Source organism: Anolis sagrei, chromosome X (genome assembly GCF_037176765.1).
Source record: "Anolis sagrei isolate rAnoSag1 chromosome X, rAnoSag1.mat, whole genome shotgun sequence".
NCBI lineage: Eukaryota > Metazoa > Chordata > Lepidosauria > Squamata > Dactyloidae > Anolis > Anolis sagrei.
The window spans coordinates 61,720,398-61,791,681 of NC_090034.1; the positions used below are offsets into that span (position 1 = coordinate 61,720,398).

Consider the following 71,284-nt stretch of genomic DNA (forward strand, 5'->3'; position numbering starts at 1 on the left):
ACTTCCCAAGGACATCAGACATGCCCCAACGCTGGCAGCCTTTAGGAGCCTGAAAACGTGGTTGTTCCAGTGTGCCTTCCCAGAATAAGGAAAACTCTTAGCAATATGTCCTCAAATGCACTTTAATATTGATTTAGGATTGCCTGCGCGCCCTCATCTTTCTTTGAAAACCCTATCCTAGTTATACCTTACCTTGTTCATGCCCAGCATTATTTTTAAATATTTTTAAATTTTAATTATTACATTTGGCCCAGCCATAGGTTTTAAACACTTGTATGTTATTGTTATTGTTTATTGTGTATTTTTTGTTTATGAGATTTTAACTGTTTTGTATTGATTATTTGTTATTGCCTTTGTTTATTGATGTACTGCGGGTTTGGTCTCATGTCCTCCTACCAACCCCAGAGATTACTCCGGTCTAAAGACCAAAATTTGCTTGCAGTCCCTAACATCCGTACCTATCATTTGTCATCTACTAGGCATAGAGCCTTCTCGATCGTAGCCCCTTATTTATGGAATGCCTTGCCGGTTGAAACTTGAACCATCCGAGACCTACTTGCTTTTCGGAAAGCCTGTAAAACTTTTCTTTTCCGGCAAGCTTTTGATGGGTGAACAACCCGGGCTATGTCTGTTGTTATGGTTATTTTTAAAGCTAATTGTATTGTTTTAATCTGTTTCTGTAAACCGCTCCAAGCCAAATTGGGAGTACAAGCTAAATAAATAAATGTAAGCCGCACCGAGTCCCTTGGAGAGTTGGTAGCGGGGTACAAATAAAGTTTTATTATTATTTTATTATTATTAATATATAATATAAAATAAATATAATACATTCATAAATATAATCCCAGGATATATTATTACTGCTCTTAATTACGGTACTTGATGAAGGGAGACTGCTGCCCCTTTGCAATAATAATCATAAAATAAATATAAAATATTAGTAAAATAAACCAAATACAATATTAATAGAAATCAACACGGATATAGTTGAGGTGGTTGATGTCAATTAATTACCTGTAGTACGAGCCAGACTCCCAATGCAATCCCTTGGCTTTTCTGTCCCAGCAGATCCATCTAACTATCTAACAAGCTTTAAGAAGCAAGCTCTTTACAACAGTTTCAATTAAGTTAGGGGCCAGGTTTATTGAATCCATAGCAGAGAGGCTTTAGGGATAGAGTGCTGCCCTGTATCACAAATAGGGTTCGTCCTTCGAGAGTTCCCATTTCCGAGGCTGAAAGCCTGGCACGACCGGTTTCTTCTCTGCTGTGGCAACTGAAGACTCCGGGCTGCAAGACAAATAGGAAATATGAGAGAATTTGCAAAACCTAGAGTTGGAAGGGACCCCCAAGGGCCATCCAGTCCAACCTGGTTCTGCCACAAGCGATGACATCACCAAAGCCCCCCCCCCCGGTGCCCCTGGTGGTGCAGTGGGTTAAAGCCCTGTGCCGGCAGGACAGGTCGCAGGTTCGAATCCGGGGAGAGGCGGATGAGCTCCCTCTATCAGCTCCAGCTCCTCATGCAGGGACATGAGAGAAGCCTCCCACAAGGATGATAAAACATCAAAATCATCCGGGAGTCCCCTGGGCAACGTCCTTGCAGACGGCCAATTCTCTCACAACAGGATGCTCCTGACACGACAAAAAAAAAAAAAGCGCCCTCCCAATAGATGGCCAATAGTAGAAGCCCACTAGTTGAACACACAATCAAAGCCTTCCTGATAGATGGCCATCCAGTCTCTGCTTGATAGTAATAACTGTGGTGATCAACTGGGATTTTTTTAAACAATACACTTTATTTTATTTATATTTTATTATATTTATTTATAAATACTGTTTATATCTAATACTGTATTAAGGTTTGCATATCTGTATATCTTAAATCGTATGCTAATTATTATTATTATTATTATATCATTACTTACTGGATTTTTACCCCGCTCTATCTCAACCCCAAAGAGGACTCAGAGCAGCTTCCAAATTGCAATAATTCAGTGCCGCATTAAGACGTAAAAAAAAATATACAAATTACATTGTGTATTTAAATACATTTGAATAAGCAGTTAAAACAAAGCACATAGTCCTGAAATCATAGCCCTTAGTAATTTAAAATATATTAAATATATAATATATTAATATATATTATATGTTATAACATAATATATTTATATATGTGTATAATAACATAATATAATATGTGTTATCATGTTATTATATAATTATAATTACAATTTGATATTGTAGGTAAATGTAAAGGTTTTCCTTGACATTAAGCTTAGTCGTGTCTGACTCTGGTGCTCATCTCCATTGTCTGTAGATGCCTCCAAGGTCATGTGGCCACTGACATGACTGCATGGAGCACCATTACCTACCTTACAAAGCAGTACCTATTGATCTACTCCAGTGACGGGCAACCTTTTGAACTTGGTGTGTCAAAATTTGCCAAACACCTGAGCATAACTTGGGTGGGGTGTCAACTTCGAGAAAAACCCCCCATAATTTTGCAATATTTATAGTTTAAATAAGAAAAATGTATATTCCATGCGGAGTTATGGAGTGAACAATGCTCAAACGTGCAGATGTTAAATTTGTAGAGCCTATTACAAATTTAAGGATGGAATTAGATTGGCTCTTATAAGGTGTACTTTTCTGTATGCGGCCTCATGTGGCCGCGTGTCATCAAAAATAGCCATGCGTGTCAGTGCTGACACGCATGTCATAGGTTCACCATCACGGATCTACTCACATTTGCATGTTTCTGAACTGCTAGGTTGGTAGAAGCTGGAGCTAGGTTGGTAGAAGCTGGAGCTCACCCCATCCTGCAGATTCAAACCACTGACTTTCTGGTCAGCAATTTCTGCAGTTTAGCAATTTAACCCGCTGCACCACCAGGAGACTCAGTAATTATATCACATTATTATATTATTATTATACTATATATATATATTATATATATATATATGTTATAATAGAATCTATTTACAAATATGAGTGTTTTATTATTAATAATATAATAATAATGCTTTAATGCTAAGACGCTTTGAGTCTCCTTTGGGAGAGGTGAAGTGGAGGTAAAAATAAATATCACTAATAGAAGCCCATTCTGCCAATGGTAGAACACACAATAACAACCTCCTCAAAAGATAGCCGTTCAGGCTCTGATAAATAATAATCATAATAACAGAAGCCTATTCTGCCAGTGGTGGAACACACCATTACATTGTAATACTAATAATGGATACATAGCCGTTTTAAGTTTCCTTTGGGAGAAATAAAGTGGGGTATAAATATAATAATAATAATAATAATAATAATAATAATAATAATAGAAACCCATTCTGTCAACATGTGGCCATCCCGCCTCTACTTAATAACAACACCATGTGAGAAATGTTCTGTTCCTGGTTTGAAAGTGTTATTTTCTGTTTAATTGTGCGGCCCTTCCTTTGAAAGTAGTTGTTCTACTCCAGAAATGCCCTTGTTTTTGTGGCACAAACCATGTTGAATGGATTGAAACAATGAGAGATTCCTTGAAAAACTAAAGCCAATTGTGCTATACCAGGATGATGTCCCTCCTGCACAAACCAAGTTTTGGCAGTGTAATAAACTGACAGAACCAATTAGGAAATGGTGTGGATGACCCAGGAACACAGACCTGGCAGCTGGCAGAGCCTTCTGTGGAGAGACCAGGATGACCGGAGGGAAGGTCTCTCTGCGTCCATCCCGAGCGCAGTAGGAATTGGCGGCCAACTTGTGGCTGGGCCCCACGGGGAGATGCGGAGGAGGCTGTGTCCTGAAAGAAGGAAGGTATTATTGGTATTATTATTATTACTGACTGGAAGGAGCAAGGCTTGCTTCCTGTGTTATGAAATATGATGTATGGTTTAAATGGATTCGTATGTAAGATGTATGGTCGAGAGATTTATCCTAAGGAATAACACCTGGAAAACTACAAGAAGGAGGTGAAGAATTCGTGGACTGTAATTAAAAGTTGCTGAACTGCTGACATTGATGACCTGTGACAATGATTAACTGTTGAACTCTTGAGGTAAAATCAATGTGTTTACATTATCAGAGACAATGGCTCTTTAAGTTAAGGAAATGTTTACAAGGTTCCTTATGTTAAGAAGGAAGTCAGCACAAGGCTCCTTACATTTACCAACACCAATTAAGGAGAGTCAACATCTGCCCGGAACTGGAATGAAGTCAGAATGTTTCAGGTTGGAAAAGGATCTAACATTCATTTACAACTCTGAAACAACATCAGCAAGAAATATTGCTGTATAAGAGACCTTATTACAATCCAAAATTGTGGCAGACCGGAGGAGTCTGGCCCCCCTTCGCCATACTCTGCTCCGCAGGATGAAGAGAAATGGTGTGCCTTTGGGAGTGACAAATCTACAATGGGAAAGCAGAAGTCTGGTCACTTGTTCATGGGAGTGCAGTTTTGGAGTCATGAAATGTTGCAGGGAGTCAGTTTCTGCTTAAGGGAAACTGACTCTCTTTTTTAGGGAAAGAAGATGCCTTTTGGAAGTTTTGGAACTGTGTGTTGGCAGGCTTCATGGAAAGCAGGGCCTGGCCTAAGCAGGTTCTTCTTCAAGGAGGGAGAAAGGATATGGTAATATTTGGATGGATGCATGAGGATGAGTGAATGTGTATGTGTAATGAGAATGCGGAGTAAATATGTCATTCCCTCTGTTTGTTAGGCAAGGTAACTGTAGGTTGCTTGTGGATTCAATGTAGTTATATAAGGTCTGTATGTCCAATGTTGTTTTTTGTGTAAAAGTTTTGATACCCTTCCTCACTCTGGAAAATTGCAATAAAAAGAACCTATGCTTTAAAATTATTGAAAAATTATTCATAACACCTGCTGCCCTGGAGGACTAGGCCTCAATGGAGCTATGGGTTCGAGAGCATGGCTATCCGTCAACCATGTTTAAAGTGAAACCTTTATTATGATTAATAATGATCACTAATAATTATTCTTATTGATAATAATATAATGACGATAAAACCGGGAGGGATCGGATGGTGTCTTCCTGCTTAACACGAATAGGGTTTGACTGGGTGGCCATTGTGGTTTTCTTCCAATTCTAAGGACTCTGACATGCCTATCATATATCTTTCCCAATAATATGGCTACAAGCACTTTACCAGAACCAATGATTGCTGCACATTGCACTTGCCCTAGAAACCCTTTATACACCTCCTGTCAAATCAGCACTTTTAATCCTTGTACCCAACTTTTTGGCCCGGCCCAGTTTTATTGTGTTTCAATGTACTGTGCCTGTTGTTTACTTTGCTTTATTTTGTTTTAATTGTTTGATTTGCTTGATTGTATTGTTATGTTGTGTTGTTGAGGCCTCGGCCTGTGTAAGCCGCATTGAATCCTTTGGGAGATGCTAGCGGGGTACAAATAAAGTTTAATAATAATAATTAATAATGGCTGTATGGCCATCTGTCAGGAGGAATCGAATGTTAATTTTCCTGCCGGACATGAATAGGGTTGGACTGGATGACCCATGAAGTCTCTTCCAACTCTGTTGTTCTATCATATACCTATTATGTGGCTCTTTAGGGTGCCATTCTAATCAGTGCACCACACTTTTTAAATAACAACAACAATAAAAGTTGTTTTCCATGCAAAGCCTCTTCCCTGCTGCTCAATTACCTTTTGGAGATCTCTGTGTAGCGCAGCTGCAGTTTTGCTTGGAGGTCTCTCTGTGAGCAAAGAGAGGTCTATTTGATTAAACATGGGAAGCATTGATCAGCTTCGTATGTAAAATATTATTTATTTACTTTTCTCCCGCTTTTCTCCCACAAATAGGACTCAAAGTGGCTAACAACTAAGAAAGACATCTACATTATAAAAAAAAACAAAAACCATCATCCCACCCAACCAACATATAAGCAATAAATCCAATCATTACAAAACACAAGTTACATAAATATAAATAGACTTAACAATAACCACATATATCATAATTATAAAATTCCTGTGCCTCAGGCCACTGAGGTTGTCCTAACACGTTATAAACTTAATCCGAGTTTTCCTCTTGCGGTCAAGCAGAGGCACAATGGGGGAGATTTTGGTGAATGTCTTTAATGGAAAGGCTTAAAAGGAAACGGGTCAGGAGGAAGAAGACTTTCTGAAGGTCCTCTTTCCTCCTATTGTAATGTGATTAAAAAGTCTACCGAGTGATTATCCCCTTGATGGTCAGCCTCTGAAGTCAAGGATATATTTCTTTGTTATTTTTCCATGCAAGAAATGTTCTAAGATAACGGTTTCCACAATCGCTAATTGTGTCTTCAGAGGCAAGGCCACTCCCTTATACATTTTTCCTCAAGGAGATGGGAAGGGGGCAAAAGGGTCAGGGCCAGGTCAAATACATGAAGGGAAATATTGAAATACAGGAGAAAATATAGAAATCATAATACAGAGAGTAAACCCAACTACCCTCCCCCAGTGTCCATAGTTCATATTATTCATAGGAAGGTCCATAAAGGGAAATATCCATGAGGGGGAAAGAGAATTCCCTTGTTTGTGAGATGGGGGACCATCAGGAGCCCAGGTGTGTCTCAGATGGAAAAAGTCAAATACTATTGTGGCATGGTTTTCAGTAATAAATTGGTTACCTTCTGCTATAAACATATGAAAATAAGGCATAAAGCCTTGATTAAATGATACACACCAAATTGAACAAGGCTTAACCCTTATTATCCAGTCTGGTGTCCTATAAGTTACTATCTCTAATGGGCAAGGAGTTTTTCCAGAGGGTTTAAAAGAGGCGGTGGTCTCTCCCCTGCTGAAGAAACCAGACTTAGATTCTCCGGTTCCCTCCAGTTTCGAATCTCTCATTCCTGGGCAAGGTGATTGAGAGGGCAGCAGCGAAACAGTTGCAGCAATTCCTAGACGACACAGCCGGACTAGATCCCTTCCAGTCCGGCTTCCGTGCGGGGCACGGGACAGAGACTGTGCTGGTCTCTATCACGGATCACCTTCGATGCCAGCTTGACCAGGGCGGGTTAGCGCTGCTTGTGTTATTGGATCTCACAGCAGCATTTGACACAGTTGACCACAATCTTCTGACCCACCGCCTTGCTGTTGCTGGAGTCAGGGGGACAGCTTTAAACTGGCTGTCCTCCTTTCTTCACAACCGTGGACAGCGAGTGGAGAGGGGAGGCCTGGTCTCTGAGAGGTCCCCTCTATCTTGTGGGGTCCCTCAGGGGGCCATTCTCTCCCCTCTGTTGTTTAACATCTATATGCGACCACTTGCTCAGCTGGTTCGAGGTTTTGGGCTTGAGTGTTACCAGTACGCCGATGACACTCAGCTAGTGCTGAAGATGGAAGGCCGACCGGACTCTGTACCTGATTATTTCCATCAGTGCCTCGAGGCCATTACTGGATAGCTACGTGTCAGCAGGTTGAGGGTGAATCCAGCAAAGATGGAGATTCTATGGCTGGGTCCAGGGCCGTAGCCAGAAAATTTTTTTGGGAGGGGTTGAAAATTTTGCGGGGGTGGGGGGGGTGGGGGTTGAAACCTGCCTCCTAGGTCACGCTGAAGCAAAGAGCACAGGAGGGGGCAGAGCCCCTGTCAACCACCTCCACCAGGTCTGGCTTCCTTAATGAGAGCATTCAACACCCCCCCCCCCCCCCCAACTTGGTTGCTTCACTACATCGGCTATTGCTGCAAGTAATGACAGTGTGAATAAAGTGTCAATATTTGCTTGAGATAGTGCTTGCAGTTCTGGAGGGACTCTTAATTTTTTGCATCTCATAGACTTAACATGAGGATTTGGTTAACCAGTTAAAATTCATGAGTAATCCAGGTTTTTTTTTAAAAGATCTGAAACATTTCGGGGGGGGGGTTGAACCCCTAAAACCACCCCCTCGCTACAGGCCTGGCTGGGTCAACCGAGCAGTGGGGATATCCAGCTGCCTACCCTGGATGGCGAGGCGCTATGCCCGTCATCATTGGTAATGAGTCTGGGAGTCCTTTTGCCGTTAGCAGAACCACCTTCTTTCATCTGCGGCAGGCTAGATGGCTGGCCCCCTAACTGTCCAGGGACGACCTAGCTACGGTGATCCAGGCCACGGTCATCTCAAGACTGGACTACTGTAATGCCCTCTACATTGGCCTTCCTCTGTCGGTGATCCGGAAGCTCAAGTTGGTACAAAATGCAGCGGCTCGGGTTCTTGCGGGAATTCTGATGAGATGCCACATAACACCAATCTTACTGCAGCTGCATTGGTTACCAATTGAGCACCGGATCACTTTCAAAGTGATGGTACTCACCTTTAAGGCCTTGCATGGTCCGGGGCTGATGTACCTGAGGGACCGCCTCACCCCCTACCAACCCCAGAGATCCCTCCATTCTGAGGACCAAGATCTATTGGAAATTCCCAGTGTCAAGACCTTGCGTCTAACAGCAACCAGACGCAGAGCCTTTACAGCAGTGGCACCATCACTCTGGAATACTCTGCCACCTGAAGTCTGTGCCTTGCGGGACTTAACAGCTTTTTTACCATCACTTTGAAAGTGATCCGGTGCTCAATTGGTAACCAATGCAGCTGTAGTAAGATTGGTGTTATGTGGCGTCTCATCGGAATTCCCGCAAGAAGCCGAGCAGCTGCATTTTGTACCAACTTGAACTTCCGGATCACCGACAGAGGAAGGCCAATGTAGAGGGTATTACAGTAGTCCAGTCTTGAGATGACCGTAGCCTGGATCACCGTAGCTAGGTCATCCCTGGACAGGTAGGGGGCCAGCCGTCTAGCCTGCCGCAGATGAAAAAAGGCAGGGCATGTAAGACATATCGGTTTCGACAGGCCTTTGGTTTTTGATATTGCTGTTTTTAAATTGTTTTAAATTGTGTTGGATTTCAGCCATTCTTGTAAGCCGCTACGAGTCCCAGGGGAGTGGCGGCATATAAGTTTGAATAATAAATAAATAAATGGGAGGGGCATGTTCGACTTCACTCCCAGAAATCCCAACCAGTTTACCAGCTGTTAGGATTTCGGGGAGTTGAAGGCCAAAACATCTGAGGACCCACAGGTTGAGGACATATTTAGAAATATACCCATCCTTGGGAAAGTTACATGATGACCCAAAAAGGAAAGGCAGTGCATTGGGAGGCATCTCGGAAGTCGAGAAGAAACTACCGTACCCACAATCCCTTGCAGCTGGGCTTAGGCTCCTTTGAATCCCGAAGAGGTGGGAAACGGGCCTAGGTCGGCCTTTCTAAACCTTTCCTAAGAGTTGCCTCGAGGAAGGGGAGAAAAGGACGCGGGACTTCTCTGTCCTTACCCCTGAGAAAAAGTTGCGAAGCCTCCGGACAAGACCGGTAGCCGACGCCATCCCGGCTCCTGAAGATTAGCGGCTACAACCTTGAAGAACCGAAGTCTCGCGATATGTTGAAGGAGTGAGCGTGGCTTGGTACATAACAGCCCGCCCGGAGGAGCAAAGGGGGTTCGAAGTCTCGCGACCAATGGAGAGGGAGCAATGTCTCACGATGTTTTGAGCGAGGGGGCGTGGCTTAGTCTCGGGGAGGGGTGGAAACGAAAACAAGGGGCTCGAATTCTCGCGAGGGTTCAACCTGAAGTCTCGATCTATGTCGAGCGTGGAATTTAGGTCTCACGGGACAAGGGGGCGCAAAATCTCGCGGGAGCTTATCAGAGAAGAATTGTAATCCGGAGATGACTGAGTGACAAGACTCGAAGTCCCGCGAGAGTTTATAGCGTGCCGAATGGAGGATGAGGCGAAGTCTCGCGAAGCGTTGATCGAAAGGGCGTGGCCTGGCCGGGTATATAAGAGCCCATGTGAGGCCACGTGATTCTTTCGGCCTTCGCCTTCCTGCCGCCATGGACACGAGCCGCGTGCAGCCTATCAAGCTGGCCCGCGTCACCAAAGTACTAGGCCGCACCGGGTCCCAAGGCCAATGCACACAGGTGAGGATGAGGAGGCGCCTCCATATCAACTTGGGCCTTCCCTCCAACGGTTCGGAACTCCAACAAATCCAGCCTCAGGCCCCTTCATAGAATCATAGAGTTGGAAGAGACCTCATGGGTCATCCAGTCCAACCCCCTGCCAAGAAGCAGGAATATTGCATTCGAATCACCCCTGACAGATGGCCATCCAGCCTCTGTTTCAAAGCCTCCAAAGATGGAGCCTCCACCACACTCCTGTGCAGAGAGTTCCACTGCTGAACAGTTCTCACAGTCCTTTTCCCCCTCAGCCGCTTAAGCGGAGTTGGAGTTCCAAACACTTGGAGGGAAGGCCAAAGTTGAGCCCAAGCCTGCTCAACATGACCATGTCTATTTGGTAGAGCTTATGCCTCGTTCCAGCCATGATGACAAGGAGCATGAGTGTTTCCCAATGAGCTGAATGAACGTAGGTCATAACACGGGTGGTGTGTACGGCCTAACCCATATTTCCTCTCTGTTCTCCTAAGGTCCGCGTGGAGTTCATGGACGACACCAGCCGCTCCATCATCCGCAACGTCAAAGGCCCCGTTCGCGAAGGAGATGTCCTCACCCTCCTGGAGTCCGAGCGAGAGGCCCGGAGGCTGCGCTGAAAGGTTGGCGCACTTTAGATTTATTTATTGTTTATATATATTTATTGTATTGCCGAAGGCTTTCATGGCTGGAATCACTAGGTTCTTGTGGGGTTTTTTTGGGCTATAGGGCCATGTTCTATAGGCATTTCTCCTGACGTTTCGCCTGCATCTATGGCAAGCATCCTCAGAGGTAGTGAAGTCTGTTGGAATTAGGACAATGGGTTTATATATCTGTGGAATGGCTGGGGTGGGGCAAAGAGCTCTTCTCTGCTGGAGCTAAGTGTGAATGTTTCAACTGACCACCTTCATTAGCATTTGAAGGCCTGGCTGAGCCTGGGAAAATCTTTTGTTGAGAGGTGTTAAGCTGATGGACCAGCCTGGACACAGCATATTATTTGAGAACACAGAAATGCTGGACCACACCAATAACCACCATGTCAGACTACACAGAGAAGCCATTGAAATCCACAAGCATGTGGACAATTTCAACAGAAAGGAAGAGACCATGAAAATGAACAAAATCTGGCTACCAGTATTAAAAAACTCTAAAATTACAACAGCAAAATAGCAGAGAGGAAACAATGGGGCACAGCTTAACACCTCTCGACAAAAGATTTTCCCAGGCTCAGCCAGGCCTTCAAATGCTAATAAAGGTGGTCAGTTGACACATTCACACCTAGCTCCAGCAGACAAGAGCTCCTTGCCCCACCCCAGCCATTCCGCAGATATATAAACCCATTGTCCTAATTCCAACAGACTTCACTACCTCTGAGGATGCTTGCCATAGATGCAGGCGAAACGTCGGGAGAAATGCCTCTAGAACATGGCCCTATAGCCCAAAAAACCCCACAAGAACCTATATATTTATTATAATTATCAATTAGTATTTATATATGTGTTGTGTGTGTGCGCGCGCGCTCTGTGTGTAATGGGTACCTTAAAAACAAAAGAACCAATGAATGAAATTACACCAAATTTGGCAACAAAACCTCTCACAACACAAGGAGTGACCATCACTCAAAAAATTATAATTTTGTCATTTGGAGTTGTAGTTGCTGGGATTTATAGTTCACCTACAATCAAAGAACATTCTGAACTCCACCAACGATGGAATTGAACCAAACATGGCACACAGAACTTCCATGACCAACAGAAAATACTGGAAGGGTTTGGTGGGCATTGAGCTTGGGAGTTGTCGTTCACCTACATCCAGAGAACACTGTGGACTCAAAGAATGATGGATCTGGACCAAACTTGGCACAAACACTCAATACGCCAAAATGTGAACACAGATGGAGTTTGGGGGAAATAGACCTTGACATTTGCAAGTTGTAGTTACTGGGATTTATAGTTCACCTGCAATCAGCATTCTTAACCCCATGATGCCAGAATTGGGGCAAACTTTTCACACAGAACCCCCATGACCAACATCCAGTCCTGCTCCCTTCACCAGGGCAAGAAAACGTAATCAAAGCCCTCCTGACAAAGAGCCATCCAGCCATAGATATAGATAGATATGATTCACACACACAGATATAGTATCATAGATGTGAAAGGAACCCCTAAAGAAGGACAATTATATGTTGCATGTTCCTGATTAGGGAAAGCAGACAATCTCCACATCAACACTAACAAAGAAACAGCAAGAACTACTGTTTACCCACAAACAGGAAGACATTACATATATTAGAAACCAACACTTTCTCATTACTTTATTTTCGAAATCAACAGACTGGGCCACAGGAACGTGTGGTAGGGGACAGCTAGTTTATATTTATTGTTATATTTATCAATTAATATATTTATTATTTTAATATAGAAATATATATATTAATACTAATTTAATAATTATATATATTATTAATATACATATTATATGAGGAGCCACTGGTGGCAGTGGGTTAAATCGCTGAACTGTGGAACTTGCTGTCTGAAGGGTTGGTGATTTGAGCCCGTGCAGCAGAATAAGCTGCCGTTGTTAGCTCCAGCTTCTGCCAACCTAGCAGTTTGAAAACATGCAAGTGTGAATAGATCAATAGGGACTCCTTATGCGGGAAGATACCAGTGCTCCACGCAGTCATGCCAGTGCCCACATCACCTTGGAGGCATCTATGCACAATGCTGGCTCTTCGGCTTTGAAATGGAGATGAGCACCAGAATCCCAGAGTTAGACACCACTGGACTTAATGTCAAGGGGAAACCTTTACAGGAGCCCCTGGTCGTGCAATGAGTGAAACCCTTGTGTTGGCAGGACTGAAGACCGACAGGTCGGAGGTTCGAATCCAGGGAGAGTGTGGATGAGCTCCCACCTGCCAGCTCCCCATACAGGACAGGAAAGAAGGATACCACAAGGATGGTAAAAGATCAAAACATCTGGGCAATATCCCCTGGGCAGCATCCTTGCAAACAGCCAATTCTCTCACACCAGAAGGGATTTGCAGTTTCTCAAGTCGCTCCTGACACTAAACAAAACCCCTATATATATACACACACACCCATATACATACATGCTACCTTGGGTTCCTAGTGTTGCTTGGGCTATTTGAAAAAGTCTTTTTTTCTTTACAAAATACATGACATTGTGGATGAACTACAATGTATTTTTTTGATGGTCATGGGGGTTCTATGTGCCAAGTTTGGTCCAATTTACTTTTTGGTGGAATTCATTGTGCTCTTAGATTTTAGGTGAACTATAAATCCCAGTACCTACAACTGCCCCCAAACCCACCAGTATTACAATTTGGGCATAACAACAACGTATACCCACCACCTTCTCCCCGAAGGGGCTCTGACCAGCTTACAGACAGGACAAAGTACCTAAAAACAAACCTAAAACTAAACACATTATATGCAATACAATAAAATAAAACACATGCACATATAAAAGCATCAATTCAGGTTCAATCAAGCTGCGATCCTCCAACTTAGCACACATATCAGGTATGTGTGCTGAGTTTGGACCAGATCCATCATTGTTTGGATTCTTGATGTGCTCTGGAGGTAGGTGAACTACAAGTCCTCTAAATCCCCCCAATGACCTCCAGTGTGTTTTGTTGGTCATGGGGGTTCTCTGTGTCAACTAACACAAAACACAAGGCTCTGGAAGGGGAAAGGGCAACCTCCAAGCGCCAGGATTCCTGAGTGAGTGATGTATGATATAGTAGTTAGGATTATATAGGAGGCCGTAATCGAGGCTCTTGTATTCCGAATAATAAACACCTTGATATCTATGCCACTAGTGGTTTTCTGCATGGCCCTTCGTGGGATATTTGGTGCTCACTGTAACCTGCAGTGTCATTGTCAATGTAACCCAGGGGTCCCCAAACTACAGCCCGCGGGCCACTTCTGGCCCGCCAAGGGCACTTATCCATCCTGCAGAGGAGCGCCCCCCCCCCCCCACCCACACACAGTGCCCCTCCCTTGGCTGGCTCACGCTATCCGTCAGACCCGATGGGCAGCGTGAGCCAGCCAAGGGAGGCTGCTCCGGCGCTCCATGCAGTCATGCCAGCCACATGACCTTGGAGGTGTCTACGAACAACGCCGGCTCTTCAACTTAGAAATGCAGATGAGCACCACACCCCAGAGTCAGACACAACTGGACTTCATGTCAGAGGAAAACCTTTAACTAGGAAAATTGTGGAAGATCCAGGGTGGGAGAAAGAACTCTTGTCTGTTGGAGGTAGGTATGAATGTTTCAATTGGCCACCTTGATTACCATTTCATAGCCTGACGGTTTTTAGGAAGAATCCTTTGTTGAGAGGTGATTAGCTGGCCCTGATTGTTTCTTGTCTGGAGTTCCCCTGTGTTGTTCTTTATTTACAGTTATAATTTTAGAGTTTTTTTTAATACTGGTAGCCAGATTTTGTTCAGACTAGAAATAGGAAGATTTCCCATTCTCTGCTCCTGGAATTACTGCCTAAAGAGGGCTAGAAAGAACCCTCTCTAAGGGCCCTTCCACACAGCAAAATAAGATATGTGCAATGTGCATAGGAATTAATTGATTTTTTAATAAAAAAAAAACTATAGTCCGGCCCTCCAATGGTCTGAGGGACAGTGAAGTGGCCCCCGGTTTAAAAAGTTTGAGGACCCCTGCTGTAACCCTTTCAAATCTATGATACTATATCTGTGTGTGTGTAAATCGTATCTATCTACATCTATGGCTGGATGGCTCTTTGTCAGGAGGGCTTTGATTATGTTTTCCTGCCCCGGTGAAGGGAGTTGGACTGGATGGCCTTAAGTATTTTCTGTTGATCATGGGGGTTCTGTGTGGGAAGTTTGCCCCGATTCTGTCCTTGGTGGGGTTCAGAATGCTCTTTGATTGTAGGTGAGCTATAAATCCCAGTAACTACAACTCCCAAATGTCAAGGTCTATTTCCCCCCAAACTCCATCTGTGTTCATATTTGGTCATATGGAATATTTGTACCAAGTTTGGTCCAGATCCATCATTGTTTGAGTCCACAGTGCTCTCTGGATGTAGGTGAACTACAACTCCCAAACTCAAGGTCAATGCCCACCAAATCCATCTAGTGTTTTCTGTTGGTCATGGGAGTCCTGTGTGCCACGTTTGGTTCAATTCCATCATTGGTGGAGCTCTTTGATTATAGGTTCACTATAAATCCCAGCAACTACAACTCCCAAATGGCAAAATCAATTTTTTGAGTGATGGTCACTTTTTGGGTTAGTAGATGTCTTGTGGCCAAATTTGGTGACAATTCGTACAGTGGTTTTTGAGTTATGTCAATCCCACAAACTAACATTACATTTTTATTTGTAATGAAACATATGAATAATATATAACAATATTTGTACTTTGTTATATTGAAATAATATGTAATTTCCTTTTCCCTCTTCTTCAGATGGGTTGAGAGCTTCTCCTGCTGGACCTGCCCCTCAAGACCTAATTTGGAGAAAGATGAAAATGACCTTGGACTGAAATAAACTTGGGTTTACCTCCCTTTCATCCTTGTCTGGTGTGCGGAACTTTTCCATTGGCCAAAATAGGGGGAAAGTGGGTGGGTCTTCAGGAGTTTGCCCAATCATTAATATGCCTTCTCCTCCCACTATTAGCAAGGCCCATGAATGCAGCATTGGAGCTCCCACAAAGATAAAACAATGCATTGCAATCTAAACACTGTTATCCAAAACATACCTGGGGTTAAAAAATATTTTTATGATGTACTTATTATCCGGTAATTGTATGTTACTATCATGTACCTATTAATATTAGGTACTTATTATATATTATTAGCTTTCAGACTTGCCGTTGGCCGGGTTATTTGAAAAAGTCAATTTTGTAATTGTCCAAAATGCATAAAGTTGTGGGTGAACTACAACTCACCTCATGCCAGCTACACCCCGTGAAACTCCATCAGTACTTCTTAGTTTGTTATGTTGGGCAAGTTTGCTCTAGATCCTTCATTAGTGGGGGTTCAGCGTGCTCTCTGGCTGCAGGGTAAACTATAACTCCCACTATGGAGAGTCAGTCCCCTCAAATCCCTTCAGTAGGTTTTTTAAAAAAATAATCTTTATTAAGTTTTCAAGATGTATTAAAAAGACGGGGGAAGAGGGGGAGGGAGAGGGGGGTGAGGGTACACTTACAACAGATTTCACATCTACACAAAAACATACATACCTCTACACACTACATGGTGCACCTAACAAACTATCACCCCTACACACTTACATATAAGACAAATCAGGTTAAAAGATGACTTCCATTTTGTTTCCAAACTGGGCATAAAAAACGTGTCTTCTAATCTTCCTTAACTACAGGGAGAGACCCCTAGTTAATTTTGGATCCTTCCGTCTTCTTTTTCTGCCATATATGACTCTCCCCTATTCAGATTATATTTATTTAGTTTTCTTATGTTCTGTCCGTTTTACTCTTCTCATAATCCTCCAAGCATGACCAATCTGTTTGTTTCACTGGACTTCCAGAGCTGTTCCTCAGGAGGTATGTCAGTTTGTCCATATCCCTTATATCTAATAGTTTATCTAACCATTGGTCTACAGTTGGGATCTGCTCCTCCTTCCAGTGTTTTATCCGCCAGTATTTAGTCTGCCTCATTATTTAGATTTAAATCCTTGTCTGTAAGGCCTAGGATGAAGTACTCTGGATTATGTGGAATCTTTCTTTTTAGGATTTTTTTCGGTTTCTTCTTGGATAGTCCGCCAGTATTTAGTCTGCCTCATTATTTAGATTTAAATCCTTGTCTGTAAGGCCTAGGATGAAGTACTCTGGATTATGTGGAATCTTTCTTTTTAGGATTTTTTTCGGTTTCTTCTTGGATAGTCCGCCAGTATTTAGTCTGCCTCATTATTTAGATTTAAATCCTTGTCTGTAAGGCCTAGGATGAAGTACTCTGGATCACGTGGAATCTTTCTTTTTAGGATTTTTTTCGGTTTCTTCTTGGATAGTCCGCCAGTATTTAGTCCGCCTCATTATTATTTAGATTTAAATCCTTGTTTGTAAGGCCTAGGATGAAGTACTCTGGATTACATGGAATTTTTCTTTTTAGGATTTTTTCGGTTTCTTGGATAGTCCGCCAGTAGTTTCTGGGCACGTCCACCACATGTGGAAATAGGTTCCTGTTTGTTTGTTTTTTTACATTTCCAGCATACATTTGGATATTTTTTATGCATTAAACTCAACTTCTGAGGGGTCATATAACACCTATGGAAGGTCTTCAACCAATTCTCCTTTAATGCTACTGAGTATGTATATTTCAATTTCTTTCTCCGGATCTGCTGCCAATCCTGAATTTTAATCTGGTGTCCTATATTCCTTGCCCACACTACCATACAATTTTTCATTTCCTCCGTTTCCGTTTCCCAATCCAATAATTGGTTATATATTTTTGAGATCACTTTCCTTTCTGTTTTTGTTATTTTGTCCCATATAGTCTCTTTCTCCTCAAAACGTATCCTTTCGTCTTGTTTAAATATCTCATTAGTCTGGAAGTATTGCAACCATGTGAAGTTTTTATATTTTTTGGCCAGTTCTTCTTGTGGTTTAAGTTTCCAAGTGTTGCTATTTTTATTTATTTTTTCCACCAAATCTTTATATGTGGGCCAGTGTTGCCATCCCCAAAGCCTCCTCTGGCTAGCCTCGATTGGTGAAATCCAGAGGGGGGGTTTTGTATAGAAATATTTTCTATATTTGTCCCACACTTTTATCAGGGTGGACCTGATGAAATGATTTCCGAAGTTTTTTTCCACCTTGGTCTTGCCGTATCAAATGTACGAGTGCCACCCTACCAGTTCCCTCCAGGGTCAGCACCTTCTCATTTCTCAACGTTGTCCAGTTGGGTTCACAGTGCTCTGAATGTAGGTGAACTACAATTCCTCCAAATCAAGGTGAATTTCCCCCCAAAGACCTCCATTATTTTTTGCTGGTCTCTGTGTGCCAAGTTTGATCCAATTCCCTCTTTGGTGGAGTTCAGAGTGCTCTTTGATTGCAGGTGAACTATACATTCCAGTACCTCCAACTCCAAAATGCCCAGACCAGTTCCCTTCAAAACTCACCAGTATTCAAATTGGGGCATATCATGTATTCATGCCAAGTCTGGTCCAGATCCATCGTTGTTTGGGTTCACAGTGCTCTGTGAATGTAGGTGAACTACAAGTCCTCTAAATCCTTCAAAGACCTCCAGTATGTTTTGTTGGTCATGGGGGTTCTGTGTGCTAAGTTGGTTCCATGTCCATCGTTGATGAAGTTCACAGTGTAGTTTTTAGATTGCAGGTGAACTATACATCCCAGGACCTACAACTCCTATAAATCATGGTGAATTCTCCCCAAACCTCTCTAATATGTTCAGTTGCTGATCAATTCTTTTGTTTGATGTGTGCCGTAGGAAAGGGTTAAGGGAGAGGTAGTGGGCGGGATGATGCAAATTCCACACCAATGGAGAGAGTCAGAAACACTGGGATATCTGTTTTGGAGGAAAAACAGAAACTCGAGGATGAAATTGTACCTGAATGAAAATCTTCACTTGGGTGGTGGGCAGTGTGATGTTTGTGGAGGACATTGGCAGGGCTCTTGGACGTGTTCATGGCTCTCGCTATAACCTGCAACATCATTAGAGGGGAGGGCCTTTGGTGTCTCCTGTGGAGTGGGAGCAATAGCTGTTTGTGGAGGCAGAAGCTTGTCTGGGTAAATGGGCACTACACACTCACACATACATATTTTCACTTTTATTATGTGTATAGATAGGAATAGAATAGGATCAATGGATAGATCAATACCAACAACCAGGTAGTGATCGATTCAACCGTGTGTTAAAATATACAAAAGGTTGGCTGGAAATGTTCATGGTATGAATAATTGCTTCCTGGTTGGAGGCCCTAAAGTCGTGCCTCCTCACTCGCTGCAAGGCTTCTTCCCATTCTTGTCCTGCAAGGAAATACAATAATAAAAAATAAATAATATTCACAAAATAATAGGAGAGAAAATAATACATATAGATTTATAAAATACTACAAATAAATGTTAATACTAAAAATAAATGTTAATAAATAAAAATAAACATTATAAAATATTAAAAATAAGAAAATACATACAAATAATTGAAATATGTAATTTTATATTTGTAAAATACTAAAAATTCATATACTTGTGTATAAGCCGACCCAAATATAAGCCGAGGGACCTAATTTTACCACAAAAAACTGGGAAAACGTATTGACTCGAGTATAAGCCGAGGGTGAGAAATGTAGCTGCTACTGTAATCGTCAGTAGGTTAAATGTTTTTGAGTATTTACACAAAACTAATATATATAAATAAAAATGTAATGTTCGTTTGTGCTATTCACAGAACTCAAAAACCCCTGGGGCAATTGGCACCAAATTTGGACACAAGACACCTAACAACCCAATGTATGTTCTCCACTCAAAAAAACCACGAAAAAAAAGCAGGAAGGACTTTTGAACTACATGTTCACAAAGGAGAAACTGTATTGCCCACAAAGAGACCCATGGCCACGCCGCCTCCTCCTGGCTAGGAAACAGTATCCTTCTGGGTCGTCTCTCTGGGATGGGTCTCGGGGGCATGGTCTGGTCGTGGCCTCAGTCCTTCCTGAAGTTTGGTCCAATCCATCGTTGTTTGAGTCCACAGTGCTCTCTGGGTGTAGGTGAACTACAGCTCCCAAACTCAAGGTCAATGCCCACCAAACCCTTCCAGTATTTTCTGTTGGTCATGGGAGTTCTGTGTGCCAAGTCTGGTTCAATTCCATCGTTGGTGAAGTTCAGAATGCTCTTTGATTGTAGGTGAACTATAAATCGCAGCAACTACAATTCCCAAATGACATAATATTTTGAGTGATGGTCACTCCTAGTGTTGAGAGACGTTTTGTTGCCAAATTTGGTGTGATTTCGTTCATTGGTTCTTTTGTTTTTAAGGTACTCATTATGCACAGAGCATTTTTATATATATAGATAGATTATATCAGCCTATTTGTAGGTCCCTATAATCATTGTGATTTTTCTGGGGGTACTTACGTGGTCCTGGAGGCCATCTGGAACGTCCAGCAGAGATTGGTCAGTGGGGATCTGGCCGTGTGATTGACAGGTGGTCACCTGGGGGGCATCGCTCTCCTCGTCTAGCAGGTGGGGGTCAGCTCCTGCGGCCAAGAGGGCTTCAGCCATGGCTTCCCTCTTGTGACTGACCGCCAGCATCAGCGCAGTTGGGCCCGCCTGCAAGGGATGCACACAAGACACTCTCAGGGCTGGACATTTAAACATTCTCTCATCTGCTAGGATTCTGTTATTAGTCTCACAAACCAAACTGGATGGCCATCCGTCGGGAGGGATTGGATGCAGGAGAGGTTTGGGCTGGGTGGCCCTTTGGGAGTCTAGTATCATTATTGCTGTTGTTATTACTTCTATTGATTTTTTGTTGTTGATGACTCGGTGGGGGAGGGGGGTCCCACCTGGCCAGCCCTGGCATTGACGTTTCCAAGGCGGAAGACCCTCCGGACGACATCCATCTCTGCCTCCGTCTGGGCGGGCGCCAAGGTGGCCAGCATCAGCGCCGTATAGCCGGCCTTGTTTGGCTGGTCCACCTTGCAGAGCCCTGCGTCCAGTAGCAGCCGGGCGATGTCGAAGTTCCCATAGGAGAGGCTGTAGTGCAGGGCAGTGTTGCCGTTGGCATCCGTGAGGTCAAGGAGCCGCATTCTGGCGTCTGGCGAGACAGGGCTCAAGAAGTTGGACACTTCCTCCGCTGAGGAGCCCTTCTGGCTGGAGGCCCCGAACCACTGCTAACGCAACAGAAGCACAGAGTTGGAAGGGACCCCCAAAGGCTATCTAGTCCACCCTCCCTTTATTGTGCAGTAAGAGGAAGGGCCCCTGGATACACCTTCGGGTCAATTTGACTTCTGACATCCCTTGGTTAGGTGGGTTCCTTCCTTCTGTTTTTCCACCTTTATCTGCCTTCTCCCCTTCCTCCTCCCTATCTTTTCCTCCTCCCTCCTTCCTTCTTTATTCCTTGCCTTCTTTCATTTCCCCCTTCCTTTCATTCTTCTTTAATCCTTCCTTCTCCCTCCGCCTTCCATCTTTCCTTCCTTGTATTCTTCCTTCCCTCTTTTCCTTCCTTCCCTATTTCCATCTTTTCCTCCTTTCTCTCCATCCCTCCCTTTTCTTCCTTTCCCCTTTTAGTCTTTCTGTCTATTCTGCCTTCTCGCCGTCCTTCTCCCTTCCTTCCTTCCTTCCTTTCTTTCTTTCTTTCTTTCTTTCTTTCTTTCTTTCTTTCTTATTTTCTTTCTTCTTTCTTCCCCCCTCTCCCTCCATCTTTCCTTCCTTTATTCCCTCCTTCCTCCCTCTTTCCACCTTTTCCTTTTTCTCCTTCCCTCCTTTTTTCTTACTTTCATTCTTCCTCCTTCTCTCCCTCCGCTTTCCATCTTCCTTCTATTCTTTCCTCATTCTTTTCCTCCTCCTCTTTCCATCTTTTCCTTCCATCCCCCCTTCCTTCCTTTCATCCTTTCTTCCTTCCCTATCTTCTTTCCTTTTTTCTCTTCCATTCTTCCTCCTTTCCTTCCCTGTTTCTTTCTTTTCCTTCCGTCTCTCCCCCTTTTTCTTTCCTTTCCTTCCTTCCTTCCCTCCCTCTTTCCATCTTTTCCTGCTTTCTCATTCTCTCTCTCTTCCTTCCCTTCTTCTCTCCCCTTTCAGTCTTTTCCTTCCTTGCCTCCTCCCTCAACTTTCCTTCTATCCTTCCCTCTTTTCCTTCCATCTTTTCCTGCTTTCTCTCCTTCCCTTTTGTCCCCTTTTCTTCATTCCCTCCTTCCTCCCCTTTCTCCCTCCTCTTTTTATCTTGTCCTTCTATCCCTCCTTCCTTCTTCCTTCTTTCCCTCCTCTTCCTTCTCTCCTTCCATTCCTTCTCTCCTTCCATTCATGGCCTGTTTTTCCAGGAGGGTGGCCTACTGGCAAGGGATAGGATGCACCTCACACAAATAGGAAAACACCTTTTTGCTCACAGACTCGCAAACCTCATTATGCACACTTTAAACTAGCTCCACCGGGGGAGGGGGACAACAGCCTTGCAAGCAGTACTTTACCACAATGTCAGAGAAAGACTAAACGGAGGGTTGGATGGACCAAGTACCAAAAACACAATAATCGCAAATAAACAGCTCAGGGGAAGATCTCAGGAGCTCACATGTCTTTACACTAATGCATAGATCATGGAAAATAAACAAGATGAAGTCCAGTTTTTAGCACAATACCACAGTTATATTTTTCCTCCAAACGGTTTTTCTCTCAAATCTTTCCACTAAGGACATTCACAAAAGTTTCCCCTTTGTGCCCTATCTGATTGTAAGAGGAAAACTCGTATTAAGCCATCAATGCTTATCATAGACCCATCTCAGGACAATAAAGTGTCTTTTCTGGAAGGCCGATCCCCAGCCTCAATAAGCCTAAGGACATTAAAACTCCATAATCCACTCCAGAATGCATTGTCTCCCTTCATCCCGCCTCCCTCCCTTCTGATTCGCTTGAGCGTCGAGGCAGCAGGAGCCTCCTGATAGGCTCCGGCGCCCCGCAAAAGCCCTGCGATTGGCCCTGATGCATGGGGGACGGCCAAGCCTCCTCCCAGCTGTTTGCACATCAGCCAGACATGTAGCTGGGGGGGGGGGCTTGCGGGGCTTCAGCCCCCTCCCTCCAAAATTCTCATGGTGGTTCGCGAAAAGGCCTTACTGGTGCATTATTTAAACTGTTATGTTTATTATTATCATGATCTGATCACCATGCTCAATATATCCCATATGCATGGGGGTATTGGGGTAACGATACAAAAGGTTTGCTAGGCTAGACCCTCTTTCACTCGGACTCAGCCCCCCCGAAACCAAGTCAGCCCCCCCCCCAAATCGAAATCCTGGCTAGGGGCCTGGCATCTGCCAATCCCCTTCGAGCTGGGCGGGAGGGGGGGAGTGGGAATTTTGAAACTCACAACTCTGTATAAAAATGGCCTTTATTTCTGTAATCACATGCTCTGCTTGGCAAATGATTGCTGCTCTGCATCCTTTTCAGCTGAATCGCTAATAAACCTCAATGGCTTTTCTTCAACTTGGTGAGACCTTTCATTGGGAAAATCAGGGAAAAATATTGGGTGCTTCTCTATCTTGCCAGGAAAAAAGAACTCTTTGATGAGTCTAATTGGTCTCTGCCTCCTGGCAAAGACCCCTAAATTCATGCTCTATAACAGTGTTTCTCAACCTTTCTAATGCTGGGACCCCTTAATACAGTTCCTCATGTTGTGGTGACCCCCAACCATAATATTATTTTTGTTGCTACTTCACAACTACAATTTTGCTACTGTTATGAATCATAATATAAATATCTGATATGCAGGATGTATTTTCATTCACTGGACCAAATTTGGCACAAATACGTGATATGCCCTAATTTGAATACTGCTGGGGTTGGCAGGGGATTGATGTTGTCATTTGGGAGTTGTAGTTGCTGGGATTTATAGTTTACCTACAATCAAAGAGCATTATGAACTCCGACAATGGAATTGAACCAATCTTGCCACACAGAACTCCCTTGACCAACAGAAAATACTGGAAGGGTTTGGTGGGCATTGACATTGAGGTTTGGAGTTGTAGTTCGCCTACATCCAGAGAGCACTATGGACTCAATGATGGATCTGGACCAAACTTGCCACGAATACTCAACATGCCCAATGTAAATGAACACTGGTGGAGTTTGGGGAAAATAGACCTTGGCATTTGAGAGATTTAGTTGCTGGGATTTATAGTTCACCTACAATAAAAGATCATTCTGATCCCCACCAATGATAGAATTGGGACAAACTTCCCACATGGAACCCCTATGACCAACAGAAAATACTATGTTTTTGGATGGTCTTTGGCAACCCCTCTGAAACCCCCTCGAGAGCCCCCCCCCCAGGGGTCCCGACCCCCAGGTTGAGAACCACTGCTCTATAACATTCTCTTTCTATATTTTCTTATCTTCCCTCCTTCTTTCCTTCCTTCCCCCTTCTTTCTTCCTTCCCTCTTTCTTTTTCCTTCCTCCCCTCCTTCAGTCTTCTCCAATCCCTCTTCTCTCTCCATCTTTTCCTCTATTCCTTCCTTCTTTATGCCTTCCTGCCTTTCTTTCATCCTTCCTCTCACTCGTTTTTCCATCTTTTCCTATCTTCCCTCCATCCTTCCTCCCCATCTCCATTCCATTCACTCACTGCCTCCACTGTGCCCTCTTCTTCCTCCTCCTCTTCTTTCTCTTCTTTTTTCTCTCCCTCTTCCTCCTCTTCTTCCTTCTCTTTTTCCTCTTCTTTCACTCCTTCTTCATTCTCCTCCTCTTCTGTCTCTCCTTCTTCATCTCCCTCTTCCTCACTGGAGGAGGTGCTCTCATACCTGAGGAGAGAGGGATTTGGAGAGGTGCTCAGGAAACCCCCAAACAGGCTTCAGTCCCAAGGCACCCACCCCAAAACCACCCCAAAAGGAAAGCAAAGGAAGGGCCCGTACTCGCCATTCAGGAACCCCACAAACTGCAGGGTCTTCCGCTCAGCCTTCGTTGGAAGTCCTTGCCTTTTCATGATCGACTTCAAGGCTACTGCGAAGGAGAGAAACCAATGCACACCGTTATATTATTATTATATTGTTATTATTATCCCACATAATGATTATATTCTTATAATAATATACTATCATATCAGACCCTATTATCATGTTCTTTATTATGCAAATAATAATACTAGGGCTGGGCTTTACCACAGCAAATCTTGCCAACAGAAAGGTTGACAGCTCGAAGCCGGGTCAGGGTGAGCTCCTGGCCTTCAGCCCAGCTCCCTCGCTCATCTAGCAGATTAAAAACACCAATGTGAGTAGATAAATAGGAACTACATTGAAGCGGGGAGGTATTTTAGGCACGGCATTTCAGAGGAAAGTTTACGCTCTTTGACAAGGAGATGGAGGACAGCACCCCCTGTGGCCGGAACTAAGCACAGCCTCCAAAAGATGCCAAACGATGAGAAAAAACCTATATAGACCTCTATCTGTTGTCTGTATAATCAGCATTGAACATTTTCTGCATATGTATGTTCTGCATCCCCTTCAGGATGAGAAGGGCGGAATATAAGTACATACTGTAAATAAACAAACAAATCTATATATATATAAATGTAATGTTCGTTTGTGGGATTAACATAACTCAAAAACCACTGGACGAATTGACAACAAATTTGGAGAGCATACACCTAACAACCCAATGTATGTCCTTCACTAAAAAAAATAATGATTTTGTCATTTGGGAGTTGTAGTTGCTGGGATTTATAGTTCACCTACAATCAAAGAACATTCTGAACCCCACCAACGATGGAATTGAACCAAACTTGGCACACAGTTCTCCCATGACCAACAGAAAATACTGGAAGGGTTTGGTGGTTTTGGAGTTGTAGTTCACCTACATCCAAAGATGACTGTGGACTCAAACAATGATGGGTCTGGATCAAACTCTACAAGAATACTCAATATGCCCAAATGTGAACACTGGTGGAGCTTAGGGGAAATAGAATCTTGACATTTGAGAGTTGTAGTTGCTGGGATTTATAGTTCCCCAAACTCTACATGAATACTCAATATGCCCAAATGTGAACACTGGTGGAGCTTGGGGGAAATAGAATCTTGACATTTGGGAGTTGTAGTTGCTGGGATTTATAGTTCACCAAACTCTACAAGAATACTCAATATGCCCAAATGTGAACACTGGTGGAGTTTGGGGGAAATAGAATCTTGACATTTGGGAGTTGTAGTTGCTGGGATTTATAGTTCACCAAACTCTACAAGAATACTCAATATGCCCAAATGTGAACACTGGTGGAGCTTGGGGGAAATAGAATCTTGACATTTGGGAGTTGTAGTTGCTGGGATTTATAGTTCACCTACAATCACAGAGCATTCTGAACCCCACCAACGATAGAATTGGGCCAAACCTCCCACACAGAAACCCCCATGTGGGCCACAGCAACATGTGGCCATGAGACGGCTAGTAAATAAATAATCCCAAATAAGTACCTGCCCCTGTGTTGGGCTCAGAGCCTTACTCTCTCCAGACCCTATTATCATTATTATTACATTAATAATATAATATGGTCTGATATTTTATTTATTTATCATTCAAACTTATATGCCACCACTCCCCTGGGGCTCGGAGCGGTTTACAAGAACACAAATTAAAAACAATTTAAAACAATTTTAAAACAACAATATCAAAGTTCATAGGCTTGTCGAAACAGATATGTCTTACATGCAATATAATACAATTATATATTGTATTATATTGCATAATATATAATTATGTCAGATAATTATAATATATTGTTATCTGACATAATTCTTATATATTATGTTATATAATAATATATATTGTATCAGTTATCCTATTAGCATTAGTATTGTATTGTGAAAGGTTTTCATGGCCAGAATCACTGGTTTGTTGTGAGCTGTCTGAGCTGTATGGCCATGTTCCAGAAGCATCTCTCTTGACGTTTCGCCTGCATCTATGGCAGACATCCTCAGAGGTTGTGAGGTCTGTTGGGAAACTAGGAAAATGGCAAAATGTCAGGAGAAAATGTTTCTGGAACATGGCCATATAGTCCAGAAAGCTCACAACAACCCACTATTAGTATTATTATGCAAATAATCTCAAACAAGTACCTGTTCTCTTATTCGGCTGCTCCTCTTCATTCTGACCTGGTTCAGGATCTCGCTTGACCAGTTTAGATGACCTTTGGGGTTCCCCGTCCTTGGAGTCACCTTCGGCTAGGTCAGTGAGCAGGCATTCGACTCCAACGGAGGCCACCTCTGGGGAGTGCTGGATGCCTTTGTGGGCCGTTTCTGGCCTGAGGTCCACTTGGACGGCCGCCTCATCCTTCTCTGGCCAGGTTGTGACCTCTGCCCGGTCCTTCCAGCTACTCACAGCCACTCGCAGCTCCTCCAGTTCATCAGCCGTGTCTCGAAGATGACCCTCCAGCAGGGCAATGACTTCCTTCTGGTGCTGGATGGTGTCCTGGAGGAGACACCGCTCTCTTTCGGCTTCAGACGAGAGGCCCAGCATGACCTCTGTGACCCAGACCTCTGCTTCGTGGGTCTCCAGAGTGACCTTTGGGCTTGAGCGTTGACCCCGGTCATCAGCATGGCTCGTGTCCACCTCATGTCCATCGCTGGACCTTCTCACTCTCTCCGGAGGGGTTAGTTTCTTCAAGCTGACCATTTGGCTCCAAGGCCCTTCAGTGTGGTCTGGATTTGCATCCCAATGCAAGTGTAGAGAGCTAATCGCTGCTGCTGTGGCCAGAGTAGGCACCGCTTGGCCAAAGGCCGACCGGACACTGACCAGTGCTTCCTCCGGCCTCTTCCTGGTCTCCATTGCTGTCCTTTGGGGCAGCAAGGAGTGGGGAGCGGTCAATGGGGTCTCCCCCGTTTCGCTCCAAAGGGACTCTGTTGATGTCCAGCCGGTGCGACCTTGACCTTTGACCCCCCTGACTGTTTTGGCCTTCCGGAGGGTTACTCCACTCTCGATTTCCTCCACATACTTCACGAAGTCCAGGTCCAAGAGGAAGCCGTAGGGTGTCTCCAGCGAGTAAGGGACCTTCGCTGCTGACCAGAAGGAATTTATAGTATTAAGATTACTATCATTATTATATTTATGATTACTATTAGTACAATTAGTAGTAATAGTACCTTAATTTCAACCTTAAGAAATTGTATTAGTACAATTAGTAGTACTATTATTATTATTATATTATTATTATTATATTTATATTATTATGCTGATGATCATGCCATTACAGCTCAAGCAGGGAGCTTTGAGATGGTAGAACAGAAGCTTTCCGAAGCTCTAGGTGCTCTTACTGCCTATTACAGGGAAAAGCAGCTGATCCCTATTTCATCTAAAACACAGACATGTGCCTTTCATCTCAAGAACAGAGAAGCATCCCGAGCTCTGAAGATCACCTGGGAAGAAATCCCACTGGAACATTGCAGCGCACCCAAATACCTGGGAATCACTCTGGACCGTGCTCTTACCTACAAGAAGCACTGCCTGGACATCAAGCAAAAAGTGGGTGCTAGAAACAATATCATACGAAAGCTGACTGGCACAAACTGGGGATCACAACCAGATACAGTGAAGACATCTGCCCTTGTACTGTGCTACTCTGCTGCTGAGTATGCATGCCCAGTGTGGAACACATCTCACCACACTAAAACAGTGGATGTGGCTCTTAATGAGACATGCCGCATTATCACGGGGTGTCTGCACCCTACACCACTGGAGAAATTACACTGCTTAGCCGGTATTGCACCACCTGAGATCCGTCGGGAAGTAGCAGCCAATAGTGAAAGGACCAAGGCAGAGACATCTCCAGCTCATCCCCTGTTTCGGTATCAGCCAGCACGTCAACGACTTAAATCTAGAAATAGTTTTCTAAGATCTACAGAGACACTCGCTGGAACACCTCAGCAAGCGAGAGTCCAAAAGTAGCAGGCTCAAACCCAGAACCTCACACAGAAGACTGGGCGACCTGGAAGGCGCTGAACAGACTGCGCTCTGGCACCACGAGATGCAGAGCCAACCTTCAGAAATGGGGCTACAAAGTGGAATCCTCGACATGCGAGTGTGGAGAAGAGCAAACCACTGACCACCTGCTTCAATGCAAGCTGAGCCCTGCCACACGCACAATGGAGGACCTTCTTGCGGCAACACCAAGTGGCCAGATACTGGTCAAAGGACATTTAATCAACTACCAAACTCAGAAATTTTGTATTTTGTCTGTTTGTTTGCTTTGTTCTGTTAGAAATGTAATATAATTGACTGGTTGCCCTGACATGACAAATACATATTATATTTATTATATTAGTAGTTATTAGTAGAATCATAGAATTGGAAGAGACCTCATGGGCCATCCAGTCCAACCCCCTACCAAATTGTAAGGGCCATCCAGTCTAGCTCATTCAGCCATAAAACAAGACATTGAAACCTAGAGATGAAAGGCGCCCTTAAAGGCCATCCAGTCCAACCAGCAATACATTCAGCCAGGAATGTAGACATATCCCAATCTCTCCTGACAGATACATAGAGAGCTATACCACATCCATAGATATATCTATATATGAGATAGGTATATTGCATAATCTTAGAGTTGGAAGGGACCCCCAAACCCCTTCCAGCCCAGCCAGGCAAGAAGACATCATCCAATTCCTCTCAACAGATGACCATCCAGCCATAGATCGACTGATATGCTGTATACTACCTGCAAGATTTGGATCCAAAGGGGACGTCTGGGCCATTTCTCTCAGACAAAGACCTGGGAAACATCAAAGGCATGAGCAAGCTTTATTTTTTATTAATTTTGTATTATTAATATTTTAAAGACTTTTAATAAATCCAATAAACACACACACACTCCGGACATGAATCAGGTAATATATCCCAATGGAAATGCAGTATGGACTTTATTCCTTTTCAGTTTTGCAAACTTTTGTAAACTTTGCAAAAGGTTTCCAAAACGAAGCCCAAACAAGCTGCAAATGGGAACCGTATTCCAGGCCTTTTAAAGCATTTTTTTCCAAAGTTGTTCCCGTTGATAATAAATAATGATGATAATAATCATAGAATCATAGAATCAAAGAGTTGGAAGAGACCTCATGGGCCATCCAGTCCAACCCCCTGCCAAGAAGCAAGAATATTGCATTCAAATCACCCCTGACAAATGGCCATCCAGCCTCTGTTTAAAAGCTTCCAAAGAAGGAGCCTCCACCACACTCTGGGGCAGAGAGTTCCACTGCTGAACGGCTCTCACAGTCAGGAAGTTCTTCCTCATGTTCAGATGGAATCTCCTCTCTTGTAGTTTGAAGCCATTGTTCCTCGTCCTAGTCTCCAGGGAAGCAGAAAACAAGCTTGCTCCCTCCTCCCTGTGGTTTCCTCTCACATATTTATACATGGCTATCATATCCCCTCTCAGCCTTCTCTTCTTCAGGCTAAACATGCCCAGCTCGTTAAGCCGCTCCTCATAGGGCTTGTTCTCCAGACCTTTTATCATTTTAGTTGCTCTCCTCTGGACACATTCCAGCTTGTCAATATCTCTCTTGAATTGTGGTGCCCAGAACTGGACACAATATTCCAGATGTGGTCTAACCAAAACAGAATAGAGGGGTAGCATTACTTCCCTAGATCTAGACACTATGCTCCTATTGATGCAGGCCAAAATCCCATTGGCTTTTTTTGCCTCCACATCACATTGTTGGCTCATGTTTAACTTGTTGTCCACGAGGACTCCAAGATCTTTTTCGCACGTACTGCTCTCGAGCCAGGCATCGTCCCCCATTCTGTATCTTTGCATTTCGTTTTTCCTGCCAAAGTGGAGTATCTTGCATTTGTCACTATAATAATAATAATAATAATATTAACAGAGGTGTAAGGCATCCATAATAATTATAATAATTTATTATATTCATTATATTTATTACCCTATTATAATCTTTATATAATGCAGAACACACGTCCTCATACTAATTTTATAATATATATAATGCCAAAATTATTATTACTATTATTATTAAAGAAATAATAATAATAATAATAATAATAATAATAATAATAATAATACTTAGGCAATCCCTCATAGCTCAAGGATGATGGTCTTCCAGATGTAGTGTCTTGGTGGTGAGTCCGTAGGTGGCTTTGGAGCCCTATTCTTGATCCGCATGTTCTCCTGCAGTGAAGACATTGGTTTTCAGATGAAAGGCAGTCCCAGTCAGGGTTGGCGTAGGTGTCCACTTACACTGACAGCCTCCCACTTCCACAAAGAGCTATAACCCACAGTGCCGAAGAGCCACCAAAAGCCCTCCCAAAGACATTGCAGGTTACAGCAGGTGAAATCGAGGAGGAATTTAAAAGGGTCTCGCCCTGAAGGAGAGACCCTACGAACCCAAGAAAAAGGGCTCGCTACTTTGGTGAGCAAAGGTAAGGAGAAGCCGCAATTAAAAGATTTGCCTAAATTCCCAAAAGAATCTCACCAAAGTTGAAGGAAGCGCCACCGAGTTGATTTTATTGCGATCCAGCTGGAAAGGATGCAAAGCTGCAATAATTCGCCAAGCAAAGCATACAGTGTACATGAATAAAGGCCTTTTTATACATAAAACAGAGCTGTCAGAGCTGCTCCCTGCCCCTCTCCCGACTCAACAATGATTGGCTGGCGCTCTACAGCTGGGAGGAGGCTTGGCTGCCTCCTGAGCGCCTGGGCCAATCGCTGGCCTTCTGCCGCCTCGGCTTCCCGACCAATCAGGAGAGAGGGAGGCGGGACGAGAGGGAAACAATGAATTCTTGAAGGGATTATGGAGATATGGAATGTCCAAGCGGTCAGCGAGTCCCGGGGGCCTTCCAGCCGGCTAGTCTATTGTCTTTGATTGGTGGCAATAAACACTGATGTCTGGCAAGCCTGCCAAATCCGGATTTTCTTGGTGCTGAGATATGGGAACAACGAGGCAATCTGGCTGTGATGAAGGCTTGATGAAAATACATAATACACATATTGGAAAATATATTTGATATAACCATATTAGAAATAGGAGTTAGAAAATATATAAGAGAAATGTATGCATGCATAGCTAGTTCACTTGACTTCTCAAAAGCTGCAAAATAAGAGGCCAGCCCTAGGAAAGGAATGTGGTGCCTGACACTTCTAAGACCATAAGATAAGATACATACCAGGCACCAGGCACCAGGCACCTTATCATCCATTAAGAGGTGCCTGGTACCGTATCGTAAAATTGACTAATGAAGTGTCCATTAGGGGGTCTCAGGAATGTTATCTCAAGATGGATGGAGCAGGTCCGGAGACATCCTGGCGCTGGGAGTACATTAACAGTCACTCTTTAGATAGTAAATTAATGAGGATTGACAACTTGTTGATTTCCAAAATATGCCTTTGAAGTCAGTGAAAGAGTAGATGTTTGTGACGCACATTGTGATGTTTCTATGATGCATGAATACTTATTTTCAAAAAGTGTATTTAAACTCGGCATTTCCTTTGTTCGGGACCCTTCTTTCCTGGGCTACCAGGGGGTCTATATCCGGTTGGCGCCAACCGAGAATAAAGCGTGCTTTCCAGTACTCTGGATCTCTCTTTGTCTTTGTTCCTCAAACCATCTCTCTTCCATTACAGCTGAAGTTTCGGTGGAGGAAGGTTTGAATGAGCAACAGATCAGGATGAAGTGTGGCTTTCCGAAGCCCCCTTTTGTCCTGTTGAGATATGATCATCAATGCCAATGGGCTGCCTTCCGCTGGGGGGATCAACTCCGAGCCCCAGGGTTACAGCCATTTCACGCAAAAAGTGTATTTGATAAGGTTCTTGCCAACAGAGGATTTCCTTCTTTCCAGGGTCACAGAGAGTGGCTTCTTACATTTTTATACATTTTTAAAAAGTGGATAGGGCAGAAGGGTCAGGTAAAGGTCAGATATACAGGGAGAAATATAGAAATCATGGCGCAGAAAACATACCCACTTATCCCTCCCACCAGAGTCCCATAGAAATTCAAGAGAGCACATAAGTGTAAAGGGAGGTGGTTTCTCACTAATAAATCTGTTACCTTCTGCTATAAATATATGAAAATAGGGCATAAAAACCTTGATTAAATGATACACACTATCTAACATGAGACGCATCCTTGTTGTTGTTGTTAGTGTCTTGGCAAATTGACCAAGGCTTAACCCTTATGATCCAGTCTGGTGTCCTTGTCCTTAGCAAAACTATAAGTTACTATCTTTTAGGGGGGGGGTCATGTTCGACTTCACAGGTGTCATGAACATGTCTCCCAATCCCTGCCGAAGTCCTGCCCGCCACACAAGCGAAGGCTCTAATTTGGGAGAATTTCATCTTACATGTCCTGTTTTTCTTCCAGAATGGACATCCCAGGGTTCCCTTCTCTCTCTTCATTGGTGTGGAATGGATAGTTGGATTTGCAGTACTTTCCATTGTTTTGGCTCCAACAGATCACTGCAATCCACTTTACGTCCTGGTGCGGTTTTGGGAAGGATGGACCACGAATGATGGGATTTGCAGTACTTTAATCCACATCCAGACACTACTGTGACCCTCACGAATGACAGGCCTGGACCACACTTGGGACACAAAACCCATATGATCAAGAGAACATACTGGAGGGGCTTGGGGAACTGATCCACTTGCATAGGAGTTGTAGTTCACCCTACATCCAGAGCACTCTGAACCCCATCAATGATGGCTCTGGACCAAACATGGCACACAGAATCCTGGTGACCAACGCAACATACTGGAAGAGTTTGGGGTAGAACTAACCCACCCACATGGAAACTGTAGTTCACCCTGCACCCAGAGAGCATCCCCAAGGCCCCAAAGGCAGATCGGGAATACACGTGGCATGCAGAACCCTGATAGCCAACAGAACATACTGGAAGGGTTGGGGAAGGATTGACCCACCCACGTGGGAGTTGTAGTTCACCTGCATCCAGAGAAACTGTGACCCCCACTGACAATGGACTGGGGCCAAACTTGGCACAGAGAAGCCCCATGACCAACTGAACATACTGCAGAGGTTTGTAGGAATTGACCTTGATTTTGGGAATTGTAGTTCATCTGTATCCAGAAAGCACTCAACCCAGCCAACAATGCATCTGGACCAAAATCGGCACACAGACCCAACATGGCCTGCTGTGCATACTGGCATGGTTTGAGGAGGCCTGGCCCACAATTCTGGGAATTGTAGTTCACCCACATCGTTATGTATTTTCTAATGGAAGCATTCATTAAAAAAAAAAAAAGAAAACAAGCCTGGCTTTTTCCTAATAGTGTTACTAATTAACTAAATGATACAACCCCAAAACATGCAATGCCTTGATTTTGGGAGTTATAGTTCACCTGCATCCAGAGAGCGCTGAACCCAGACAACGTCGGATCTGAACCAAATTTGGCACACAGACTAAACATGGCCAACTGGGCATGCAGGCAGAGTTTGGGGCTAACTGCCCTGGGAATCTGAGAGTTGTAGTTCACCTTTATTCAGAGAGCACTGAATCCAGCTGACTCCGGATTTGGACCACACTTGACACATCAACTCAACATGGCCAACTGTGCATACAGGCAGAGTTTGTGGGTAACTGCCCTGGGAATCTGAGAATTGTAGTTCAACCTTATCCAGAGAGCACTGAACCTAGGCAATATGGGATTTGGACCAAACTTAGCACACAAATCCAACATGGCCAACTGTGCATACAGGCAGGGTTTGGGGGTAATTGCCCTGGGAATCTGGGAGTTGTAGTTCACCTGCATCCAGAGAGGACAGAACCCAGCCGATGACGGATCAGGACCAGACTTGGCACACAGAACCCTGGTGTACAACAGAACATGCTGGAGGGGTTTGGGGAGGACTGACCCACCTGCATGGGAGTTGTAGTTCACCCTGCATCCAGAGAGCATTCTCAAGCCCACCAATGATGGATCTGGACTAAACTTAGCATACAGAATCCTGGCGACCAACAGAACATACTGGAGGGGTTTGGGGCTGACCTTGGAACCCGGGACTTATAGTTCACCCTGCATCCAGAGAGCACTGAACCCAGCCAACAATTAATCTTGGCACATAGACCCAATATGTCCAACTTTAAATATTGGCAGGGTTTGGGGGTGATTGACCCACAATTTTGAGAAATTGGAGTTCACACAGATCCTTATACATTTTCCAATGGAAGCATTAATAAAAACAAAAGCAAAGACTATTGCTCTTAAGGAATAGCGTGACATATGATCCCACTGATATTACCAAACTTCCCAAAACAAACAATGCCTTTCTCAAGTAACCTGGGCACCGCCGGGTTCCCAAGCTAGTCATCATCATCACAATACCTATGTTGGGTACCTTATCAAGAGGAAGGCAAGACGAGAATAAACCTAGATCTGATTCCTTGCGAAACGATGACTTGGAAGGACGAAACTGCATCAGATCCACAGTGTAGACGTGCCGTGCCTCTCTGCTCAGGACTGAACATTAATAACAATGATTAACATTAAGAGAATGGGATCAAATGCCTTTTTGGGGGGGAAAAGGAAATGCGTTCCATCCGGCTGCAAAGGGAGCCATTGTTTTGGCTTCCTGCAGAGAAGCAAAGAGGAAGCACATCTTTATCCTCTTCAGGACAGATTAATAATAACAATAGCAATAATTCTATACACTGGACAGAAAAAGGAGAAAATCCATCAATGTTCCATATTCCAATGGAAGCATTCATAAGTCCAATTCCATGACTTCCTATCTTTCCCTGATTTTTATCTTCTTGAAAGGAAGAAACCCTGTTTCTTTTTTTCCCCCAAGAGGAAATAAAATCAAATCCTGGGAATAATAATAATAGAAAAGAAAATGATGGGATAATAATAATAATAATAGTAATAATAATAATAATAATAATAATAATAATAATAATAATAGAAAATTCTGGAGAAAATAAATATAATAGAAAAGGAATAATAATAGTAATAATAATATGAGATTAGTAATAATAATAATAATAATAATAATAATAATAATAATAGAAAGTCCTGGGGATAATATTAAATAATAATAATAATAAAAGAAAATGATGGGATAATAATAATATTAATATTAATATTAATAATAGACTGGACTGACTGGACTGACCTTGAGGGAGCTGGGGTGGTGACGGCCGACAGGGAGCTCTGGTGTGGGCTGGTCCATGAGGCCACGAAGAGTCGGAGACGACTGAACGAATGAACAACAACAACAACAATAGAAAAACCTGAGAATAATAATAATAATAGAAAATCTTGGAGAAAATAAATAAATATAATAATAGAAAATATTGGGAATAATAATAATAGATGAGATCAATAATAATAATAATAATAGCAAATTCTTGAGAAAATAAATTATAATAATAATAACAATAAAAGAAAGTCCTGGAGAAAATAAATAAATATAATAATAAAAAATTGCTGGGAATAATAATAATTGATTTTTGTGTGTGTCAGGAGTGACTTGAGAAACTGCAAGTTGCTTCTGCTGTGAGAGAATTGGCTGTCTGCAAGGACGTTGCCCAGGGGACACCCTAAGGGTGTTTGAAGTTTTACAGTCCTTATGGGAGTCTTCTCTCATTTCCCCGCATGGGGAGCTGGAGCTGACAAATGGGGGCCCATCCGCGCTCTCTTTCCAGATTCGAACCTGTGACCTGTGACCTTCAGCCTTGCTGGCACAAGGGTTCAACTCATTGCACCACTGGGGGCTCCAATAATAACAGATGAGATCAATAATAATAATAATAATAATAATAATAATAATAATAATAAAAGTAGAGAATCCTGGAGAAAATAAATATTATATATACTGTGTCGTGGAAGGCTTTCATTGTTGGAATCCCTGGTTTGCTGTGCGTTTTCCTGGCTGCCTGGCCATGTTCCAGCAGCATTCTCTCCTGACATTTCACCCACATCTATGACAGGCATCTCCAGAGATTGTGAGGTCTGTTGGGCAGGAGGCAAGTGGGGTCTATATATATCCCTGTGGAAGGATGTCCAGGGTGGGAGAAAAAAAAGAACTCTTGTCTGTTGGAGGCAAGTGTGAATGTTGCAATTGGCCACCTTGATTACCATTGAATAGCTTTGCAGCTTCGAGGCTTGGCTGTTTCCAGAAGGACAGTAAAGAACAACACTCAAAAACTGGGGAATTCCAGACAAGGAACAATCAGGGCCAGCTTTTTTTTTTTTATCGTGTCAGAAATCGCTCCTGTTGTGAGAGAATTGGCTGTCTGCAAGGACGTTGCCCAGGGGACGCCCAGATGTTTTTGATGTTTTTATCATCCTTGTGGGAGGCTTCTCTCATGTCCCCACATGAGGAGCTGGAGCTGATAGAGGGAGCTCATCCGCCTCTCCCCGGATTCGAAACTGCAACCTGTCGGTCTTCAATCCTGCCAGCACAGGGGTTTAACCCACTACGCCACCGGGGGCCAGCTAATCACCTCCCAACAAAGAATCCCACAGGCAGGAAGAAGCCCGGCTTTAAAGCTGCAAGGCCATTCAATGGTAATCAAGGTGGCCAAATGCAACATTCACATTTGCCTCAAGCAAACAAGGGTTCTTCCTCTCACCCTGGACATTATCCCACAGGTGTATATATATATACCCCACTTGCCTAGTTTCCAACAGACTTCACAGATGTGGGCGAAACATCAGGAGAAAATACTGCTGGAACATGGCCAGGCAACCTGGAAAACACCCAAACACCCATTTTATTTATTTATTTTAATATATTACATATGTTTAATATAGTAAATATATTATTAAAATATATTATATTATTATAGTATATCTTTAGAATACTTATTTATTATTATACTAGCGGTCCCCTGCCACACGTTGCTGTGGCCCAGTCTGGTGATCTAGAAAATAAAGTAATGAGAAAGTGTTGGTTTCTAATATATGTAATTCCTTTGTGCTTGTGAGTAAACAGTATTTCTTGTTGTTTCTTTGTCAGTGTTGATGTGGAGAGTGTCTGGTTTGCCTACTCTGGAATATGCAACATATCATAGTCCTTCTTTAAGGGTCTCTTTCAAATCTATGATACTATATCTGTGTGTGTGAGAGAGAGAATCATATCTATCTATCTATCTATCTATCTATCTATCTATATTTTTGACTGGATGGCTCTTTGTCAGGAGGGCTCTGATTACATTTTCTTGCCCTGGTGAAGGGAGTTGGACTGGATGGCCTTAAGTATTTTCTGTTGGTCATGGGGGTTCTGTGTGGGAGGTTTGCCCCATTTCTGTCGTTTGTGGGTTTCAGAATGCTCTTTAATTGTAGGTAAAGCTAAAGGTAGTCCCCTGACATTAAGTCCAGTCATGTCTGACTCTGGGGTGTGGTGCTCATCTCCATTTCTAAGCCGAAGAGCCAGCGTTGTCCGTAGACACCTCCAAGGTCATGTGGCCCGCGTGACTGCATGGAGTGCCGTTACCTTCCCGCCGGAGCGGTACCTATTGATCTACTCACATTTGCATGTTTTCGAACTGCTAGGTTGGCAGAAGCTAGGGCTGACAGCGGACGTTCACGCCGTTCCCGGAATCGAACCTGTGACCTTTCGATCAACAAGCTCAGCAGTTCAGTGCTTTAACCCACTGCGCCACCGGGGACTCTTTAATTGTAGTGAACTATAAATCCCAGTAACTACAAATCCCAAATGTCAAAGTCTATTTCCTCCAAGCTCCATCTGTGTTCATATTTGGGCATATGGAATTTTTGTGTCAAGTTTGGTCCAGATCCATCATTGTTTGAGTCCACAGTGCTCTCTGGATGTAGGTGAACTACAACTCCCAAATTCAAGGTCAATGTCCACCAAACCTTTCCAGTTTTTTCCGTTGGTCATGGGAGCCCTGTGTGCTAAGTTTGGCCCAATTCCATCATTGGTGGAGTTCAGAATGCTCTTTGATTGTAGGTGAACTATAAATCCCAGCAACTACAACTCCCAAATGTCAACGTCTATTTCCTCCAAACTCCATCTGTGTTCATATTTGGGCATATGGAATATTCGTGCCAAGTTTAGTCCAGATCGATCATTGTTTGAGTCCACAGTGCTCTCTGGATGTGGGTGAACTATAATTCCCAAACTCAAGGTCAATGCCCACCAAACCCTTCCAGTGTGTTCTGTTGATCATGGAAGTCCTGTATACCATGTTTGGTTGAATTCCATTATTGGTGGAGTTCAGAATGCTCTTTGATTGTAGGTAAACTATAAATCCCAGCAACGACAATTCCCAAAAGGTCTGTTTAGCTCAAACTCCACCGGTGTTCACATTTGGGCATTCTGAGTATTTTTTCCAAGTTTGGTCCAGATCCATCATTGTTTGAGTCCACAGTGCTCTCTGGATGTAGGTGAACTACAACTCCCAAACTCAAGGCCAATGCCCACCAAACCCTTCCAGACTCAGTGTGTTCTGTTGGTCATGGAAGTCCTGTATGCCATGTTTGGTTGAATTCCATCATTGGTGGAGTTCAGAATGCTCTTTGATTGTAGGTGAACTATAAATCCCAGCAACTACAACTCCCAAATGACAAAATCAACATTACATTTTTATTTATATAGATACTATTACATTATTAAATTGTGACTATATTTTATATTATTTATTTATATTTTAATAATACTATTAATATTACTACACTATATATTTAATGTATTATTATTATTATTTTATTATATTATTATTATTATTCTAGCTTTCCTCTTCCAGTTCCAATATTCTCTGGTTGTCCTTTCCTTGCGCCTGCGCAGAGGCACCTTCTCTCCTGCGTTTCCCTGGCAACGCGGCTGAGCCCCGCCCCTCCTCGCTTCCCCCCTCCCTCACACACGCATTGGCTGGCGCACCGTTGGCCCCGCCCTGACTTCGCCTCCATTGCCCACTGAGCAGGATGGGAGGGCCTCTACGGTGCCTGGCTTCACGCTCCGATTGGCTGGGGCGCCTGCCTGCCTTCGGAGAAGGTGGGGGGAAGGGAGGAACACAGGCAATTCAGCTTCCGTTTCCGGTGTGGAGGAGGAGAAGGGAAAGGGAGTCTCTGTGTGTGTGTGTGTCTCTCTCTCTCTCTCTCTTTCTGCCTCTGGAGGAAGAGGAGGAGAGGCCATGAGGAGGGCGACTACGCGCATGCGCAGCGGCCGTGAAGCCAGGCCCGACCAGGCCTAAGCCCCGCCGCGAGGAAGACGAGGAGACGGAGGAGGAGGAGGACGGGCAGCCATGGACAACCAGGTGGGCGGGGCCGCCCACCTTCCCCCTCTCCATTGGGCAGCCAGGCCAAGCTAAGCCACGCCCCCGGCCTGCAGAGGATGGAGAGTGGATGGGTTCCCCAGGGCGCCTTTATTTCCCATTCAGGGGGCGGGGCCCCTGGGAGCCATGCCCCCTTTTTCGCGCTCAAGGAAAGGCCTGCGCCGCTATTGGACGCGGTGTTGGGCGGCCACGCCCCCTCTCCAGCCTTGGCGAGGGGCGGGGCCTGTATGAACACGCCTCTAGATTTGAATAGTGGGCGGGGCTTATAGCTGCTTGGCCCCTCTAAGCCACGCCTACTCGGGCATGGTGAACTCCTCCCCTTTCTGGAGGGAGGATTTGAATAGTGGGGCGTGGCTTGTAACCTGCTTGGGGTCCCTCCTGTAAGCCACGCCTCCAGAATGTGGATTTGTAGGCTGCTTGTCTGCCTTGACTTCGGTTTCTCATTTCTCATTTAAGCCACGCCTCCTTGGGGGAGGAGCCAGAGTGGAGATTTGAATAGTGGGCGGGACTTGTGATCTGCTGTCTTGACTTGGATCCCTTCTCTAAACCAAGTTTCTGCCCTGGATGGATGGGTGTGGAGGCCACGCCCCCTTGCCCTGTCTCAGCTAGAGAAAGTCTCTAAGCCACGCCTCCAGGCGAAAGGCCTGGCTGAACTCCTCCTCTTTCTGGACTGGGATTTGAATAGTGGGCGGGGCTTATAGGTCCCTCTAAGCCACGCCTACTCCCTGATAAGGGGCGGGCATGGTGAACTCCTCCCCTTTCTGGAGGGAGGATTTGAATAGTAGGCGTGGCTTGTAACCTGCTTGGCTGTCTTGACTTGGGTCCCTCCTGAAAGCCACGCCTCCAGAATGTGGATTTAAATAGCGGGCGGGGTTTGTAGACTGCTTGGCTGCCTTGACTTTGGTTTTTTTTAATTATTATTATTTCTCATTTAAGCCACGCCTCCTTGGGGGAGGAGCCAGAATGGAGATTTGAATAGTGGGCGGGACTTGTGGTCTGCTGTCTTGATTTGGATCCCTTCTCTAAGCCAAGTCTCTGCCCTGGATGGATGGGTGTGGAGGCCACGCCCCCTTGTCCTGTCTCAGCTAAAGTCAGGCCTCCAGGTGAAAGGCCTGGTTGAACTCCTCCTCTTTCTGGACTGGGATTTGAATAGTAGGCGGGGCTTTCTTTTTGAGGGGTGGGGTCAGAATGGAGATTTGAATAGTGGGTGGGGCTTGTAGCCTGCTTGACTATGTTGACTTGGGTCCCTCCTTTAAGCCATGCCTCTACTACTGGAGGCATGAGCAGGCCACTAGGCCACGCCTCCACCCTGGGGATTTTGAATAGTGGGCGTGGCTTATAACCTGCTTGGCTGTTTTGAAGGAGTCTCTTATCTAAGGGGGCGGGGCCTGTCTGAGCCCGTATTTGAATAGTGGGCGGGGCTTGCCTTGCAGTGCACGGTGCAGGTGAAGTTGGAGCTGGGTCACCGGGCGCAGCTGCGCAAGAAGCCGACCACGGAGGGATTCACCCACGACTGGATGGTTTTTGTCCGCGGGCCTGAACAGTTCGAGATCCAGCACTTCGTGGAGAGGGTCGTCTTCCGCCTGCACCAGAGCTTTCCCAAGCCCAAGAGGGGTGAGCCCTATACTATTAGTATTATGGTTGCTATTACTAATATTATTATAATTGGAAGGAACCTCAGGCACCATCAAAGTCCTCCCGAATTAGGCCCAGCTGGCCGTGGGTGTCATTGAGAGAATATATATTTACTATTATTATTATTATTATTATTATTCTGTGTCAGAAGCAACTTGAGAAACTGCAAGTTGCTTCTGGTGTGAGAGAATTGCCCGTTTGCAAGGACATTGCTCAGGGAACGCCCAGATGTTTTTGATGTTTTACCATTCTTGTGGGAGTCTTATGTCCTTGCATGAGGAGCTGGAGCTGACAGAGGGAGCTCATCCGAGCTGTCCCTGGATTCCTGCAGAGGTGAGAGGATCCCTCTTGTCCTTTGCTGAACTTAGCATTTGTTGGATTTTCTTGGTGGGTTTGTAGATTGTTTGTATGTTGTGTTTCCTCATCAGCTTCCCTATGCGATCAGTGGTTCCCTTGATGTATACTCCACCTCAGACATCAGAAGAGCTGCAAGACCAAGAACAAGCCACGAGAGTAAAGATGAAGATCCACCCAGAGGAAAAGTGTTCCTGCCATACATCAAGGGAACCACTGATCGCATAGGGAAGCTGATGAGGAAACACAACATACAAACAATCTACAAACCCACCAAGAAAATCCAACAAATGCTACGTTCAGCAAAGGACAAGAGGGATCCTCTCACCTCTGCAGGAGTCTACCGTGTACCATGCAGCTGTGGACAAGTCTACATAGGGACCACCAAACGCAGCATTGCCCAGACACGCATCAAGGAACATGAAAGGCACTGCAGACTACTTCAACCAGAGAAGTCAGCCATAGCAGAGCACCTGATGAACCAGCCTGGACACAGCATATTATTTGAGAACACAGAAATGCTGGACCACACCAACAACCACCATGTCAGACTACACAGAGAAGCCATTGAAATCCACAAGCATGTGGACAATTTCAACAGAAAGGAAGAGACCATGAAAATGAACAAAATCTGGCTACCAGTATTAAAAAACTCTAAAATTATAACAGCTAAACAACAGAGAGGAAAAAAACCAGGCACAGATTAACACCTCCCAGCAAGAGATTTTCCCAGGCTCAGACAGGCCTTCAAATGCTAATGAAGCTGATCAGCTAAACATTCACACCTAACTGCAGCAGGGAAGAGCTCCTTGCCCCACCCCAGCCATTCCACAGATATATAAACCCATTGTCCTAATTCCAACAGACCTCACTACCTCTGAGGATGCTTGCCATAGATGCAGGCGAAACGTCAGGAGAAATGCCTCTAGAACATGGCTCTATAGCCCGAAAAAACCCACAAGAACCTAGTGATTCCAGCCATGAAAGCCTTCGACAATATATAGAGAATATATTGTTTATTATTATTATTGTTAGTAGTAGTAGTAGTATTATATTAATTGTATATTATTATATTTATTAGTATTATATTACCCTAGAGTTGGAAGGGACCTCAGGGGCCATCCAGTCCAACCCACTGTAATACAATAAGACACCATCAAAGCCCTCCAAATTGGCTGTGGACCTCACTGAGATAATATATCATATTATGTTATAATATTATTATAATATTAATTTGTCATTACTACATTTATTATTCTTATTTTATATTATTATGTTACCATAGAGTTGGAAGGGACCTCATGGGCCATCTGGTCCAACACCTTGTAAGACAGTAAGACCTCCTGACAGTTGGCCATCCAACCATAGATTGTGATACATATTATTAAGGATAGATATAGGACAGATATATCATAGAATCCTAGTGTTGAAAGTAGAATGGAGCACCATCCATTCCAACTATTTATGCCAGGCAAGGAAAGACACCATCTAACCCCTCCCAACAGAGGGCCATCCTATGCTTAAAGAACAGTTCTTCCCATCAGGAAGTATGTGGCTTGCCCATCACTCTTGGTGCTCACTTACCCATCATTCCCTTGTTCTAGGTCATTTGCATAATGCGTACCTTCCCCTGCAATGCAATCCCTTAAGGGATCTTGAGCTTCATTATTGCTGTCCTGCTTTGCATAATCATCATCATAATCATCATCATAATGATGCCTTTCCTTCTCCTTCCTTCCTCAGTCTGCAAAGAGCCGCCCTACAAAGTGGAGGAGTCCGGCTACGCTGGATTCATTATGCCCATCGAGGTCCATTTCATCAACAAGGTAATGCCGGGGGAGTTCTATGTATTGCGTTCTCGTTGTATTTTACCTTTAGATCCACACACTAATATTTATTAATTTAAACGTTTGGTCTAGATCCATTGTTGTTTGGGTGCACAGTGCTCCCTGGTTGTAGGTGAGCTACAACTCCCCCAAATCAAGGTGAATTTTCCCCAAAGACCTCCAGTATTTTTTGCTGTTCACAGGGGCTCTCTGAGCCATTCCATCCTTGGTGGAGTTCAAAGTGCTGGAGTCCCAGTACCTCCAAAATGCCCAAGCCAATTGCCCTCAAAACCCACCAGAATTCAAATGTGGGCATATCGGGTATGCATGCCAAGTTGGGTCCAGATCCATCATTGTTTGGGTTCATAGTGCACTCTGGATGTAGGTGAACTACATCTCCTATAAATCCCTCCAAAGGTATTCATGGGGGTTCTGTGTGCCAAGTTCAGAGTGCAGTTCTTAGATTGCAGGTGAACTATACATCCCAGTCCCTACAGCTCTTATAAATCACAGTGAATTCTCCCCAAACCTCTTTAGTGTGTTCAGTTGCTGCTCACTTCCTCTGTTTGCTTTAGAATCATAGAGTTGGAAGAGACCTCATGGGCTATCCAGTCCAGCCCCCAGCCAAAAAGCTTTTCTGTGTGCCATAGATAAGAGTAGAAAAGGGTTAAAGGAGAGGCAGTGGGCGGGGTCATGCAAATTCCAAACCAATGGAGCAAGTAGGAACACTAGGAGGTTTCTTTGGTGGAGGAAACACATGAAATCTAGGATGAAATTGTTCTCGTCTGAAAGCCTTCACTTGGGTGGTGGGCAGTATGGCGTTGGTGGAAGACATTGGCAGGGCTCTTGGACATGTTCACGGTGCTCACTGTAACCTGCAATGTCATTGGAGGCAGAGCCATTGGTGGCTTCTGAGTGCTTGGAAGGTATAGCTCAGTGGTTCTCAACCTTTCTAATGCTGCGACCCCTTAATACAGTTCCTCATGTTGTGGTGACCCCCAACCATAATATTATTTTTGTTGCTACTTCACAACTACAGTTTTGCTACTGTTATTAATCATAATATAAATATCTGATATGCAAGATGTATTTTCATTCACTGGACCAAATTTGGCACAAATATGTGATATGCCCCAATTTGAATACTGGTGGGGTTGGCAGGGGATTGATGTTGTCATTTGGGAGTTGTAGTTGCTGGGGTTTATAGTTACCTACAATCAAAGAGCATTATGAACTCCAACAATGGAATTGAACCAATCTTGCCACACAGAACTCCCGTGACCAACAGAAAATACTGGAAGGGTTTGGTGGGCATTGACCTTGAGTTTTGGAGTTGTAGTTCACCTAGATCCAGAGAGCACTGTGGACTCAAACAATGATGGATCTGGACCAAACTTGCCATGAATACTCAACATGCCCAATGTGAATGAACACTGGTGGAGTTTGGGGAAAATAGACCTTGGCATTGGAGAGTTTTAGTTGCTGGGATTTATAGTGAACCTACAATAAAAGATCATTCTGATCCCTGGTTTTTGCTTATTTTGCTTATGAGTTATGTATTGTTTTTGTATTATTGCTGTTATTGTTTGTTGTTGTGTTGTGGGCTCCTTCGGGAGATGGTAGCGGGGTACAAATAAAGTGTTGCTGTTATTATTATTATTATTATTATTATCCCTACCAATGATAGAATTGGGCCAAACTTCCCACACGGAACCACTATGACCGACCGCCCCAGGGGTCACGACCCCCAGGTTGAGAACCACTGGTATAGCTGTTTGTGGAGGCAGGAGCTTGTTTGTGGAAATGGACATCCCAGCCACACACACACACACACACACACAATTTCACTTTTATTGTGTGTATTGTTAAATAATGCTATCGTAAACTGCTTTGAGTTCCTATGGGGAGATAGATGGGTGAGAAATACTACTACTACTACTACTACTAGTAGTAGTAGTAGTAGTAATTGAGTCCCTATGGAGAGAAAGGCGGGATAGAAATGATGATGACAACGACAATAATGATGACCATGTTATTGTAAACTGTCTTGAGTCCCTGTGATAGAAAGGTGGGGTATAAATGAAATTAATGATAATAATAATAGAAATAAAATACACAAAGTTCATAATAATAATGATGATGATGATGATAAATAGTTACCAATACTATTACAATCTATATATAAATAAAAATATAATGTTCGTTTGTGGTATTCACAGAACTCAAAAACCGCTGGGAAAATTGACACCAAATTTGGACACAAGACACCTAACAACCCAATGTATGTCCTTCACTCAAAAATTTTGATTTTGTCATTTGGGAGTTGTAGTTGCTGGGATTTATAGTTCACCTACAATCACAGAGCATTCTGAACCCCACCAATGATGGAGTTGATCCAAACGTGGCACGCAGAACTCCCATGACCAACAAAAATACTAGAAGGGTTTGGTGGGCAGTGTCCTTTGGTTTTGGAGTTGTAGTTCACCTACATCCAGAGATCACTGTGGACTCAAACAATGATGGATCTGGACCAAACTTGGCACAAATATTCCATATTCCCAAATATGAACACAGGTGGAGTTTGGGGGAAATAGACCTTGACATTTGGGAGTTGTAGTTACTGGGATTTATATTTCGCCTACAATCAAAGAACATACTGAACCCCACAAATGATAGAATTGGGGCTAACTTTCCACACAGAATCCCTATGACCAAAAGAAAATACTTAAGGCCATTCAGTCCAACTCCCTTCACCAAGGCAAGAAAAGGTAATCAAATACTGTTCACCCACAAGCATAAAGAAATTACATATATTAGAAGCCAACACTTTCTCATTACTTTATTTTCCAGATCACCAGAGTGGGCCACAGCAAAGCGTGGCAGGGGACAGCTAGTGATAAATAAAATTACTAATAACGGTAAATAATATTAACATTTCAGGAGGAGCCCAAGAAAGTCTGCTTCACCTACGATCTCTTCCTGAACCTGGAGGGGAATCCGCCTGTCAATCACTTGCGCTGCGAGAAGCTGACCTTCAATAACCCCACCAAGGACTTCCAGCGCAAGCTCATCAAGGCCGGAGGGGTGAGCTTGTGGATATGGGGATCCTGTTGGTCTCAAGGGATCAATCTCTCTCTCTCTCTCTCTCTCTCTCTCTCTATATATATATATATATATATATCTATACTTCTATCTATCTATATCTATACTCTTATATGGGAATCCTTTTGGGAGTTTCAAGGGGGCATATATGCTTGTGGATGCAGGGATCCTATTGGTCTCAAGGGAATCCTATCTATCTATCTATCTATCTATCTCTATATTATCTCATCTATTTATATCTATACTCTTATGTGGGAATCCTATTGGAAGACTCAAGGGGGTCATATGCTTGGGGATACAGGGATCCTATTGGTCTCTAGGAAATCCTATTTCTCTCTCTCTCTCTCTCTCTCTATATATATATATATATACAGGAATCCTATTGGGAGGCTCAAGGGGGTTTATACTTGTGGATACAAGAATCCTATTGGTCTCAAGGGAATCCTATCTATCTATCTATCTATCTATCTATCTAAGGGACCGCGGTAGCGCAGTGTATGGCCATGTTTCAGAAGCATTCTCTCCTGACGTTTTGCCCACACCTATGGCAGGCATCCTCAGAGGTTGTGAGATCTGTTGGAAACTCTCTCTCTCTATATATATCTCCCTGTGGAATAATAATGTCCAGGGTGGGAGGAAGAAAGAACTATTGTCTGTTGGAGACAAAAGTCCCTGATTGTTTTCAGACAGGAAACAATCAGGGCAAGCTGACACCTCCCAACAAAGGATTCTCCCAGGCAGGAAGCAGCCAGGCTTTTATGATGCAAGGCTAACCAAGGAGGCCAATAGCATCATAGAATCATAGAGTTGGAAGAGGCCTCATGGGCCATCCAGTCCAACCCCATTCTGCCAAGAAGCAGGAAAATTGCATTCAAAGCAGCCCCGACAGATGGCCATCCAGCCTCTGTTTAAAAGCCTCCAAAGAAGGAGCCTCCACCACACTCCGGGGCAGAGAGTTCCACTGCTGAACAGCTCTCACAGTCAGGAAGTTCTTCCTCATGTTCAGGTGGAATCTCCTTTCCTGTAGTTTGAAGCCATTGCTTCATTGCATCCTAGTCTTCAGGTCAACAGAAAGCTTGCTCCCTCCTCCGTGTGACTTCTCCTCACATACATGGCCATCATGTTTCCTCCCAGCCTTCTCTTCTTCAGGCTAAACATGCCCAGCTCTTTAAGCCGCTCCTCATAGGGCTTGTTTCTTCAGGTCCTTGATCATTTTGATTGCCCTCCTCTGCACACATTCCAGCTTGTCAACCTCTCCCTTCAAACATTCCCACTTGCCCCCAACATCCTTCCACAGGGATATATATATATATATAAACCCCACTTGTCCAGTTTCCAGCAAGCCTCACAACCTCAGAGGCAACCTGCCATAGATGTGGGTGAAACGTCAGGAGAGAATGCTGCTGGAACATGGTCAGGCAGCCTGGAAACCTCATAGCAACCCAGGCATTCTGGCCATGAAAGCCTTCCATCGACAGCTCAAGACATTGAATGTTTGCTTTGCGTATGTGAAGCTGAAATCTGCTCTGAGTCCCCCTGCGGAGATAAAGCGGAATATAAATAAAGTATATTATCAAAATATCTATATCTATACTCTTATATGGGAATTCTATTTTGAGTCTCAAGGGGGCATATAGACTTGGGGATACGGGAATCCTATTGAACTCAAGGGAATCCTGTCTGTCTGTATCTATCTATCTATCTATCTTTATATCTATACTCTTATATGGGAATTCTATCCGTAGTCTCAAGTGGGATATACACTTGTGTATATGGGAACCCTGTTGGGAGTTTCAGTAATAACAGCATTGTTATTATTAGGGCCAGGAAGTCCAAGTTCACATCTTTATATTGCCATTAAGTTCAATGCTGGCTATAAGACTACAATGGGTTGAGGAGGAGCCTATGTGTGATAGGTGTATCCTAGAACCCTAGAGGTGGAAGGGACCCCCAAAGGCCATCCAGTCTGACTCTGTTGATGCCAAGCAGGAAGGCATCCTTCAATCCTTCCTGACAGATGGCCATCCTTCCTATACTGTATCGTTTCCTCCATTCCAGGTGATGGTGATGCCTGAAGGGGCCGAAAGCGTTTCCCGGCCGAGCCCGGACTACCCCATGTTACCCACAATCCCGCTCTCCGCTTTCTCTGACCCCAAGAAGACCAAGCCCTCCCACAGTTCAAAGGTGAGTCGCAGGGGAAGGATTGAGAGACATATATTTTTACTTTCCTTAGAAAATATATCACATCTACCATATAGGATAGATAGAGATAGATAACCACATGCATATATCTATCTGATATTTATCTACTGGATGGCATATGTTCCGTATCAGAAACTAAAGCTATTGAGGTGAAACTTGCTACAATGATAGAACACATTGACCACTCTTAGACCATCAGGTTTCAGAATATTTCATTTACCTGTGGGTTTTGGGGGAATTTTCAAAGGGCACCATCCTGACAGATGGCCACCCAGCCTCTAAACCAGGGGTTCTCAAACTAAGGCCCGTGGGCCAAACCTGTTAATGTAAGATTAGTGTAATGTGAATGTTTAAATGTAATTTTGTGCAATTCCTGTGAATGTAACCTGATTGCATTAGCAGAGAGTGTATTGACTCTGAAAGGGTTAATCAATCAAGCCTCTAATGAACTGTGAAGCTGTGACCCTGAGTGTGCCTGGAACGCATAGGGAGGATCCAGAGATAAGATTTCGTTCGTCCTTGTTACTTAGGTGCTTTTGTCTTGTTTCTGTTCTTTTTGGTTGGGCGTCGATGCGAGTGTGTGCTGTATATTTGCTCTACTCAGTTAAGCTATACGTTTGCTTTTACTGAAGTCTCAAAGTGTCCATTCTTCTAAGCTTCAAAGCTTCTGTCGCACTGTGACAAAACCTGGCCCTTCGGGGGCATTTATCCGGCCTGCCGGGTGCGCTGGGCTGCCACACCCCTTGGCCTTCTCCCGGCGTTGTCAAGAGCACGGGGGATGAGGGTTGGTGGAAGGAGTGTGCTCTCTGCACTGGCCCTCTTCCCCCACACGCTTGTCAATGTCCCCTGGGTGGGCACTCCCTACACTGGTGCCAGGAGCACGCATCCAGGGCCAGTGCAGGGAGTGCATGCCCTCCACTGGCCCCTGGGCACGCACTCCATACACCATCCCTCTCCCAGCATTGGCAAATGCGAGGGGGAAGAGGGCCAACACAAGTGTCACATATCACATCTATGCCACCGGAGTGCTCCCTGCCTCGAGGAGCAGCCCAGTGGCTCTGATGCCATGGCGAAGGTGTGCCTCTCCTAGGGGCTGTGCCAGGACTCCTCTACAGAACAGCAAAGAGGCTTCTCTCAGCAGCTGTGCCTGCAGGCAGTGGGAGAGAGCCCTGTGGTTTTGATGACAGAGCTGAAGCGATTGAAGGTACTGCAAATCCCATAATCTGTTGTAGATCCTATCTCAAACCCCTCCAGTATGTTCTCTTGGTCATGGGACTTCTGTATGCCAAGTTTGGTTCAGTTGCATTTTTGGAAGAGGTCAGAATTCTCTTTGATGGCTGGTGAACTATAAATCCTCAGAACTGCCATTCCCAAATGTCAGGGTCTTTTTTCCCCAAACCTATATCGTTCCCAAAATTTGCAAAGAACTCATTGACACAATGAGCTGAAACTATTTCAGGTCCCATCTATACTGCCATACAATGCAACTTGAAGCTCCACTAGTGTAGGCTCACACAACGTAGGCCAGTGTATTATTATTATTATTATTATTATTATTATTATTATTATTAACTTTATTTGTACCCCGCTAGCATCTCCCGAAGGACTCGATGCGGCTTACAAAGGCCAAGGCCTCAAAACACAGCATAAACAATACACAACTTAAAGCAAATCAAAACAATTAAAGCAATATCAAAATAACAATACAATAAGAACAATACACCAAACACAATAAAAACTGGGGCCAGGCCAAAGTAATGGGTACAGATTAAAAGGCTCACACAATGCAGCTCAATGCAGTTAAACTGCATTATATGAGTTTAACTGCATTATATGAGTTTAACCTGTCATCTTAGCCTTTGGTGCTTTGTTTCCGCATTATATAAGTAACCACCTGTCATCTTAGCCTTTGGTGCCTTGTTTCTGCGTTATATAAGTAACCACCTGTCATCTTAGCCTTTGGTGCCTTGTTTATGCCGAAATGATTTGCTTTCCCTTCCTGTTTGTGGCTTCTTCTTCTTCTCATGATTGTCTTGATCTCTCTTATCTCTTTTTGCACAGAAGGCAAACCGAGATGGGAGCAGTGGCGGTGGGAAGGCCTCGAAGCCGCACAAAGTGATGCGGGAGCACCGTGAGCGGCCCCGGAAGGACCTGGAAGGCAAGGGCGGCTCCTCTTCCTCTTCCTCCCGGGATGCGGAGGCTGGGAAGCCCCCCAAGGACCCCTCTTCCTCTTCCCGGAAGCCGGGCGAGGGCAAACCCCCCACCAAGGAGGAGCGTCCCCCCCTCCTTCCAAAGGTGGCCTTCAAGGAGCCCAAGCTGGCCCCCAAGGCTGAGGCTGCCTCCCCCAAAGGGGGCGGGGCTTCCGCATCAGGGGGCGGGGTGAGCAACAGCAACAACAGCACCGCCCCGGAAGCCAAGCCCCCTGGGAAGCGGCCCCCGGCAGCAGGGGAGTCCCCCAAGCCCAGTGCCAAGAAGCCCAAGAAGAGTAGCAGCAACAGCGGTGGCAGCAGCTCCAGCTTCAGCAAGGGGCCCAAGGGTGCCCCACCCACATCCTCCACGCCTTCCCCAAGGGGGGGTGCCCCCTTCGCTGAGAAGAAGCCCCCCAAGGAGAGGCTGCCCCCCAAGGTCGAGAAGGCCAAGGCTGAAGGAGAGGTCAAGGCGGCTGCCCCCACCAAGAAGGGCCCCGAAGCCACATCCATGGCCGCTGAGGAGGAGTCCCACTCCGAAGAGGAGGAGCCCTCCCTCAAGTCAGAGGTAAGGGACCCTCCCCTTGGAAATGACAAACCACCTTCAAGCCTCTTGTTTTATTGAGCTCTTTACTTGAGTTGAGTTGGGTTCTTGCTTAACCTCTGTATGTTGTTTTATTTATTTCTTTATTTATTATTTGCAACATTGCTATCCCACCTTCTCTCACCCTGAAAGGGACTCAGAGCAGCTTACAAGTGCACATATGTACATACAATATATTATATTATTAGCATAGCACAATATTAGCATTATATATTACTATCTTGTACTTATACAACTATACTGCAACTTTATTAGTAATATTACATGTAATATAAAATATATAATTATTATATTGTATTATTAGTATTCTATTGCATTACAATATGATCAATATTATATGTACATACAATATATGTTATTAGCATAGCACAATATTAGTATTATATATTATTGTATTGTACTATACCATTATACTGCAACATTCTTAGTAATATTACATATAATATATAATGTATTGTATTACTATTAGTATTATATTATATTACAATATTATGATCAATATTATATGTACACATAATATAATTATTAGCATACTACAGTATTAGCATTATATATTACTCTACTGTACTATACCACTATACCGCAATATTATTAGTAATATTACATGTAATATAAAATGTATAATTATTATAATATTATATTGTATTATTAGTATTCTATTGCATTACAGTATGATCAATATTATATGTACATACAATATATGTTATTAGCATAGCACAATATTAGTATTGTATATTATTGTATTGTACTATACCATTATACTGCAATATTATTAGTAATATTACATATAATATATAATGTATTGTATTATTATTAGTATTATATTGTATTACAATATTATGATCAATATTATATGTACATGTAATATAATTATTAGCATACTACAGTATTAGCATTATATATTACTCTGTTGTACTATACCACTATACCGCAATATTATTAGTAATATTACATGTAATATATAATGTATTGCATTATTAGTATATTGTATTACAATATTATGATCAATATTATATGTACATATAATACAATTATTATCATACTACAGTATTAGCATTATATATTACTTTATTGTACTATACCACTATACCGCAATATTATTAGTAATATTACATGTAATATATAATATACAATTATTATATTGTATTGTATTTCAATATTATTAGTATGTAATATGTAAATTGTGTGTCTTTGATTTTATAAATGCTGGTGTATTTTATGTGTTTTGCATGGCACCATCGTGTGCTGCTCTGTAAGCCGCCCGAGTCCCTGTTGGGAGTTTTGGAAAATGCAAATCTCCATCACCATTTGGGAAATGGTTTTTGGAAAACCACTGGTCAAAGAAAGGCACAACCTTGTTAGAAGTCACAACCTTTTCAAAAATGATGTTCACCAGCATTCATGCAAGGCAACTTGGTCTCTCAGCTGTTAAACCAGTGTTTCTCAACCTGGGGGTCGGGACCCCTGGGGGAGTAGTGAGGAGGTTTCAGAGGGGTCACCAGAGACCATCGGAAAACACATATTTCTGATGATCTTAGGAACCCCTTAGGCAGAGAAGGCTCTCCACCTGTCCTTCTCTTCCTTTTTGGAAACAGATTGGAGCGAATCCTCCCACCAAAAGCCCTCCTCCTGCTGCAATTGGCTGGCCTCTCAGCCAAGGGGAGGGCTATTTCTGAGACCCCAAGCAGTGAGGGGAGAGCAGGCGTGCTTGGTGCATGGCAGCATGGTGCAGCGCGAGGGGGAGCGGGCAAGGCTGGAGGGAGGCTCATGCCAACGAGTCTCTTCAAGGCATAGGGGTTCTGTGTGGGAAGTTTGGCCCAATTCTATCATTGGTGGGGTTCCGAATGCTCTTTGATTGTAGGTGAACTATAAATCGCAGCAACTACAATTCCCAAATGTCAAGGTCTATTTTCCCCCAAACTCCACCAGCGTTCACATTTGCGCATATTGAGTATTCATGCCAAGTTTGGTCCACATTCATCACTGCTTGAGTCCACAGAGCTCTCTGGATGGAGGTGAACTACAACTCCAAAACTCAAGGTCAATGCTCCTCAAACCCTTTCAGTATTTTCTGCAGATCATGGGAGTTCTGTGTGCCAAGTTTGGTTCGATTCCATCATTGGTGGAGTTCAGAGTGCTCTTTGATTGTAGGTGAATAATAAATACCAGCAACTACAACTCCCAAATGATTCATAACAGTAGCAAAATGACAGTTAGAATCATAGAATCAAAGAGTTGGAAGAGACCTCATGGGCCATCCAGTCCAACCCCATTCTGCCAAGAAGCAGGAATATTGCATTCAAATCACCCCTGACAGATGGCCATCCAGCCTCTGTTTAAAAGCTTCCAAAGAAGGAGCCTCCACCACACTCCGGGGCAGAGAGTTCCACTGCTGAACGGCTCTCACAGTCAGGAAGTTCTTCCTCATGTTTAGATGGAATCTCCTCTCTTGTAGTTTGAAGCCAGTTATGAAATAGCAACGAAAATAATGTTATGGTTGGGGGTCACCACAACATGAGAAACTGTATTCAGGGTTCACGGCATTAGGAAGGTTGAGAAACACTGTGTTAAATGATGTAGGTAGGTATGTCTTTGAACAGCCAGGAACAAAGACATGCCAATGCCCAAAAACATATATATTCAGCAGTCTCAGAAGTGTTCTTAGAAGTTGCCCAAAAACGTCTACTCTCCCTTAAAGTATATTTGCCTTGAAGTGTGGATTAATGTTTCCCTTCCTTTCTTTTCTTTCTTTCCTTTCTTTCCTTCCTTCCGCCTGCAAGTCGGCTCCTTCCAGCCCTTCCAACTCCAGCTCCAGTTCTGACTCCAGCTCTGACTCTGATTTTGAACCTTCGCAGAACCACAGCCAAGGTGCGTTCACCTTGAGATAAACTTAATATCATATAGTAATATATTATATAATCATCATTATATAATAATACAAAATATACAATAGTATAATATTAATATTATAATAATGATGATAATGTCAATAGTAGTAGTAGTAATATATAATTATAATAATAGTATAATACTATATAGTAATATTTTTATATATTGTGTCTGAAGCAAATTGACAGTTGTAATTTATTTAAAACCACAAAGTTGAAAACTTGGCATTGTACTAAATGTCCTTTGTCCAGAAAATGGGCCACTTGGAGTGCCTCTGGTGTCACTGAGAGAAGGTCCTCCATTGTGCATGTATTATTGTTGTTGTTATTCCCAGAATAAGGAAAACTCGTAGCAATATGTCCTCAAATGCACTTTAATATTGATTTAGGATTGTCTGCATGCCCTCATCTTTCCTTAAAAACCCAATCCTAGTTTACCCTACCTTGTTCATGCCCAGCATTTTAATTTTTAATTATTACATTTGGCCCGGCCATAGGTTTTTAAATGGTGAATGTTATTGTTATTGTTTATTGTTTATTGCACCTCTGAGGATGCTTGTCATAGATGCAGGCGAAATGTCAATGCCTCTAGAACATGGCCATATAGCCCAAAAAAAACCCACAAGAACCTTGTGTATTTTTTGTTTTTAAGTTTCATTTTAACTGTTCTGTATTGATTATTTGTTATTGTTTTTGTTTATTGATGTGCTGTGGGCTTGGCCTCATGTAAGCCGCACCGAGTCCCTTGGGAAGATAGTAGCGGGGTACAAATAAAGTTTTTTTAAAATTATTATTATTATTATTATTATTATTATTATTATAAAACATCTCTTAAGTCTGTGACATAAGCAATAAATAATATATTTTAATAATATCGTATTATTATTATTATTATTATTATTACTCTTATAAAAAACCTCAGAGTCTGTGACATAAGCCAGTATATTATACTATACCTCTGACTCTGCGACGTAAGCAATAAGTCCTATATTTTAATAATATTGTATTATTTATTTATTTATTTATCCTATCAGAAGTGAACTGAGAGTACAGTTGTAGTGTATTTAAAAAACACAAAGTTTACTTGGCATGATGCTAACTGTCGTTTGACCAGAAGCTGGCCACTTGGAGTGCCTCTGGTGTGGCTGTGAAGAGGTCCTCCCTTGTGTATGGGGCAGGGCTCAGGCTGCATTGCAGTCAGTGGTCTGTGGTTTGCTCTTCCCCACACTCGCATGTCATGGACTCCACTTTGTAGCCCCATTTCTTAAGGTTGTCTCTGCATCTGGTGGTGCCAGAGCGCAGCCTGTTTAGCACCTTCCAATTTGACCTGCCTTCTGTGTGCCCAGGAAGGAGTGTCTCATCTGGTCTCAGCCGCTGATTGAGGTTCCTGGCTTTAGCCTGCCACTTTTGGACTCTAGCTTGCTGAGGTGTTCCTGCAAGTATCTCTGTAGATCACAGGAAGCTATTTCTTGATTTAAGGCAATTTATCTAAACAGAGGATAGGCTGGAGATGTCATTGCCTTGGTCCTTTTACTACTGGCCACTACTTCCTGGTGGATGTCAGGTGGTGCAATACCGGCTAGACAGTATAATTTCTCCAGTGGTGTGGGGCATAGACAACCTGTGATAATGCGGCATGTCTCATTAAGAGCCACATCCACTGTTTTAGTGTGGTGAGATGTGTTCCACTCTGGGCACGTGTACTCAGCAGCGGAGTAGCACAGCGCAAGGGCAGATGTCTTCACTGTGTCTGGTTGTGATCCCCAGGTTGTGCCAGTCAGCTTTTGTAATATATTGTTTCTAGCACCCACTTTTTGGTTGATATTCAAGCAGTGGTTTTTTGTCAGAGCATGGTCCAAGGTGATTCCCAGGTGTTTAGGTGTGCTGCAGTGCTCCAGTGGGATTCTTTCCCAGATCATCCTCAGAGTTTGAGGTGCTTGTCTCAAGCACACGTCTGTCTTTTAGATAGATTAGGAATCCATCTAAATCTAAGGTAAAAAGCACACGTCTGTGTTTTAGATGGATTAGGAATCAGCTGGTTTTCCCTGTAAGAGGCAGTAAGAGCACCTAACGTTTTGGAGAGCTTATGTTCTACCTTTTCAAAGCTCCCTGCTTGAGCGGTAATGGCACGATCGTCAGCATAGATGAAACTCTCTGTCCCTTCTGGCAATGGCTGGTCAATTGTGTAAATGTTAAGCATCAATGCAGTAAGCACACTCCCCTGAGGCAGGCCGTTTTTCTGTCTCTGCTTCTCTGGCCCTGGAATTCAATATAGTTGTTGCACTCCAGGTCAGGAAAAAGCCCTCTGACTTTAAAACACACCACACGAAGAGTGCGAAACAAATCTTCTTTTATTGAAGCTTAATAAACAGCCAGAAGAAATAAATGCTTGTAAGAAAATAAGAAAGTTCCAAAAAGTAATAAGTCCATAAAAGGTAGTAACACAAAGCAATGTCCACACCAGATATAAAAACAATCCAAGACAGTATTAATCCAGAGAGGAATCAACAAGATGCAAAGACAATCCAAAAGGCTAAAAAACTCCACAGGAACAAGACCCCATGAACAGGATTTCCATGGCACATGACATTGATTTCCAAACGATGCCTGATCTAACAGGTTTCCCCTTGAGGCAAACCTTATATCCCAAAACTCAGAAATAGGTTTGCTTCCCCCCACATTTACCCCTTATCAGACGAAGTCTTTCAGAGCGATATAAACACTGAGTTTGCTGTCGATCCTGGCTAATCTCCAGCCGCCTATTCTTCAGCTCCCTATCTGGCTGCTCATTAAAATTCCCATGTGTTAGATTGTTTTCCAAACCCAAATCTTGAGACCTCACAGAGAGAGGGAGTGAACCATCATTGCTAGGCCCAGCAGGAATATTCTCACGAGAAACTGCCCTTTGCACTGGGGCCTCTGTGTCATTGTCTGCCTGAAAATCATTGACCAAACCATCTCCATCTTGTACCTCAGCCTCAGCACCATCATTTCTCTCATCATTTCCCACATCAGGATCCCTAAACACAAACACAGGCTGATTCCTAACAATAGTAATATTAATAGTAGTAATAATTAAAGTAAACAGTATAATATAATAATATACAATAATAATAGTGTAGTAATATATTGTAATAATTATAATAATGTTGCTTATTCGTTTTATTGATTAGCCCATTGGCCGTATCAAAAACATTTGACAAACACATATGCATACAATACAACATAAGTTAAAATCAACAAGCTGTTAAAAATGTTCCAATCCAGATCAAATATCTGCATCACCTCTACAGTTTACCCCAATCGACTTTAAATAGTCAGTTCTTAGCTGTGTTGCTTTAAATAGGAAAAGGGCCGTTCTGTATGTTACTTTAGCATTCTGGCTGGCCAATAAAAATGTAGTTTTAATATACAGATCACAATGTGTGTTTTTTTTATAATGTATGACCCGAAGTATTGGTTTCTCTCTTTCTTGTACAAGTTACAATAATAATATTAGTAATAGTAATAATAATATAGTAGTAGTAGGATGTAATATAATAATATTATAATTAATAGTATAATAATATATAATAATATAATAATGTAATGCAATAATATATAATAATCTATATAAATAAAAATGTAAATGTCCTTTTGTGAATGACCTCAAATATCCCAAAATACTTCACCAAATGCTTTAAAATTTGGACAAAATGTAGCATTCGAACAGGTGAATGTTTTTATGTATTTGCATACCTACTATTATAGAGATGTCACACCTGTGACAGGTAAAAACATGCTTATTTATTTATTTACAGCTTTTATATTCCGCCCTTCTCACCCCACAGGGGACTCAGGGTGGATTACAGTGTACACATATATGGCAAACATTCAATGCCAATTTTGACATACCAACATATACAGACCTACACAGAGGCTATTTAACTTTTTCTGGCCGCCAGGGGAGCTGTCGCTTTCATCGTCCATCTGGGACGCTGATGAAGCACTTCCACATTCCCACATGCTTCCCCACTGGAATGCTTTGCTGGAGTCTTCTTTATGGCCTCATAAATCAATTAATTTACCCTCCCCACACTTTAAGGTGTTACCTAATTTTCCTACTTGACAGATGCAACTGTCTTTCGGGTTGCAAAGGTCGACAACAGGCTACACACAATTGGTTGGAAACCCACTCCAACCCGGGCTGGCTTCGAACTCGTGACCTTTTGGTCAGAGTGATCTTAATGCAGCTGACACTCAGCCAGCTGCGCCACAATCCCGGTGCTTGGCATCACATACAGTGCCATCTGCTGAATGTCCAAGCAACACAAAGGAAAGGGCTGGAGCCGCCATTATGGATCCATGGCCTGGTCGCCCCCCAATGAGCCTGTCTGCCTGCCTCTCTCCGGAGCAGAACCAGCAAAACCGGGAGAAGAAGATCTGGAAAAGGGTGGTGGGGCAGGTAGGGAAATCCAGACCGGAGAGAGGGGCAGGTCACAGGGAGGGAGGGGACAGGCCCAGCCCAAGCCCCAGACCCCATAGCCCCACGCCCTGCCCAGCCTTGCCTGACATCACCTCTTGCCCGTGCCTCCAAGAAATCTGGAAGCTCAGAAGGAAGGAAGGATTTAATGGTAGGAAGGTAGAGATAGAGAGGAGGGAAGGAAAGGAAAGGGTTTCCTCAAAACACACTGATCATTATTATATAGACCAGTAACATTGCTGTTATTGTTGTTGTTTTTGTTGTTCTACACACCATTATTATTATGATGATGATGATGATTATTATTATATAGATTATATTGGCCACTATTATTATTATTTACCCCATTATTTATTATTATTATTATTATTATTATTATTATTTCTTCACAGGGAATAGAATAACAAAAATATTGTGTACCCACAAGCATTACGACATTACAGATATTAGAAACCAGCTCTTTCTCTTTTCTTTCTTTTCCATTTAACCAGATTGGGACACAGCAACTCGTGGCCGGGGACACCTAGTTACAACTATAGTAATACAATCATCCAAATATAATTTTTGAATTGCCTTCGGGTTGGAGAAACGCCGGAAAGAAATGCCATAAATAAATAAATAAATAAAACATCTATAAAATCACTAATTAAACCATAGTTCAAATGCCAGCTTGGAATGCTATGAAACCATGGGACCAAATAAACATTATATTATACTATTATACACACACACACTCTCTCTCTCTACATATATATATATATATACTAGCTGTCCCCTGCCACGCATTGCTGTGGCCCAGTCTGGTGATCTGGAAAATAATGAGAAAGTGTTGGTTTCTAATATATGTAATTCCTTTCTGCTTGTGAGTAAACAGTATTTCTTGCTGTTTCTTTGTCAGTGTTGATGTGGAGAGTGTCTGGTTTGTCTACTCTGGAATATGCAACGTATCATAGTCCTTCTTTAAGAGTCTCTTTCAAATCTATGATACTATATCTGTGTGTGTGTGTGAGAATCATATCTATCTATCTATCTATATTTATGACTGGCTGGCTCTTTGTCAGGAGAGTTCTGATTACATTTTCTTGCTCTGGTGAAGAGAGTTGGACTGGATGGCCTTAAGTATTTTCTGTTGGTCATGGGGGTTCTGTGTGGGAAGTTTGCCCCATTTCTGTCGTTTGTGGGTTTCAGAATGCTCTTTAATTGTAGTGAACTATAAATCCCAGTAACTACAAATCCCAAATGTCAAGGTCTATTTCCTCCAAACTCCATCTGTGTTCATATTTAGGCATATGGAATATTTGTGCCAAGTTTGGTCCAGATCCATCATTGTTTGAGTCCACAGTGCTCTCTGGATGTAGGTGAACTACAACTCCCAAACTCAAGGTCAATGCCCACCAAACCCTTCCACTGTGTTCTGTTGGTCATGGAAGTCCTGTATGCCATGTTTGGTTGAATTCCATCATTGGTGGAGTTCAGAATGCTCTTTGATTGTAGGTAAACTATACATCCCAGCAACCACAACTCCCAAATATCAAGGTCTATTTCCCTTAAACTCCACCTGTGTTCATATTTGGGCATATGGAATATTTGTGCCAAGTTTGGTCCAGATCCATCATTGTTTGAGTCCACAGTATTCTCTGGATGTGGGTGAACTATAATTCCCAAACTCAAGGTCAATGTCCACCAAACCTTTCCAGTTTTTTCTGTTGGTCATGGGAGCCCTGTGTGCTAGGTTTGGCCCAATTCCATCATTGGTGGAGTTCAGAATGCTCTTTGATTGTAGGTAAACTATAAATCCCAGCAATGACAATTCCCAAATGACAAAATGAGTGGAGGACATAAATTGGACTGTGAGGTGTCTTGTGTCCAAATTTGGTGTCAATTCCCCCAGTGGTTTTTGAGTTCTGATGGTAGCACGAACTAACATTACATTTTCATTTATATAGATATATAAGTAATAATAAATATAGTAGTATAATAATATACATTTAATAGTATAATATAGTAATAATAGTATAATACAATAATATCTAATACTCTTGACGGCTTGCTTGCAGGGCCATTGCGCTCCATGGTGGAGGACCTGCAGTCGGAGGAGTCGGATGAGGACGACAGCTCTTCTGGTGCAGAGGAGGCCGCCCCCAAGGCCACCCCTGTTGGGCGGGATGCCAGGTGAGGAGGCCCCACCTCCTGGACACACCCAAAAGAATGAATGAAGGGGTGGATCAATGAATGGATAAGAGGCCACGCCTCCTTGACACACCCAGAGACACCACAAAGGAAGGAAGGAATTGTGGGATCCTCAGAGTTGGATCTATATCATACTATAGATAGATGTCAGATATAGATACCCATTCTAATACATGAAGACACCATCCGATCCCTCCCAACAGAGGGCCGTCCATGGCATAGATAGATGTGTATGTGTGTGTGTATACACACACACACTTTTCCCACATTTTTATGATAGAACCAATTAAGAAATGATATTAATAACCCAGGAACAAAACTCGTATTGCATAGTGTTATATTAAATTATATGACTCCCCCCTTGCTTCCTTGCAGGCTCAGCCCCAGCGACAGCGACAGCGACAACAGCATGGACTCCTGCCTCCCCAGCCGAGAGGCCCCTCCCAGCCAGAAGCCGCCCCCCTCCCACAACAAGGTGGCCCTCCTAGGGATCCTTCTTTGGATCTGTCCCTCTCTCTATCTGTCTGTCCATCCATCTATCTGTCTGTCTATCCCTTTATTTATGTACCTATCCTTCTATGTATGTATCCTTCTATCCCTGTACCTATCTGTTTATCTATCCCTGTCTGTCTATCTATCTATCTATCTATCTATCTATCCAGCCATCTATCCATCCCGCTATCTGTCTATCCCACTTTTTGTCGATCTGCTATTTATCTATCTATTTATCTATCCTTTTATCTATCCCTCTATGTATCTGTCCTTCCAACTGTGTATCCCTGTATCTGTCTGTCTGTCTATCCGTCTATCTCTGTATCTTTACTTTATGGGTTGTGCACTTTACTTTATGGGTTGTGCAATGAATTTTTTCCTCATTTCTGGAGCCTCCTCCTTATAAGTTACTCTGCCCTATCTCCCAGTGTTTTTAATATTTTCTATAATTTTATCCATGCATCTGGCCCTGCCTAGTGAAATGTCCTGTGTTTTGATTGCTTGATTTTATATTGTTGTGTTGTTTATTTTGATTTTGCATTTTATGTATTTTGCTATACATGTTTGTATTGTATTGATGGGCATGGCCTCATGTAAACTGCACCGAGTCCCCCTGGGGGAGATGGAGCGGGGTATAAATAAAGGATTATTATTATTATTATTATTATTATTATTATTATTATTATTATTATTAGTCTGTCTGTCTGTCCCTCTATTTATCTGTCCATCCATCCATCCATCCATCTACCTACCTACCTACTTAATCTATCTATCCTTTTATCTATCTGTCTGTCCATCCATCCATCTATCTATCCCTCTGTCTTTCTATCTATCCATCCATCCCTCTCTCTAGCCATCAATCAGTCTGTCTGTCTGTCTGCTTTGAATCCAATTTTCCTGCTTCTTGCCAGGGGGTTGGACTGGATGGCTCATGAGGTCTCTTCCAACTCTATGATTCTATCCTTCTATCTATTCCTCTATGCCAGCGTTTCTCACCCTGGGGGTCGGGACCCCTAGGGGGGGTCGAGAGTGGGTGTCAAAGGGGTCCCCAAAGATCATCAGAAAACACAGTATTTTCTGTTGGTCATGGGAGTTCTGTATGGGAAGTTTGGCCCAATTCTCTCTGTGATGGAGTTCGGAAAGCTCTTTGTTTGTAGGGGAACTATAAATCCCAGCAACTACAACTCCCAAATATCATGTTCTATTTTCTCCAAACTCCACCAGTGTTCACATTTCAGCATATCAGGTATTTGCGCCAAGTTTGGTCCAGATCCATCATTGTTTGAGTCCACAGTGCTCTCTGGATGTAGGTGAACTACAACTGCCAAACTCAAGGTCAAGGCCCACCAAACCCTACCAGTATTTTCTGTTGGTCATGGGAGTTCTGCCGGTTCAGTTCCGAGCACAATTCAAGGTGCTGGTTTTGACCTACAAAACCCTTTACGGTTCCGGTCCAGTGTATCTGTCCGAACGTATCTCCCTCTACGTCCCACCCCGGAGTCTGAGATCATCTGGGGAGGCCCTGCTCTCGACCCCACCGCTATCACAAGTGAGGTTGGTGGGGACGAGGAGCAGGGCCTTCTCGGTGGTGGCCCCTCACCTGTGGAACTCACTCCACAGTGAATGGAAATACATCCTGCAGATCAGGGCATCAACATCCCTCAGAAATCAGGGCATCAACATCCCTCCTCTCCTTCAGGAGGAAAGTAAAGATGTGGTTGTGGGACCAGACCTTTGGGCAATCTGACAACTAGATAAGGACAATCAAACGACTAGGACTGAAAGGATTGACAATGTGGAATTGGAATTTGGATTATGAGATAGTGAACGCTGACCGTCTATGAGGAGTAATTAGGTTTGTCTTGTTTTATTGGTTTTATTGGTTTTACTGGTTTTAGGGTTGTAATGCAGGAATTGTTGTTTAACTGTTCAACTGTTTAATTGATGTTATGTTGTTTTACTACTGTTATGTGATGCTGGCACCGAATTGTGCCTTTGTAAGCCGCCCTGAGTCCCCTTCGGGGTGAGAAGGGCGGGGTAGAAGAAACCGAAATAAATAAATAAATAAATAAATAAATAAGTAAGTAAATAAATTCTGTGTGCTAACTTTGGCCGATTTCCATTGTTGGTGGAGTTCAGAATGCTCTTTGATTGTAGGTGAACTATAAATCCCAGCAACTACAATGACAAAAATAATCTCTCCCCAAACCCCACCAGTATTCAAATTTGGGTGTATCAGGTATTTGTGCCGAATTTGGTCCAGTGAATGGAAATACATCCTGCAGATCAGATTCATAACATGATGATTCATAACAGTAGGAAAACGACAGTTGTGAAGTAGCAATCAAAATAGTGTTATGGTTGGGGGTCACCACAACATGAGGAACTGTATTAAGGGGTCACGGCATTAGGAAGGTTGAGAAACACTGCTCTATGCTATGTATCCCTCTATCTATCCACCCCCCCCCCTCCCTCTCTCTCTGTCTCTCTTTTATCCCTCTATCTATCCCTCTTATCTGGCCTTACAAAAGCCACCCAACCCTAACCACTTCCCTCTCTCTCTTCTAGGTTTCTGGGAGAAAGAGCCCTGAGTCCTGCAGCAAGTCGGAGAAGATGCTGAAGAAAGGCACCTACGACAAGGTGAGTCAGGCCACGCCTCTCTTGCCCCAGAGCACCCTGGGAAATGGGAGGGAGGGAGGGGAAGGCCCTGCTCCTTTCCCTCACTGACTGACCACCCTCTTTCTCTTCCTTTCATCTTTTCTCTCTTCTTTCCCTCTGCCAGGCCTACACGGACGAACTGGTGGAGCTCCACCGGCGACTGATGGCCTTAAGGGAACGGAACGTCCTTCAGCAGGTAAGGAAAGGGTTTCCCCAATGTGTGTTAGGCTCATTTGCAGCCCTTTCCCTGGATCTCGTTCTCACCTTTTGGGGCTTCATGTCCTCCTCAGCATTTAGGTGTGCATTACAGTCACATAGAAGTCTGACTTGGCCATGGTGGTCCATGCTCTGGTTACATCCTGTATAGACTACTGCAACGCTCTCTATGTGGGGTTGCCTCTGAAGACTGCCTGGAAGCTGCAATTAGTCCAACGAGTGGCAGCCAGATTACTAACAGGAGCGGGGTTATTTATTTGTCGTGTCAGAGCAACCAGTCCATTATATTACATTTCTAACAGAACAAAGCAAACAAACAGAAAAATACACAAATTGTGAGTTTGGTAGTTGGTTAAATGTCCTTTGACCAGTATCTGGCCACTTGGAGTGCTTCCGGTGTTGCTGCAAGAAGGTCCTCCATTGTGCATGTGGCAGGGCTCAGGTTGCATTGCAGCAGGTGGTCAGTGGTTTGCTCTTCTCCACACTCGCATGTCGAGGATTCCACTTTGTAGCCCCATTTCTTAAGATTGGCTCTGCATCTCGTGGTGCCAGAGCGCAGTCTGTTCAGCACCTTCCAAGTCGCCCAGTCCTCTGTGTGCCCAGGAGGGAGTCTCTCATTTGGTATCAGCCATTGGTTGAGGTGCTGGGTTTGAGCCTGCCACTTTTGGACTCTCGCTTGCTGAGGTGTTCCAGCGAGTGTCTCTGTAGATCTTAGAAAACGATATCTAGATTTAAGTCGTTGACGTGCTGGCTGATACCCAAACAGGGGATGAGCTGGAGATGTCTCTGCCTTGGTCCTTTCACGACTGGCTGCTACTTCCCGGCGGATGTCAGGTGGTGCAATACCGGCTAAGCAGTGTAATTTTTCCAGTGTTGTAGGGCGCAGACACCCCGTGATAATGCGGCATGTCTCATTAAGAGCCACATCCACTGTTTTAGTGTGGTGAGATGTGTTCCACACTGGGCATGCATACTCAGCAGCAGAGTAGCACAGTGCAAGGGCAGATGTCTTCACTGTGTCTGGTTGTGATGCCCAGGTTGTGCCAGTCAGCTTTCGTATGATATTGTTTCTGGCACCCACTTTTTGCTTGATGTTCAGGCAGTGCTTCTTGTAGGTAAGAGCACGGTCCAGAGTGACTCCCAGGTATTTGGGTGTGCTGCAATGCTCCAGTGGGATTCCTTCCCAGTTGATCTTCAGAGCTCGGGATGCTTCTCTGTTCTTGAGATGAGTGGGGTACAGGGAGCATACTACTCCTCTGTTGCGCCAGCTCCACTGCCTGCCAATTAGCTTTTGAGCACAATTCAAAGTGCTGGTGTTGACCTATAAATCCCTAAACGACTCTGGCCCAGTTTACCTGTCCGAATGGATTGTCCCCTATGAACCATCAAGGTTGTTAAGATCTTCTGGAGGGGCCCTGCTCTCGGTCCCACCATCTTCGCAATCGCGTCTGGTGGGGACGAGGGACAGGGCCTTCTCGGTGGTGGCTCCTCGGCTCTGGAACTCTCTCCCATTGGAGATTAGAACTGCCCCTTCCCTCCTGACCTTTAGAAAGTTGGTGAAAACCTGGCTTTGGAATCTGGCATTGGATGAGTGAGGCAATGGCTTTTGACCACACGGACGGATGGGGATGAATAGTGATTTTTATGCTAATGACTTGGCTTTATATAATTACTAGCTGTCCCCTGCCATGCGTTGCTGTGGCCCAGTCTGGTGATCTGGAAAATAAAGTAATGGTTTCTAATATATGTAATTCCTTTATGCTTGTGGGTAAACAGTATTCCTTGTTGTTTATGGGTCAGTGTTGATGTGGAGATTGTTTGGTTTGCCTACTCTGGAACATGCAACATATCATTGTCCTTCTTTAGGGGTCCCTTTCAAATCTGTGTGTGTGAATCATATCTATCTATCTATCTCTATCTATATCTATATCTATGGCTGGATGGCTCTTTGTCAGGAGGACTTTGATTACGTTTTCTTGCCCTGATGAAGGGAGTTGGATTGGATGGCCTTAAGTATTTTCTGTTGTTATGATGGGTTCTGTGTGGGAAGTTTGCCCCGATTCTGTCGTTCGTGGGGTTCAGAATGCTCTTTGATTGTAGGTGAACTATACATCCCAGTAACCACAACTCTCAAATGTCAAGATTCTATTTCCCCCAAACTCCATCTGTGTTCATATTTGGGCGTATTGAGTGCTTGTGCCAAGTTTGGTCCAGATCCATCATTGTTTGAGTCCACAGTGCTCTCTGGATGTAGGTGAACTACAACTCCCAAACTCAAGGTCAATGCCCACCAAACCCTTCTAGTGTTGTCTGTGTGTCATGGGAGTTCTGGTGCCAAGTTTGATTCAATTCCCTCATTGATGGAGTTCAGAATGCTCTTTGACTGTAGGTGAACTATAAATTCCAGCAACTACAACTCCCAAATGAAAAAAATCATATTTTTTGAGTGATGTTCACTCCTTGTGTTGTGAGACGTTTTGTTGCCAAATTTGGTGTGATTTCGTTCATTGCTTCTTTTGTTTTTAAAGAACTCATTATGCACAGAGCATTTATATATATATAGATATGATAGTACTTTAATGTGTTTATATTAGTGTATTATTGGTGTGATGTTTTTAAACTATTGTGTATGAACCCCCTTGTTGTAAACCGGCCTGAGTCCCTCGTTGGAGGTGAGAAGACCGGTATATAAAAGTTCTAAATAAATAAATAAATAGTAAATCAAATCATTTATTATTATTATTATTATTATTATTTTACTGACACAAAAACACAGTATGTCACAGCAAACGAGATCTATATGCTGGATTTTGTATCACAAAATCACAAGTCGAACACTTCCCAAGCATCTAGGACTGTGTGATGTATTTTCGAATGCTGTGCGCAGATCCAAGTAAGGTGGCCTTCTGCAGTTGACAGGTCGTGATTTTAATAATAATAATAATAATAATAATAATAATAATAAAACTTGATTTTTACCCCGCTACCATCTCCCCAAGGGACTCGGTGTGGCTTACATGAGGCCAAGGCCACGGCACATCAATAAACAAAGGCGATAACAAATAATCAATACAAACAGTTAAAATAAAACTCAAAAACAAAAATACACAACAAGCAATAAACAATAACAATAACATTCAGCATTTAAAAACCTATGGCCGGCCCAAATGTAATAATTAAAATTTAAAATGCTGGGCATGAACAGGTAGAGTAAACTAAAAAAGGTAAAGGTAGTCCCCTGACATTAAGTCCAGTCATGTCTGACTCTGGGGTGTGGTGCTCATCTCCATTTCTAAGCCGAAGAGCCAGCGTTGTCCGTAGACACCTCCAAGGTCATGTGGCCGGCATGACTGCATGGAGCGCCGTAGGGTAAATTAGGAAAACTAGGGTTTTCAAAGAAAAAAGAGGGCGCACAGACAATCCTAATCAATATTAAAGTGCATTTGAGGAATATTGCTTATTCTGGGAAGACACACTGGAACAACCACGATTTTGACGATGTTTATTGTTTCCAAATGCCGGTTGAGATCTTTTGGCACGGCACCCAGTGCGCCAATGACCACTAGGACCATCTGTACTGGTTTATGCCAGAGCCTTTGCAGTTCGATTTTGAGGTCTTGATAGCAGCTGAGTTTTTCCTGTTGTTTTTCCTCAATGCGACTGTCACTTGGTATGGCGACATCAATAATCCCGACTTTTTTCTTTTCCACAATCGTGATGTCTGGTGTATTGTGTTCCAAAACTTTGTCAGTCTGGATTCAAAAGTCCCACAGTATTTTTGCGTGTTCATTTTCCATGACCTTTGCGGGTTTATGATCCCACCAATTCTTTGCTGTTGGCAGGTGGTACTTGTGACATTTATTTATTGTGTCATCCGCAACCAGAACATTGTATTACATTTCTAACAGAACTAAACAAACAGACAGATAAAAAACACACACACACACACACACACACACAAATTTTGCAAACTTGGTAGCTGATTAAATGTCCTTTGACCAGTATCTGGCCACTTGGAGTGCCTCTGGTGTTGCTGCAAGAAGGTCCTCCATCGTGCATGTGGCAGGGCTCAGGTTGCATTGCAGCAGGTGGTCAGTGGTTTGCTCTTCTCCACACTCGCATGTCAAGGATTCCACTTTGTAGCTCCATTTCTTAAGGTTGGCTCTGCATCTCGTGGTGCCAGAGCGCAGTCTGTTCAGCGCCTTCCAAGTCGCCCAGTCTTCTGTGTGCCCAGGAGGGAGTCTCTCATTTGGTATCACCCACGGATTGAGGTGCTGGGTTTGAGCCTGCCACTTTTGAACTCTCGCTTGCTGAGGTGTTCCAGCGAGTGTCTCTGTAGATCTAAGAAAACTATTTCTTGATTTAAGTCGATGACGTGCTGGCTGATACCCAAACAGGGGATGAGCTGGAGATGTCACTGCCTTGGTCCTTTCACTATTGGCTGCAACTTCCCGGCAGATGTCAGGTGGTGCAATACCGGCTAGACAGTGTAATTTCTCCAGTGGTGTAGGGCGCAGACACCCTGTGATAATGCAGCATGTCTCATTAAGAGCCACATCCACTGTTTTAGTGTGGTGAGATGTGTTCCACACTGGGCATGCATACTCAGCAGCAGAGTAGCATTGCGCAAGGGCAGATGTCTTCACTGTGTCTGGTTGTGATCCCCAGGTTGTGCCAGTCAGCTTTCGTATGATAATGTTTCTAGCACCCACTTTTTGTTTGATGTTCAGGCAGTGCTTCTTGTAGGTCAGAGCACGGTCCAAAGTGACTCCCAGGTATTTGGGTGTGCTGCAATGCTCCAGTGGGTTTCCTTCCCAGGTAATCCTCAGAGCCCGGGATTGCTTCTCTGTTCTTGAGATGAAAGGCACATGTCTGTGTTTTAGATGGATTGGGGATCAGCTGGTTTTCCCTGTAATAGGCAGTAAGAGCACCTAGAGCTTCGGAGAGCTTCTTTTCAACCATCTCAAAGCTCCCTGCTTGAGCGGTAATGGCATGATCATCAGCATAGATGAAACTCTCTGTCCCTTCTGGCAGTGGCTGGTCATTTGTGTAGATCATAGAATCATAGAATCAAAGAGTTGGAAGAGACCTCATGGGCCATCCAGTCCAACCCCCTGCCAAGAAGCAGGAATATTGCATTCAAATCACCCCTGACAGATGGCCATCCAGCCTCTGCTTAAAAGCTTCCAAAGAAGGAGCCTCCACCACACTCTGGGGCAGAGAGTTCCACTGCTGAACGGCTCTCACAGTCAGGAAGTTCTTCCTAATGTTCAGATGGAATCTCCTCTCTTGTAGTTTGAAGCCATTGTTCCGCGTTCTAGTCTCCAAGGAAGCAGAAAACAAGCTTGCTCCCTCCTCCCTGTGGCTTCCTCTCACATATTTATACATGGCTATCATATCTCCTCTCAGCCTTCTCTTCTTCAGGCTAAACATGCCCAGTTCCCTAAGCCGCTCCTCATAGGGCTTGTTCTCCAGACCCTTGATCATTGGATGGAGCAAGCACGCTCCCTTGAGGCATAAGTTCCAGTGAATCATCTGGGCCACAGAGTTGTGTCTTTGTTTGTAGTCCGTCTGTGCTATTTTCTTGCAACAGCTGAGGAGATGGTTTCATCAGCTTCCTTGCACAATCTGCATTTTGGGTCATCCGCTGATTTTTCAATCCTGGCCTTAATTGCATTGGTTCTGAACTATGTGATATATCGGTGAATAATGCATGCAGATCCCAGTAGGGTGGCCTTTTGCAGCTGACAGGTAGTGATTTTGTCGGCACCAATTGTGTTTAAGTGCAGGCCAAGGTCTTTAGGCACTACACTCAGTGTGTCGATCACCGTTGGGACCTCCTTGACTGGCTTGTGCCAGAGGCTTTGCAGATTGATCTTTAAATCCTCGCATTGAGTCAGCTTTTCCAGTTGTTTCTCTTCGATCCTGCTGTCGTCTGCAACATCAATGATCCATACTTGGTTTATTATTATTATTGTTGTTGTTGTTTTTTTATTCTTGTTGTTATATAAAATAGTATGTACTGATAATCAAACATAACGATTTCCACAATGAGATGCCTATTTTGTCGTTGTTGTTGTTATTTATTACTACTGCTACTTATTATTGTGATTGCTATTATTATTACTAATTATTTCTATTATCATTGTCATTGTCATCATTTCTGTTATTATTTTCCCCATTATTATTTCTATTATTATTATTTCTATTATTATTACTACTACTTATTATTATTGCTATTATTACTACTTATTATTGCTATTATTGGAGCCCCTGGTGGTGCAGTGGGTTAAACCCCTGTGCCGGCAGGACTGAAGACAGGTCGCAGGTTCGAATCCAGGGAGAGGCATATGAGCTCCCTCTACCAGCTCCAGCTCCTCATGCGGGGACACGAGAGAAGCCTCCCACAAGGATGATAAAACATCAAATCATCCAGGCGTCCCCTGGGCAACGTCCTTGCAGATGGCCAATTCTCTCACACCAGAAGTGACTTGCAGATTCTCAAGTCTCTCCTGACACGAGAAAAAATTGCTATTATTATTATTATACTTCTACTGCTACTTCTTATTACCGCTTAGTAATTCTATTATTATTACAACCTATTATTAT

General features: G+C 43.5%; 4 protein-coding genes across 6 annotated transcripts in view; 2 read left to right on the forward strand and 2 right to left on the reverse strand.

Moving 5' to 3' along the window:
* Window positions 1-1,117: 1,117 nt before the first annotated feature.
* Window positions 1,118-9,467, reverse strand: NDUFA7 (NADH:ubiquinone oxidoreductase subunit A7). The gene is made up of 4 exons (XM_060784749.2): window positions 9,306-9,467; window positions 5,669-5,718; window positions 3,653-3,790; window positions 1,118-1,287 (listed from the first exon to the last, which is right to left on the reverse strand). Exons 1-4 carry the CDS (start codon window positions 9,354-9,356, stop codon window positions 1,191-1,193), a joined length of 336 nt encoding a protein of 111 aa, XP_060640732.2. The 5' UTR covers window positions 9,357-9,467; the 3' UTR covers window positions 1,118-1,190.
* Window positions 9,468-9,812: 345 nt separating this feature from the next.
* On the forward strand, window positions 9,813-15,515 carry RPS28 (ribosomal protein S28). The gene is made up of 3 exons (XM_060784750.2): window positions 9,813-9,946; window positions 10,450-10,575; window positions 15,412-15,515. Exons 1-2 carry the CDS (start codon window positions 9,860-9,862, stop codon window positions 10,570-10,572), a joined length of 210 nt encoding a protein of 69 aa, XP_060640733.1. The 5' UTR covers window positions 9,813-9,859; the 3' UTR covers window positions 10,573-10,575; window positions 15,412-15,515.
* A 3,218-nt stretch (window positions 15,516-18,733) lies between these two features.
* On the reverse strand, window positions 18,734-35,079 carry LOC132780887 (KN motif and ankyrin repeat domain-containing protein 3-like). 3 transcript variants are annotated; one of them, XM_060784746.2, is made up of 8 exons: window positions 34,958-35,079; window positions 29,317-29,370; window positions 26,723-27,658; window positions 24,533-24,620; window positions 24,247-24,421; window positions 20,483-20,809; window positions 20,052-20,246; window positions 18,734-18,947 (listed from the first exon to the last, which is right to left on the reverse strand). In XM_060784746.2, exons 2-8 carry the CDS (start codon window positions 29,351-29,353, stop codon window positions 18,915-18,917), a joined length of 1,791 nt encoding a protein of 596 aa, XP_060640729.2. In that variant the 5' UTR covers window positions 29,354-29,370; window positions 34,958-35,079; the 3' UTR covers window positions 18,734-18,914. The 3 variants fall into 3 exon arrangements, with proteins under 3 accessions (XP_060640729.2, XP_060640730.2, XP_060640728.2); XM_060784747.2 differs by having other exon boundaries at window positions 20,483-20,806; window positions 26,723-27,661; XM_060784745.2 differs by having other exon boundaries at window positions 26,723-27,661.
* A 4,504-nt stretch (window positions 35,080-39,583) lies between these two features.
* LOC132780886 (protein ENL) overlaps window positions 39,584-71,284 on the forward strand; it is a 36,192-nt gene continuing 4,491 nt past the window's right edge. The window contains exons 1-11 of the mRNA XM_067473608.1: window positions 39,584-39,842; window positions 41,294-41,474; window positions 43,593-43,675; window positions 46,616-46,759; window positions 48,836-48,961; window positions 51,041-51,733; window positions 54,550-54,637; window positions 61,177-61,291; window positions 61,685-61,784; window positions 64,370-64,441; window positions 64,584-64,655. Of these exons, the coding sequence (XP_067329709.1) occupies window positions 39,831-39,842; window positions 41,294-41,474; window positions 43,593-43,675; window positions 46,616-46,759; window positions 48,836-48,961; window positions 51,041-51,733; window positions 54,550-54,637; window positions 61,177-61,291; window positions 61,685-61,784; window positions 64,370-64,441; window positions 64,584-64,655 (1,686 nt within the window). The 5' untranslated portion in view covers window positions 39,584-39,830. The remainder of the gene's footprint in view (window positions 39,843-41,293; window positions 41,475-43,592; window positions 43,676-46,615; window positions 46,760-48,835; window positions 48,962-51,040; window positions 51,734-54,549; window positions 54,638-61,176; window positions 61,292-61,684; window positions 61,785-64,369; window positions 64,442-64,583; window positions 64,656-71,284) is intronic.

Bases quoted from the DNA above. Each gene is read 5' to 3' on its own strand.
- NDUFA7 (XM_060784749.2), bottom strand. From the start codon at position 9,356: ATGGCGTCGGCTACCGGTCTTGTCCGGAGGCTTCGCAACTTTTTCTCA. The intron at 3,791-5,668 runs GTAATTGAGCAG...TCCTTCTTTCAG, and splicing joins TACACAGAGATCTCCAAAAG to GACACAGCCTCCTCCGCATC. The intron at 1,288-3,652 runs GTCTGTGTTCCT...TTTGTCTTGCAG, and splicing joins AAGGCTCTGCCAGCTGCCAG to CCCGGAGTCTTCAGTTGCCA.
- RPS28 (XM_060784750.2), top strand. From the start codon at position 9,860: ATGGACACGAGCCGCGTGCAGCCTATCAAGCTGGCCCGCGTCACCAAA. The intron at 9,947-10,449 runs GTGAGGATGAGG...TGTTCTCCTAAG, and splicing joins CCCAAGGCCAATGCACACAG to GTCCGCGTGGAGTTCATGGA.
- LOC132780887 (XM_060784745.2), bottom strand. From the start codon at position 29,353: ATGGCCCAGACGTCCCCTTTGGATCCAAATCTTGCAG. The intron at 24,422-24,532 runs GTACGGGCCCTT...CTCTCTCCTCAG, and splicing joins GTGGGGTTCCTGAATGGCGA to GTATGAGAGCACCTCCTCCA. The intron at 18,948-20,051 runs GTAAGTACCCCC...ATTTCCTTGCAG, and splicing joins CAGATGGCCTCCAGGACCAC to GACAAGAATGGGAAGAAGCC.